Here is a 72089-nt window from a genome sequence, read left to right on the forward strand (position 1 = left end):
CCCCCGCCGGGGACGTGCACCGTGCCGGGCGGAGCAGCCGGCTGAATGACCATGAGCAGTCAGCGGTCAGTAGCCACCAGGAACCAAGGTAAATAGCTAAACCTGAATAAGTTCGGACCAGCTAATAGTGGCGGGGCAGAGCAGCTTTGTGTGAATTTACCTAGTGTTTGCCTGTTCAAAGATAAATAAGTACTTACGAACTTCTGTAACACTTCAGGAAGAATTGATTGTTTTTATAATTTTTTCCTCTTCTCTAGACACCAGCTGTATGGATGTCCTTTCAATTTATGATAATTAAACTTAAGCATGGTTGGTGCAGCAGCAATGTTTAGCAGACTCGGCCCGCAGTGTCTTTGAGACAACAGCTAGTAATTGGCGTGCGGGTCGCGTCATACATCGCTTGTGTAAACAGTCGTTGTGCTAATTCGCTAATTGGCAGCGGCCGATGGTCACTGCTCTTAGCGGAAAGGTCAAATAAAATAAGAGCTTCGAAACTCACTTGAGGTTTGGTGGTGGTAGGTACTTAGAAAATACTTCAAATAAATAAACAAACACAAGTGGCTGTAATGGAAGCCACAGGTTTAAATAGTTTTATCTCTAAGTACGTGACTCTATCAATAGAAAATCCAACTAAGATCCTCGGAGTTGTGCACTTGACCACCAGGACAACATGAGCGTCGTGCGGTCTCGCTCGGCGGTCGCCTGCTGCTGCAGAGCGAGCGAGACCGGCGCCCCCCGCGACACCTCCGCCCCAGCGCCCGGTGCGGCAATCAGCGCGCGCAACTAGCGCTAGGAAGCTGGACCTGCAGGGTTGACACCACTGGTCTATAATGTTATGAATCATCCAAAATCTGTGCAGAAGTGCTGTCATTATTAAACTGGCTTATTTTTAACATGGAGGTACTAGTTCAGTTCAGCAGTCAACAAATTTCCTGCTTATTCACATCCGATACATAGGTGCTCTGAATAATTTAAACAATTCTATACCTACAAATGTCAGGACCGGTGAACAGAACGACTCAGTTGGCTCGAATAAACGTCAAGCCTGACCTGGCGTCACCTACTGTGGATATGTCTGTAGACTAGCAACTCCTGAGCAGCAGGTGGCAGCCCTGGCGGGTGCGCCGTGAGGGCCAATGTCCGCGCCTGGCGCTGCGCCACGAGTCACCGAACTGTCCCGAGAGATGCGCGAGCCTTTCCCACTCTTACGCCACTCGAGTTAAGAGCCATGAGGAGTCGGAAGCGGCTACGCACGATGAGTCCGCGCCCGTAGCTAGTAATAGTATAGACAGTATTGACTCATGTGTCTGAGGAACTATTAGGAAGCGCTCCGCCGGTGATTGAAGACTTGTTGCTCGTTGTGAATGAGATGTGACAGGAGGAAGTGCTCTGAATAGATATAAAGATGTAATCATTTTGAAAGCTATTCATGAATACTGAATGAGCCACAGCAAAAGCTCTGTAAAGCATTGACAGACCACAAGTAAATATTTATCTCTGCTATGTAAAAGCTCTGGCACTCTACATCAGTATAATCCGTCACCTCCTCAAGTCTTCATGTACAGTGCCACAAACTTATCTGTTCCGGTGACAGTTCAAGTAAATGTCTAATATTTCTTCATTCTATAAGATTTTAAGTTTGCCCGTGGTGGTAATTTGCCCTTGCGGTTATAATAAACCCATCTAATCTATATCAATATACAATTAATTAGTAAGTAATGAGATATGGATCCATTTAGTTCGCTCTCACCGGAACAGATAAGTTTGTGGCACTATAACAAACTAACATAACAACAGAGACGATAAGCAACATCACGTATTATGTTTATGTAGTAGGTACATAAGAGGTACAGTTGGGCACTTAACACCTTCGCACCACGTCTTCATCGACACTAGAGATCAGAAGTACAGAACTTCAAAGTGGTGAGTGTGCGGTGTCGCCCACTGTACGCGGTGGCGAGTTGAAGATGTCCCAGTTTAACTGCAAGAGGCTTCAATTGCCCAATGTATTGGTATTTTATTGCCTACTGACACTGGACATCACGTTGTTGAGTGTCGGTGACACGGAGTGTGCGCGGTGTTTGTTTTACAAAATATCTCCAATTGTTTTGAAATAATTTGACCTACCGAGTCACAATCACCAGTTGTATCTACGTCTACTTACTGTTTTACCGACGTGAAATAAGTGTGTTCGATTCAGAGCGACAGAATCGTCTTTACGTAAACATTGACTGTTCCACTCACTTGATAATGCCTACTTCCTTACTCATTCACTGAGTGCTCAATTACCACCGGCCACCGCACAGAGCGTCCACACACAATGACGGCTAATAGCATCAGTACGGTTCCCGGGTGAAGCTGCCTGAGCTAAAGGTTTCACAACTCAGATTATGAAAGGAGGAAGAGCGGTTGATCTCCACCGCGTGACGTCACGAGCCGAGCTTACAGCCGCTGTGGAGACATGGTCTCACTTGGCTCATGATCATGCATAACGTAGGTTAGGCATAGGTACTTTAATTGTAATTTTGATATTTTTAGTGAACATTTGCATGCGTTTAAACGAAAACTAATCACCTATTTCACACATTTTGATAAACATATTTAATAATTATTAAACTGTAAACTAACCAACCTTAACTAATTTGTTGTACCTACTTAACTAATCTTTGTTTTCATATTTTATATTATTTCATGTTGCTATTTTTGTAAGCTGTGGTTCCTATAAGTGGATGGTCACCTGACCTGAAACATCTATTGTTAAATTAATTAAGCTGTTTTTTAATGTACTGTGTACCATCTGTTGGTGATCCATAAATAAATAAATTGTCACAAATAATGAATTCGTACATAACTACATAGAGTAGGTATTCGAAAGATATTATATGGAGCTACACATAAAAAAAAAACCTCATACGTACTTATTTATTAAGATGTTTTTAACATGCAGACTAAAAATAAAAAACAAGCCGTTCTTATTAATTAAGATGCTTTTAACGTGTAATTAGTCTTTAACCTTAGGAAGTCGTGCGAATTACCCATTAGCCATTTCATCAGAAAATCGTCGAAATAAATAATGATGTTCCTCCAGCACAGCCTTGCCCGCGCCGCCGCATCACGCGCCACGTCTCACCGAGAGATCGAATCGCAGCTGACGCGATTACTAATTAATTGACATTGAAACTACCGAGTACTCACGACGCATATCGATTACTGTAGGTAGGTACATTGAGAGTGGATTATACAGCTTATATATCTTGATGCCCAATAGATTTTTAATGTTCGACTAAATCAATAAATAAATAAGTACTTACTTAGTGAGTGTAATAAAAACCTGATCGTTTTTATATTACAAGCCGACCTCGATAACTTATCCACAATTAATACTTGGTACCCGCCGGCTTGTTCGTACAACAACTCTCCTCCCACAGTCATCTGCATTCTGAACTCAGTGCGTGTAACGGCTAGTCAATAACTAACCAGTCGTTGTCAAATAAATATAAACTGGTGTAGAATAAAGTGAGTATTTTACCCGAGTGGCTGACCGTGGCCGCCATTAAGGCTGGTAACAATGTAGTATAATGTATCTTAGTTTACTCGTAAAATCTTTGACTCATGTTCCTTTGTCCATGTCACATCGCGCCGAATGCTTAATGATCGTCTTCAACAGGTACTTCAGTCGTTATTTAACGTTCAACTATGTACTATTTCTTCGCACCTGTAGTTTCATACAAGTAACACAATCTAGACTTGGGCAGGCAAGGGTTAGGGTCAATCAGAAACTAGATGCATAAATCGAAGAGCGAAAATAAGGCCATAGCGATCATGGCACAGGTCCCGGTAAGTACCAGGTCATCATGAGCTGTAGAAAGCTCCCGCGGCCGGTGCAAGTGCGGCTGCAGCGCGGGGTCACCCCACTTTCGCCCAGTGCGGCCGGCGTTGCCTCGGGCCGCGGCGTGTGTTTACATACAATGACTGGGCCCTTCTTTACCTTCCTATAGGGTTATCGACTTATGAAATGAGTTAAACCTCAATAGGTAGTAGGTGACCACTTACCTATAATAATCGGTCATGAACATAATTATATCATCGTTAAATATAGATCGCCAGATAAAATTTACAAGAAATTTGACGCATTATTTCCGGTATAAAGTAGGGTTCATGATTGTGATTCCGGACCTTGAAATCTTTGTCCTGAACATTGGGAGGATAGAGGATAATGAGGACCGCTGACTGGAGTCAGTAGCTGATGTGGCTAAATAGATGTAATGTAGAAACAGTGTCGGCAAGTGACATCCCTAGAGGTACTCGAGAAAGCCAAGATCAGCAAACATTAACAGGTTTTCTAAAACCTAGACGATACCCAACGACACCGTGGAATACGCACACAAATATTTAATGTAAAGTAAACACTGACATTGGTTGGACGGAGAAATTATGTAGCGTTTCAATATCTAACCAAACCTAACACTCATGTTACCTTGTAACGTAGCGCCTTAGGGGCGGCTAGCTCAGGGGGTGCTACGCTAACATTAATTAACCTAATGACTGATCATTTGGGTTACTTATCTGAGTGGAGTTTGAATTGAAACAACTGATTTGGTTTTACGAATACAACGAGGATAAAATCTTTGACTTTTATTTATATATAATGCTTAACCAACGACACGTTATAATTACAACATACGGCCCAGACTATGAATACGACCAAGAACCGATAATCTAATTTTATTGACAATTCTGATGCGACTCGTTATGCTTTTAAATGCTTTTGGATATGACAATTATGCTTGCGGCTGAAGGCCCTTTTACAGAGAGGTTGAGGAAGCAGGGGTGGAATAAACGTGGTACAGAATCCGGCAGTTCCTTTGGGTTCTGGGAGCGACGCGATCGATCGAACCGCAACCAGACTTAGTAGAAGTGCCAGGTCTTTCGAGAACTCCGTAGTTCCACCAGGCTCTTGCAAACGTGTGCGGGGGAAGACCACAACGCAAGCTTGAGGAAGGCAGACTTACTGAGCCGGTCTATGTCTTAGCGCACTAGACCTCCGGAAGCGACGCGGTCGACCGAACCGCAACCAGAGCTAGGTGTGAGCACTAAGACGACCCCACGAGTATTGCCTTTCTGTCCGCGCGTGCGCCCTTTTATATGCGGCTTCTGTAGTGGGGAGTGGCGGCACGCGGCGGCGGCGAATCTTGTTTACTTCAGTGGCAGTGGAATCTTCCATGACGTCATCGAGTGGCGGCAGCGGCGGCGGCGGATGTTGTTTACTTGCTCGCGGCCGTGGAATTTTCCGTGACGTCGCGCTGTCTTCTTGTTTCTATGGTGCGCGGGCGTCACATTCTCCCCCTTCTTATGGAGATTTTTACCTGTAAAAATCACCGTCTAAGTACATGTTGTATACTCTGAAATCCTTTTTTGGTTTTGTCCCTCAAAACTTGCGAAACTTAACTACCTTCATACTTTTAAGTGCTACTTAGAAAAACTAATTTACTAACTATTCCAAGAATAGTAGTCCTATACCTATATAAGCGACTATTTTACTAACTATTTTAACCTAATTTTAACAAATAGTACCTACTCCTTCTGCTTTTGACTTTGAGTACACAGAATAAAACAACAAAAAAAAACTTTGTCAAAATTGTGACGAACCAAAATTACCAACAAAAAAATTAAAAAAATGTAGCTCCTTTGCTATTAAAAAGAAAAAGAAAAGGAAAGGGAAAACCGCGCTCTTATTGCGATTTCCTGATATATTTAGGGAGACGGACTATCCCACTTCGGTGTCCCCCGTTCCTTTTTTTTCCACTCCTCTTCTTCTTTTTCTTCTTCTTCTTACCATTGGCACTCTTTATATGCATTACCCCTGCCTTTTTCTCTTGTGATGGTTTATGCCTTTGACATGCTTCGCATCTGCCCACGTATCTCGTTACGTCCTTATACATCCCAGGCCAAGTGTATCGTTGGGCGATTCTGTTCAAGGTTTTCTTCACGCCTAAATGTCCCGCACTTGGGTCGTCGTGATTTTGTTCTAAAATTTCTAAAGTTTCCTCACGTGGTACGCATAATTTCCATTCTGAATATTCTTCTAATTTCATGCCGTACAAGTGGTTCGTGATTTTTTTATATAGCTTTCCGTCTTTTATACAGTAATTTTCGTCTTTCTTTTGGTTTTCCGCGATTTCCTTAAATTTCTTGTCATACCAATTTTGTTTTTCGACTGCACTGGCGTATCCTGGGTTCCTAGACAACTCGTCGGCTATTTTGTTTTGTGTCCCGCTGCGGTATTGTATCTCGAAATCATATTTAGGATATTCTCCGATTTCCCTTTTTGCTAGGACTACCGGTGAGCTGTAAGGACTACTTGATTTTTCTATAATGCCGTCTTTTAACATCTTATGTACGTGTTCATTAATGATTTCTTGAATCTTTGGGTTCCGTGGGAAGTATCTTTGCTTGACGGGTTCCTTATGTTTAAGCTTTATTTTATGTTCCACCCATTTGTTACCGATTGGGCTGTTTTCGTATTTCTTGAACTCTTCATCTAGGACTTGTTCTAATTCCTTTTTTTGAGCTTGATCTAAACTATCTTCTGATGGTATTACTGTGCTTTTCATTTCATTTGTTTCGGCTAATTCAGGTTTAATATCTTTATTTTCCTCTATCTTGTTCCACTTTATGTCCATCCCTAGTCTTTTTAAGATATCCATCCCGATTATTATCCTTTTCGTGTTAGGTAACATGTTGACTTGGTGTTTTATTGAAATGCCGTCTATTTCTATGTCTAATGTTAGCGCTTTATTTATTTCTATTATGCTTCCGTCGGCTAGGATAACTTTCTTTATTGTGTCAAACTGCATTGCTCCTGCCTACAATAATTCCTTGTAAATTTCGTGGTTTATATATGAATTTGTTGCCCCCGTGTCTATTAATGCTTCAAATTTCTTCCCGTTAAGTTGTATCTCAATAAATATTCGATTATCGCGCGTTACGTCCCTGATTGTGTACGATTCATTTTCTATTGTTCTTGATTCTGTCTTCAGGCAACAATTAAAACTGGTTCTTCCCATGATTCCGCATTTACAACAAAATATTGCCCTCCGACTCCTACATCCTCTAGCTAAGTGGTCCGGCATTCCACACTTCCAGCAGTGTGTTTCGCTGTTGTAGTTTGGATTTATTTTACGACCGTTGTTTGACCTATGTATTCTATCGTCGTCAGGTGGTCTACGGTTGCTTCACAATGTTGGTTTTGTTGCGGCGTTTGGTGTTGACCTTGATTTATATCGTTCCGCGTTCAGTTTTTCGAAGTCTTTTGTTATCGAGATGAGTTCGTTAAGTTTACTGAAATCCTTCCGTTTGACGTAGTATTTGTAATTTGTGTTTAAGTTTTCGTAAATTCTTTCGAGTTTTCCTTCTTCTGACAGTTTCCCGTATCGCCTCATTAGTGTTTGTATATCGGTTAAATAAGTATTGAAATCTTCTAAGTATCTTTGCTTTCGCGCGATTATTCGTTCTAATAAACTATTTTCCTGGTTATTCGGGTAATAATGGAGTTGAAATCCTTGTATAAAGTCGTCCCAAGTATTCCAGAGACTTTTATTGTTCCTATACCATGCTAATGCCTGTCCTTTAAATATCCTCGGTAACAGGTGTAATAATTTCTCCTTATTCACTTCTGTGCCTTCTATGAATTCATCTAATGTTTCTATGAAATCTACTGGGTCGTTGTGGTTATCAAATGTGATATTCCATCCCAAGACCGCCTGCATGATTTCCTTGTTCGCTTGTATTTCTGCTGTTATCTTGACTGCTGAGCCGTCTGTCGGGCTCCTGGCAGACGTTGTGCTGTTCTTTTCTTTTGACATTTCCTCTTCTGACCTGCTATCCTCCCAAATTTCTTCCCCCCTATCTGCTTGTTCCCTTAGTTTTTTAATTAATGTTTTTCTTAAATCCTCTACTGATAAATCTTTAAACTGTAACTGTATATCCTGTTTTTCTAACTCGTTGATTAAATCCTCCTTTTTTAATTTATATATCCACGATGACATTTATTTATTTCTTTTCCTATTTCGTTCCTTCTTACTCCGTTGTTATTTCTTGAATCCCGGGTTTATTTTACTTTTTTGTACTGACCGTACCTTTCTTTGTGACTGGTGTTTGACTACTGAAACCTACCGAATCACTTATTAAACTGAGTCGATTTTGACGTATCCTACTAAGTTACTCATAATACGACAAAAACCGAACCTCCCTTGTGGTTTGACCGACCGATGAAAACGAAAGACTACCGAAGTACCTACTTGTACTCTTGGCCTGAATTCCGAACAAAATGGTCTTCCCGTTTGGATTACTAATTTGGGCAACAAATGTAACGTAAATCTTAGTATTACGAAACAAGTGGGCCTACCCTTTCAGGGTTATTTCGTTGGGCGCCAAATGTAACGTAGCGCCTTAGGGGCGGCTAGCTCAGGGGGTGCTACGCTAACATTAATTAACCTAATGACTGATCATTTGGGTTACTTATCTGAGTGGAGTTTGAATTGAAACAACTGATTTGGTTTTACGAATACAACGAGGATAAAATCTTTGACTTTTATTTATATATAATGCTTAACCAACGACACGTTATAATTACAACATACGGCCCAGACTATGAATACGACCAAGAACCGATAATCTAATTTTATTGACAATTCTGATGCGACTCGTTATGCTTTTAAATGCTTTTGGATATGACAATTATGCTTGCGGCTGAAGGCCCTTTTACAGAGAGGTTGAGGAAGCAGGGGTGGAATAAACGTGGTACAGAATCCGGCAGTTCCTTTGGGTTCTGGGAGCGACGCGATCGATCGAACCGCAACCAGACTTAGTAGAAGTGCCAGGTCTTTCGAGAACTCCGTAGTTCCACCAGGCTCTTGCAAACGTGTGCGGGGGAAGACCACAACGCAAGCTTGAGGAAGGCAGACTTACTGAGCCGGTCTATGTCTTAGCGCACTAGACCTCCGGAAGCGACGCGGTCGACCGAACCGCAACCAGAGCTAGGTGTGAGCACTAAGACGACCCCACGAGTATTGCCTTTCTGTCCGCGCGTGCGCCCTTTTATATGCGGCTTCTGTAGTGGGGAGTGGCGGCACGCGGCGGCGGCGAATCTTGTTTACTTCAGTGGCAGTGGAATCTTCCATGACGTCATCGAGTGGCGGCAGCGGCGGCGGCGGATGTTGTTTACTTGCTCGCGGCCGTGGAATTTTCCGTGACGTCGCGCTGTCTTCTTGTTTCTATGGTGCGCGGGCGTCACAACCTCATTAACTATCAACAAATATTCTCACAGGAGCATCACTTTACCTAACAGTAGAAGCACACATATGCGTAGAATTACGTTTTAATTATGTACTTTCTAACCAAACAAATGTCAATCAGTCCCGTTGCAGGCCGGTATTGTGCGCGGCTCCCAGCGACTGCTGGGGACCTTGCTGGTGAATGTCACACGGCGCAAGAAACCACACAATGCCTTCAAGATCAACGCCACCGAAGATGCTGACAAAAAGTGGTGATGCCTGCAGGGAACCGATTCTACTAATGACGGTAATGGAGTCACACTCATCGTCAATGCATGCAATAAGTGGAATCCCAGCATTATATTGTAGTGTAGGCCGCCCTGTAAATGAAGAGTGGCATTACCTAGTATTAGTCGCAGGACGTGAGGTAAACGATTTGATGCAATTTGTCGTGACTAGAGATGCCAGTGATGGATCCAGCAATGCGACCATACCACACCAAGCTGTCCCCCTGGCCCCGCGCCCCACAGCCCCCGTCTCCACCGGACTCCGCTCCTCGTCACCCAGTGACAGTGATACTGCTCCTCTCCGCTCGTGGGAACCGATCACAAACAATACGCGTTTACTTTCACACATTGTTCTCAGAAACCATTATACTATTATGATTATGAATGTAATGCTTAATTCATCGAAAACAAAAGTTGTAAAGTAGAAGAGCAGGATCTTGCGGCCACAATGGAGGAACTCGGTCGAAGTTTAATCGTTATGCTAAAGATCCTAATTTATTCTAAGTTTCTCGTAAAGAAACGGCGGGTGGTTATGAGTAAGCTTTCTAGTGAATCTGCATTGGTTATCCGGCTCGACCTCAGCTTAACTGTGACAACTGATAATATTCATGCAAATCTTAGGGAATTCCACCTCTAACCTCAAACCAGCGTCCTACCGACTTCAGCCATGTAAAGTCAAGTCACGACTGTTAAAATATTTCTTTTTATATCAAAATACCTAGATAGGTATTTTTGTATCATAAATATAATTCATATGGCCATGACACGGCCCTGCTGCGGTGATGATGACTTGATGACGTCTGAAGTAGTTTACAAGAATGATAAAGAATAAGCCATACTGAGAGAGAGAAGGACGTATAAAGGGAACATAAACGCAATATCACTTATGCATACATTATTGAGACACTTATCATAAAGTTTTATTCGAAAGTCATGGAATAAATTACTTATCTGATAAACCAACATGCGATGATTTGTAATCTCACCTCGGCCATGGGTGAGACATGTATCTCCCATAGGATCTCCAAGCACAAACAATCGGAAGAAATCAATGCCATAAATCAATAAATATATTTAGTGTTGATGCATGGAAGTATTGGAAATAAAAAAAATCTACCAACTTCCATGCGTAGATGATAAAAAATTACGTATTGTAGGTAGCACTCTTTCCTAACAACAATAATCTCTCTGTGACCGGCTCATGTGTCGGCATTGGCAGACATTCCTGTGGTTGATGTATGACAATGAAACACGATACCCTCGCTACTGAGTTCCATGGCATTGGTCCATCCAAACATTAAGGCCAATTAACGGCCAACGGTCAGAGGTGCGACTGAGATAGCGATCTGACCACTACCCTTGACCGGATAACAATATAATAAAACAAAATATAGACAAAGGTCACGCAGGAGTGAAAGTGCTTAGATAATTACAAACAGTTATACTTTACAAGTCTTGGCAATTTGTGAGAGATATGCTGCAGAACATGGCCTCGCTTACAATGTAAGAAAGTGTGAGTACATCGTCTTTGGGGCCCCCGGTAAGTGCCAGGATAGTTCACCTTATATCACTCTGAATGGCAAAAGTATAAAAAGGGTGAACAAATTCAAATATCTGGGTCACGTCATTGCCGAGGACCTTAAAGACGATGCTGATATTGAGAGGGAACGTAGGGCTCTAGCGATCAGGGGTAACATGCTTGTCCGCAGATTCTACCGGTGTAGTGAAGAGGTTAAGCTAACCCTGTTTAAGGCGTATTGCCAGAGTTTCTACACCGGGAGTCTGTGGGTAGACCATACTAAAAGATCGCTGGATATCCTGCGTATCCAATACAATAACATCTTTAGAATGCTGCTGGGACTGCCTCGCTTCTGCAGTGCATCGGGGATGTTTGCCGAATACCAAACGGATGGCTTCCACGCCATCATTCGGAAAAAAACAGTATCCCTGATCAACAGAGTGCGGGACAGTCACAACAGCATTCTGAAAACAGTGGCTGATGACCTGACGTCCTCCCTGTGGAAGTGCTTGGTGAGGAGGGTCATATGATCTTTTAAGAGACTAGTCTGAGTTCAATTTAATTTAATTTAATTTAATTTATATAATTCAGTTTATTTACTTTAATTTAATATATTAATTTTAATCTAAGTATTCAATATTATATTATTTGATTTCTTTTTAAATTGTTTTAAGTATTTAATGTAAGATTTATAATTAATGACTGATTTTATACTTATATGGACCTCATTGTCTCAAATAAACGATTTTTATTTATTTATTTATTTTATACAATGAGAATTGATAAAAAATTACAAAGTCAGCAGTCTGTAAAACAGCGTCTAACTTAGCACACCACTCAATAAACTTGCTTTAATGGGTGATATCCAAGAGCATTCGACCACAGACTGGTCTGACCTCTGTGCTGGCTCCCGCAGTCCCCAGTGAAGGACGCAGGACGCCGACCTGCGAGGCAATGAGCTGATCGCATCAGCTTCATCACTTAGTGTGATCTGTCGTGAACATGACACGCGCAGGGCCGTCGCGACGCGTGCCACATTATTGATGGGACTTTATGCCACGTATTGTTTTATGATAGAAATTGGAGAGAATTTTGTGATTGTCAGTAAGAAGCAGGGAATTTATAGAAATATTTATTTATTACACATAGAAACAGAGAACAAGTAAATAAAAAGATTGCTCAGGGCCAAGGGACAAAGGAGGTATATTTCACGAATTAATTGCTTCTATACCAAACATGTTGACAACTCTGTGCTAGGTAGTAGTAATTGTTGTAATAGTAAACCGCAGCGGCCGGCAGATGTGAGGAGATGCCACGTGACCGCAGACCGAGGCATCATTCGACCACGTATTGTATGTTTACGTAAGTAATCGTTTTTTTTATTACATTCCATACAAAGTGTGGATGACGATTGGGTACCTACTAATACAATCGTAAATGTTCCGGTTAGCCACGCTAATTCAAGCATGCGTAAGTTTACTTCCTCAACTTTGATCATAAACCTTGATTACCTATCAATTAAACAATTATAAACTAATTAACAATTACTTATATAAAGTGGATTTGGGTTGAGTGCCATGAACAAGGGATAGTCTTTACTATGTGTATAGGCGTTGCAATCGATAATACATACCTACAAGTCACTTAACTATCGAGGTGACCTTTGGGTATAATCTAACATTGCTGTAATATAACTGCAAAAACTATAGCAGATACTGCATGAGGGCCGTAGCCGGCGACCCTCGGCGCGGGTCCGGTGTGCGCGCCCGGATTGTCTCACACAATGCGCTGCCACTGACACCCACCGTATACTATACTTAGCACATCATTCATTAATTAAGGCCCAAGAACAGTGCTGTTGGAACAACGTTGTTTACCAGATAGGTTACCCTGCGTCGCCTCACCGCGGACGCCAGCCGGAACTGCGGCCGCTACAAAAACACCTATAATTTGAGACATCAATGTTCATCATGCGTTTTTGTTCTTAGCGAGGTTACACCTCCACTGAGGCCGGTGCCAGGAGATTCTGGTGCTTGTGTTGTGGGCAGTAGGGTGCGGGCGGGGTGCAGCGCGCGCGTGCGCAGAGAGCATGCAGCCCCGATGCGCGCCACACTTCTGTGTTTAATGCACTTGTCTGCGAGGAAGTTTCTATCCAGGTCTGATTGTCTTCAATTTCATTTGTGGATCGTGTTGGCTTTGTAGCGTTTTCATTTATGCATTTATCTAGCTTCTACAGCAACCTATAGACTTCTATTGGTATTGTTGGCCCCTGCTAGATCCGAGTTCGATGGCAGGGCGCTAACACTGTAACGAATTTACATTTTGCCACGCATGACGTGAGCTTCCGAATCGGCAGACAGATGGGAACGTACTCTGGTTTCCCACGAAGGGGTATTTACCCGGCTGCTATCGGACATCTACATTCAAGGTGTACAAGCACCCTTTCATCAGGTCCCGCTGGCGGGGGGGCAGGGGCGGGGGCGCGGGGCGGCCTTGCTCCGTCACATTGACATTCACAGTCCGCGGGCACCACCCAGCCGGCACTAATATAAACATTACATTATTATACTTTGTTGGTTATTTTAGGCATCGTTATTATTCGGAAGGTGCACTAGTGGCCGTCTGGTGCGGTGCGGGGTTCCACTGACAAGCTCATAAAGTGTCTAGAGTATCGTCGGAGCCAACGAGATAACTGTTTGTGCGTGATTTCCACCCACAACCTAGTGTGTGAATTACCTTCCATCCTGTAATGACTCATTAAATAATGGACTTCTATAATATTATATTAGTCTCTAATGGTGTCCAATCATGCCTTAATTTTGAAACGCATAAATAAATCTAGACCAAATTAGTTTTGCAATAAACGTCTGCATCTATTCATAAATAAATCGGTCAATATTGCACACAGTAGAGTGGACCAAATTGCTCCGATCAAAGAATGGACTTGCAAAGAGCAATAATAATGGACGCATCTAGAACGTGCGCGGGGGCCGCCGGAGCGTGCTGATGATGGCCATTTACATAATGAGGAGCGCATGGTCGCGTGGGGCCAGCAGCACGCAGACGATGCTCCCGATGACCAGTGATCATGAGCTGCCATCACGGAGCTGCTGGTCACGTCATCTATCAGCAACGGCAAGTGTACTGCTGGTGATGGTAGCTTCGCGGTTTGACAAATTGTTGGGAATATTTTCGGGGGAAAGTTTATTAAATGTTGTCTTCAAATCCACGTCCAAACTATGTCCACTCAACAATATCACACCGGACATGCTGATTGATGACACCAACTACGAGCCTATTGCATAACTAGGCAGCATACATATAAGTACCCATCATGTAATCAAATTAGGTATAATGCCTCTATTGACGAGAGAGCACTCAATCGTACAAAATGTCCAATTACTCATTTATGCTGCAGCCTCCAGCCATGTTATTAATTCTGGTAAGCCTTCGTTACTGACTGGTACTTTGGAATATACAAAAACATTAGCATGTGTGTGTAATTCTAATTATACATTTGGGTAAACATTCTGTGTCTGTTTCCTGTTTATTGAGACTCTATAATATTTTCCACGTGTCCTGAGACTTGATTGAGCCTTGTCGACTAACAGCTGTTCACATTCTTTCATTTTTAATCTATTCTTTACATTCTCATCGACGGAATATCTTAATAATGTCGGCTATGATGACTAGGTCAACATTATTACATTCTTCAACATAGGTAACTAGGTACTTATTGCCATCATTAGTTTTCCATGCGTCCTCAGCGAACGCTTCACCGCCCCTCACCCAAATAACTGCCATCAGCCTGGCATTTATCTGTAGAAATGCACCAGCTGGCGCCTCCCTCGTGCAGCAGCTGCGACGGCGGCGGGGGCTGCGGTGCGAGGGCGCCGGCTGCGGGGGCGGGGGCGGTGGAAGAAACCCCGCCATTAGCGTCACTGACCTGGTTCCCGGGGGCGGCCTCGCGCCGCCTCGCTGCCCCGACCCACCAGCTCGAGTTTCCAACGAACTGGGTCAGAAGAGTCATGTGTTGCGTATCAGGTTTCACTTAGATAGTACCTACTCTATTTATTTGCTCATAAGTATGATGTGTTCATCCATCAATAGCAATATATGATAACTACTATTTTCACTTCTGGAAGGTAAATTCATCGGTTTCATAATTCTATAGTGGCTGCAACTGCTTAAATGAGATCTGTAAAGAGTGGATGCAGCAGTAACCTCTTAACTTTAAATGTCTCTCGTCTTCTGAAGATTGTCGTCGATGGAAGGCAGTAAGTACTCGTATCTCGCGTATATCACCGTGCTGTAAGTGGGTCGGGGGGAGTGGGCTGGATCCCTTGCGACAGCCCTCGCTCCGCGCGGATGCACCGCTGACCTCAGCACAATGCTCTTGCGCAACACATTTCACGCTCTCCCTGTGTGCGTGCGTACACACACGAGGACGTCCCTGTGTGGGCGTAGACCGAAGAATATCGCCGTTCCGCTCATTTAACGCGAAGTAATTCTGTTCAGCAGATTATGCACACTCACTTCGGCCGCGCGTCCACTGACAATGTGCAAGCCGCGGCGCGTTGCGTGAGGAAACACGCACTAAAAGCTCAGAGGACAGGGAAATGGAGAAATGAGTATTAGATACCTACATAAAGTACCCAATACGTCCTACGTCATCGTCCACCGCCGGTCAGCGTCTTCGCGCATGCTATAATGGTGTGGTTGGTGGAGAGGCCACCTTACTTCTCACTCCTAAGCAGCAAACCTCAGTGTGTACAAAACTCTGCCGATTGTTTGCGCCGACATTCGGTGGTGTAATCACATCACACAATTCAGTTTCGTCTCATTTATTGCCCAATAAAAGTGGGCAATGCGTTTACATTCAAGTGGCTTCTAATTGAAGCCATTTTAGATGATTCATCTTGCACAATCGCAGTGCGTCTAGCGAAGTGTTTGACTTGTCTGGGTGAAGGATATTCGCATTACATTTCATTGTATCAACAGTTTGTATCACGTTCAATCAAATCACGGGTCTCGGAGTGCCTAATCGCATTGTTGATGTTAATTACCGCGCGTTTATATGCGGGACTGCGGGTAATAGTCGGCAGCGTTCATTCGTCTCACCCGATGTTGTCGACGAGCGAGGCAGTCACGGCTACAACTGCATTCGCTACACATACTTACACATAATTCACTAATCAGTAGTACACAGTCCTATAACTGATAAGGAACATCCATTAAGTACTTACTTTGTATTTTGTGTATAATTTTCTAGGTCTTTATTGTTAAAATTACTACCGTAGAGAAACACGGCATGAACTTTTCAGGCTAGGCAATGCATAGACCCGTACGGAGGTGTATTATAAATACCAGCAAGTTAGGCTTATGCTAACATCTAATTAGGTATGTAACCGGTCTGGGTAAAAGCTGCTCCCCACGAGAGGCAGGCACGCTGCGTCTTCCTAGTTCCATCTGCACGCGCATAGCCGAGCCGCGGCATTTAAACACGAGAAGAAAGTGCTAATGCGCCAGACAACTCGTTTTAGCGTCCGGAAGTGTGGAGTTTACCTACCTAGCTATAGCTATAGGCTATTACTCGCTACAGTATAGCACGATCTAAAGTTAAAAGCCGGGATGGACATAATGCTTTGAATGTAGAGTTCGAGTTCAGCATTTTATTCATCACTAGCTGTTCCCGCGCGCTTCGCTTCGCCTTAAAAAGTTTTCCCATGGGAATTCCGGGATTAAAACTAGCCTATGTTCTTTCTCAGGGTCTAGACTGTACCAAATACTGTATACCAAATTTCAATCAAATCCGTTCAGTTTTGGCGTGAAAGAGTAACAGACAGACAGACAGACACAGTTACTTTCGCATTTAGTTAGGATTAGTTAAGATTATCGTCCTTAGGAACAAACGTTGGGGCTATGTAAACCGGAGTTGGCAACGTGCCGCATTCCTGTTTGATTATTTCTCCGAAAAGTAGAACTCATCTCCGTATCATAGATAGCTTGGTTAGGTACATACTACATCATACTCAATTACCATAACACCGTCGTGGCGGCCGCGAGTGGGGTGACGACCGCGGCTGACCCGCGCGCGCACCAGATCAGCGCCTGCTCTAATCTGTGTCAATATTTACTGATGTCATCTCTAGCGCAGCTTCTGTGGCGAAACCCCCAACTTGGTAGCTAATCCTTATAATCGTAATCTACTGACCTATCTAGATAAGTCTGAGGAATGCAGGTAGTTGCCACAGCTGAGGTAATACATTGATAATTCTGTAAGAATGTTTTCTAGGTATTTCCCAACTTGATCAGAGATTCCAGCAACAACAGTGGACTTGTGCCAAAGAAACCGAACACATCGCATAATCTAGATTAGCTAAGCTGCGTATACGCATACCCGCTCCAGCAAGATGTTACGTTAGAGTGGAGAGTACAGTTAGTTGTTCAATAAACAGGTAAGAGCTAATATCATTAGAGGATGAACGGTACAGCGACCGCGAGTGGGCGCCGTGGACCAACAGCTGACGCGGACTACAAATACTGTGCCATTATACCGTATTATAGTATGTAAAACAGCAAGAGTTATTAGTTAATTAGCTCTATGTAATGTAAACTCGCCTACATGTTAATTCCATGATACGGGTGTTGATTGATTGCCAATGGTTGAAAGTATCAATTAATGAGTTTAAAAATAAGATGCCGATGTCCTCAGAGTGCTGTATGAGAGAGGGAGAGATGAGGTGACTGCTCTTACTTCAGAGATAATAAACGAGTAGTTCGATGTAGCAGCTCTTCTTTCCGCCTCCTCACTGAGCATCTACAGGGGCATCTCCAGCGCTACCACGCAGGAACCCACCGACCGGTCGGTATGTGAGTAGGTAGGTATATAGTGAACTACCAGTGTCCATCCAGATACTAGAAACTATAGCAGTAGAAATTCGAAGTAGTTATATGTTTTATAGCTATACAGCACAGATATTGAGATGGTTTAATGTAGTGTGGTGTGCAGTGTGTGCCTGCAGTGCGCCGCTCCGCTAACTAGGCCGACGCGGCGTCCGCGGAACATCTTACGATGTGATTTACCACGAAGTCGGGGCATTTTAATTATCCTCATAAACTTCATAAGTAGGTTGTTTGTAATAATAATAACAGCCATAAAGACTTTATTAATAACATAGAAAAGAACCTAGATGTCCTATATAGCGATTATGTAAGTAAGTATATACCTACTGAGCCATCCTAACTCATTGTTATATATTTTTGCATATCATATGTAGATATATCGCATAAAATATAGGTACCGCATCGGCAGCAACTGTCTACAACCGTCTCATCATCTCCTGGTCCACACCTAGAGCCTAGGAAACTCGTACTGCAATGGCCTGTTTGTTATGGGAACTGATGCAGGAGTCGGTAGTCCCATGTGGGATGTGGGTGGCGATGGCGTGGTTAAAGTTATGAAAGAAGTTCCAAAGCCATAAGAGATTTCGCTTACCTGGATGACTTGGCTCTGAATTTCAAGCTTTCACTTATTTCACTACACGAACACTAAACATAACTAATATAAATAAATAAAAATATAAAATAGCAAAATATATATGAGGTGTAAACAAAAACAATCAAAATAAAGTCATCTCGCCATCAGTCATTCACTGACACTTTGTGGTAGGTCTGTGGCTGACACTTTTTTTTGTAAGTACCGAAGTTTGTGGTACACCTATTTATAGTTTGGTAGTTTTCTTCCCTTTGAAAGGAAAAAGCTATGTATTATAATGGTATTATATAATAATTAATACATCATACAGCCCACTGCCACTGCCTAGTCTTATTGTAACGTCTTCCATGAGGCCAAAGTCAAAAACTAAAAAAACGTTCTAGTAGAATGTTATTTGTTCTCATAGAATAGTCTCCATCTGGCCAGGTGGCTCACTCAGGCTCCTCAGACCCACGGGCCATTCCTCGCACTACTAATATACTTACCACTGGTCGTAGTCGTACTGTTTAAAGTATTATTTTTATTTGACTCTATGGTGTAATGAGGGTTAGGGCTTATTCAATCGACCCTTCGCTACCTCACTAACCTCACATCGGGAGGACGGGTTCGGCAGCACGTCTGATGACAGAGCAGCCCTATTTAGGATCGCACTGCTCTCCCCAATCCGGGGAGGGGCCTAGAAAAGGTGGCCTATACATTGTCCGTCTCACCTCTGCTCAGATGAAGATAAGATTAAATTCTACCAAGATCTACGCCACGTTCTAGAAAGAGTTCCACCACAGGACAAAATCATGCTGCTAGGTGATTTTAATGCTCGTGTCGGCACGGACTATGATGCATGGGAGGGGGTCCTCGGACGGCATGGGGTTGGGAATTGCAACACCAATGGGCTTGATCTCCTGACTCTGTGTATGGAGTTTGACCTCTGTCTCACCAATACATTTTTCCGGATGCAAGACAAATATAAGACAACGTGGATGCACCCTAGATCAAAGCACTGGCACCTCATAGATTATGTCATTGTTCGTAAAAAGGACCTTAAAGATGTTCTGATCACAAGAGCAATGAGAGGCGCACAGGGCTGGACAGATCATCGCCTAATTAGGTCAAAACTTAAACTGTCATACAAACCACCTCGAAGAGCAGCTCACAAAACACCAGCAAGACTAGCATTTACAAGACTCGTTCACAGCAAAGAACTTCAACAAGCGCTTGATACTGATTTCGGTGCCAAGGTGGTCGATATTAACTGCTCGTCTGTAAATGATGGTTGGTCTTCGCTAGCATCGAACCTTCATGGTAGTGCTACAAGAGTCATCGGTAAACCTGAACGGAAACACCAAGATTGGTTCGACAACTCCGACACAGAAATCCGAAAACTCGTGGAAGATTATAGAAAATCGCTCAATAACCAATCAAATAATAACGATCGTCAAGCGGTTCACCGCCAGCTCAAGGCAAAAGTGCGTCAGTTGAAAGACAAATGGTGGACAGATAAAGCCGAACTGCAGCTTTTTGCTGATACAAACCAAACAGGTAAATTCTTCGAAGGCCTACAGACTGTCTTCGGTCCTAGATCAAAAAGGACAGCACCGATATTCTCGCAGGATAAGAGTTGCCGACTGACCGAACAAAAAGATATCCTAACCCGCTGGGCGGAACACTTCAATGAGGTCTTGAACCCTATTGCGCAGACTACTGACATGTCTTATATAGATGCCCTCGAATGTCTACCAACGAGTGAAAATCTTGCTCATCCACCAACCTTTCAAGAGTTCCATCTGGCAACCAAACGTCTCAAAAACGCCAAAGCACCTGGAAATGACAGTCTACCTTCAGAAGTGTTTAAATATGGTGGCCCAAATATTAAAAACAAATTGTTTGAGCTCATAAAGAAAATCTGGCAGTCTGAAGTAGTGCCACAGGACTGGAAAGATGCCTCCATCTGTAAACTTTATAAAGGCAATGGCGAAATATCTGACTGTGGCTCTTACAGAGGCATCTCCCTTCTCTGTACTGCTGGAAAGGTGCTAGCACATATAATTAATACCCGCCTTAGCAAACTCGCAGAAAAAATACTTCCAGAGACTCAGTGTGGCTTCCGCCCGTATAGGGGTACTGTAGACGGCATATTTGTAGTTAAACAAATACAGGAAAAAAGCCAAGAACAGAACCAACCCCTATATATGTGCTTCGTCGATTTGGAAAAAAGCATTCGACCGTGTGCCGCGCAATGCTCTCTGGACCGTACTAAGGAAAGCTGGCTGTCCTGAGAAATTCATTAATATAATCAGACAGTTCCATGATAACATGAATGCCAAGGTCCAACATGAAACCGAATTCTCAGATCCTTTTCCAGTGTCTAGCGGGGTTAAACAGGGTTGTGTCATGGCGCCAACACTATTTGCAATATATTTTGCGGCTGTTATGAACGATGCACTGAAACAATGCAATGACAAAATAGAACTCACTGTTAGGACAGACAAAAGCGTGTTTGATCTCTCTCGATTCAGGGCAAAAACTAAAATTCGCAAGCTCTCTGTCATGGAAGTCCTCTATGCCGACGATGTGTGCCTGATGACAGACTGTCTAGAATCGCTTCAGAGATGCATGGATTCTCTGCACAACTCTTGTTGTAAATTTGGCTTGGTCATAAGCGTCTCAAAGACACAAGTCCTTAAACAACCACCTAGAGGTCTTGACGCCAACCGCTCGTCAGTACAACTGTGCGGAAAACCCCTAAAAGAAGTGACCAAATTTCAATACCTTGGTAGCCAAATCAGAGATGACAACAGCCTCGCGTCGGAAATACCTGGACGCATAGCTAAGGCAGCAGCCACTTTCGGCAAATTAAATAGTCGTGTTTGGAAGTCACATGACCTTAAACTGCAGACGAAACTTTTGGTGTACAAAGCGCTTATTCTTCCCATCTTACTGTACGCTGCAGAAACCTGGTGCCTCTACAAACCAGACATTAGAAAACTGGATACATTCCATATGAGATGTCTGCGCTGTATTCTGCGCATCAAGTGGCAAGACAAGATCCCGAATACCGACATTCTTCGTCGTACTAACATGCCTGGCATGGAGGCCATGTTGATGAAGAGCCAGCTCAGATGGTGTGGACACGTCAGGCGTATGGAAGACTGCAGACTACCTAAAGCCGTGCTCTACTCAGAGCTCAGTCGCGGGAAACGGAACCGTGGCGGGCAGTACCTGCGCTACAAAGACGTGCTCAAGCGTCACCTCGTTGCTTGTGGCATATCACCGGACAGTTGGGAGGAACTAGCTGAGATGAGGCCAGAGTGGCGTAACTCTGTCCACAAAGGCTTAGAGAATTTTGAAAAGTCTCGACTTCAAGACCTTGACGTGAAACGCCACTCTCGGAAGACACGCCCTAAGCCCTCCTACAACTATACATACAACAGGATGGGACAGCTCTACTGTGCTCAGTGTGACAGGGTGTTCAAGACGAAGTTCGGACTTGCCAGCCACATAAGAGCACATAACAGAGTGTAGCAAGAGTCGCTGTTGTCGGATACGACGAAGAGGACATCATCAACCTCACATTGACTTTGACTAGTGGCGAAGGGAATAATAATATAATCATAATAATATATACTTAACCATAATAATATAACGGACATCAAATTGCTCATCTTCAGTAGAGAGTAGCTCCATCTAGCGAGGGCGCGCCGAACTAACTGCCTAGAGAGTTAACTGTTTTTAGAGCGCTGTATAATTTCTTAGTGGCTTGCAGTGTTAGTGGCTTGTTCAGTGGTAGTCTGAGAACAGATGTGAATGAGACAGTTGCAAGTAGAAATTCGTCAGCTGCCTCTACCCATCATATCCATTGACCAAGTTGTTTTCTGTGAATTGCATAATTCAGGATTATACTTATTGTAACGTACAATAGATACTGCAGTAATTTTATAATAAAACATTATATTTCAACAAGTCTTACATGAAACTAAAACGATAACAGTCAAAATATTTGATAGGCAACTATGTAATTTAATTACAATAAGGTAGTTTCTATTCTACTATAATACTCTATTTTGTACACTAGTACTGACTGCAGAACTTTCACAGGGAAACCGTTGAGACTGGAGGAGATATCTTGGCATTATCAGCTTTGCCCAACTGTCAAATCTGACACATATTCGACAGCTCAGGTGTAGATAGTGGTTCGGTCCAGTCTGTCCTCAGTCTCTCCTGTCCCCGCCCCTCACCGCTTGCCCCCGTACCCCCCCTCGTCCCCCCCCTGCCTGTCCTCCGGCCGGGGCTGTGACCGCGTGATGACGGCGACCCGCCGCGCGCGCCGCACCGCCGCCCCGCGCCACGCGCTCGCCGCGCCGCCCTCCACGGCGTGAGTGAACTGGTAGCGCGCCACGCCGCTAGTGGGAGAAATTTGGCATTAGAGAACAGAAGACTAGAGGTCTGTGAAGACACGCACAAGGTTCGCAGGTACGAAGTCCAAAATGGACTATGGAGTTGCCATTATCCGCACCCTGGGCAGAGTCGTTGGATATATTGCTACTGACAAAGAGATTGCAAAAGATTATCCTGCAGAATTTAGCGACCAAATAAAATTTTAAGGATTATCAGTAACATCTGCAAACTTAGAGAATGAGTGGGCTGGCCAATTCTACTAAGCAATCATGCAATTACCATTGGGATGAGCCTGTTTTCAAGAGGAGACCACGAATAGGCAATTAGGGGCTCTCCAGCCCGACGACTTTAGTGAGACAGATAGCTGGCAAGTCGAGTGAACGAGATCACAGATCGAGCACAATAAGAAGTAGTTGTACAGATGTTCGGCTACTCACGTCATGATGTAGAGGCTCCTCCGCGGCAGCAGCGCCGCCACGTCAAGGGGCCGCTCGGAGTGGCGCAGCGACATCACCGCCGGCGACAGCAGGCTCAGCCCCGCGATCGTCGCGCCACAGAACTGCAATGAACAGAGAAACGTGTCTAAGGTTGTTGTGAAAATGATTTTACTAACTGAACTTAGGCTATGGTTGTTGCCGTATTTTAAAAAACCGAACTATAAATGAATGCGTTATGAGATATAGATTGATAATTTACCTTTGTGAGTATGTAAATAGCACAAAGCTGTTCCCTGACATGAAAGAAGAAGAAAGCACGAAGCTCATAAGAAAAGTTTCCAAAAAAGTGATGCATCAACATTATGTGAAGAAAAATCTGTAAGTAAGTATCCCATACCCGCACAGCGTCAACATGCGGCTTGATGTGCCCGGTGGGCGCGAGGTCCAGCACATGCTGGTGCGGCAGGGGCTCGGCCGGCGGGGGGAAGGCGGCCTCGAGCACGCGCTGTAGCACTGCCTTGTTGGAGGGGGACCAGGCGCTGCGCTCCGTCTCGCGGAACCCGTGGATGGCCTGGAATGTGGAGGTAGAAGAGGTGTTAATGTGCTTATTCATGATTGCTTGTGTTCGTTGTTATGTTGAAGTGGTTGCTGTTATGTTTGTTGTTATGTTCAAGACAAATGTGGTGAATGCTTGGGTTTCTGTTATAAGCATACAACAACACTATACTGTATACTCTTTTGGTGTACCACCACAACACTCCTTTTCGCTCAACAACACTTAATTGCTGCAAAATTACTCAAAATTCTTTCGAAATCTAAGGTTGTCTGTAAGAACACTCTTATTATACATTGTTTCTAGTCTGTATATTTTATGTACTAATTTATATGGTGTAAGTATAGTAAAGTTATATTCTATTCTATTCAAATGAATACACTCTGTTATAGTATTGTCAGTGGGTACTAACATCATCCCAATGATCAAACTCATATCTCATCTTCTTCAGATAGGGCTCGAGCTCGGCCATGAGCTGGTCCTCCTCGGGCTCGGAGATGAAGTCGGGCAGCACGCGCATGTCGCGCAGCACCGCGCGGCCGAGCGCCTCCTCGCCCGCCGGCCAGACACCAAGCAGCTCCACTAGTGGACCAGCTGGGGAAGAGGGATAGGGCACATTTCTAGTATCAAATCATATTTATTGTCACCATTAGACATAGGTTTCACAAGAAATAAACAGTAGGTAATAGTGGGATAAATAATTTATTAAAGTACTTAGTTGGTACATTGGTATACACAGTTAAACAAAAGTAGTGAGAAGGTATCTCGCACTAGGCACAGCCTGTAAGTATCTTTATTGTCTCTGTTGATCAATGTCCTTGCACTGTCCATTGGCACCAAGTTGGACAGTTATAATTATTTGTAGTCAATTCACCTTCTACAATCCCCAATTTACTTTTGATCAAACAGAAAGAAGTTTAAAGTAAAGTAACCTCAACTACAAGAGCATCAAGCGGGGACTGGTGCTGTATAGTGGACGCGATGATGCATGTCTCAGCACGCACATAGTGATAGAATAAGGCAGGTTTACCGTGTGTTTCTACTTGGAGCTGCTGCTGGACTGTGTCACTGAAGAGTCTCTGAGGTGGACGATGCAGAAAACTCTTGTATTTACAGTTTCGAAGAAAACTAAAAGTAAATAAACGCATTGCTTTGATTAGGGAAAACCTAAGCAATTAAATAACAATAAAAAAAATGTGAAATGAAAACTGAAAATGATAACCCGATAAGATTTTTTGACAGATGATAAAAATAAACAAAAGTATGTTGACATTTGGCTGACACAAAACAGCTGTTTCCCACAGATTAAAATGTTTTTTTGACAACTCATAAAAATTACAGTAAAGTTAGAAATCATAGATGGCGTTAGTAGTTTGCCATGGCTAGAAAACTAGAAAATAAATGGGTTATTTTGCCTTGTATCCTTTAGAATAGCATCAATTTATATCCTACTAATATTATAAATGCGAAAGTTTGTGAATGTGTATGTTTGTTACTACTACACGTCATAACGGCTGAACCGATTTTAATTAAATTTGATAAGTATATATATTTTTTTTTTAAATAATCATCTTTATTTGCCCAAAAATAGTACTTAGTAGGTACAATAATAAAGTTGCTTAGTTATATAATTATAAGAATCTAACAAATGAGCAATATGCATTAATAGTGTGAGTTTATATAACAGGGTAACCCTCTGACACCTAAACTAGGTAGAACCTGTAAGATAGGCATCAGATATGGGTTGAGTTAGCTAATATTTTAAACTTTTTATCGCGAAATTCCCACGGGAATACTTTTTAAGGTGAAGCGTACCTCACGGGACCAGCTAGTAGATACTGATAATATGCAGGTATGTTTCTGTACGTCAGTGTTTTTCAACCTGTGGGTCGCGACCCCCTGGGGCGACTAGCTAGCTTTTACCGTTTAGAATTAATTGTTTTTCTGAGTAGAACCTTTTCTTTGCCCGTGAGTGTAATTGTAAAATAATATGTTTTTATATCCGATAAGCATGTACTTATATCCGAATCCTAATCATGAAGATCATTAAGTACGTCGTATGGAATGAATATTGGAAATACTGACATATATGATACACTACACATACATAAAGTATGATAAAAAACTGAGGGGTGAAGGGGGTCGCGAAATATTTTTTTGTACCAAGGGGGTCGCATCATGAAAAAGGTTGAAAAACACTGCTGTACGTTGTTTCGATAAGACTTTAGTCGTGGTGAGTGACTCTACTTGCCAAATTTTAAAAAAGGTTAACGGGAAATATTGTATGAATTTTGTTGAAATACGTTGAAGTTTATTGAGGCCCTAACTATAAAAGTTATAATCGTAGGCGAAATTCATTCGAATGATTTTAATATTAAAATACGACATTATTCTGATAATTTAAAAACATACACAGATTATAAGTAAAATTTCATTGCTCTGTGATATCAGTAAAAAAAAAAAACAAAAGCACAAACAAAATTGGCGGCCATTGTTTTGGTTTTGTAAAAGCCGAACAAATTATTTGTGTTTTTATCGGTAATCATCTAGATTACAGTGCATAAAACCTTTGATATTTTGTGAGGAAATTTTCCTAAATAACTAATAATGTCTATCGGTGTGCCTATTAAAGTACTTCATGAGGCAGAAGGCCATGTAGTAACCTGTGAAACAAATACCGGGGAAGTCTACCGCGGAAAGCTGATAGAAGCCGAAGATAACATGAACTGCCAGATGATGCAGGTCACAGTGACTTACCGAGACGGCCGCGTCGCCCAGCTCGAGAATGTTTACATTCGGGGCTCCAAGATCCGCTTCCTCATATTACCAGACATGTTAAAGAATGCTCCTATGTTCAAACGACAAGGGAATAAACCGACCGCAGGACGCGGTAAAAGTGCTATATTACGTGCACAAGGTCAGTATTTCCTACAGCCCTTACTAAATTTCCATTGTTTGTTTACATCTGGTATATTGTTTTGGGTCCATGATAGGTTATATTTTCTTGTTGTCATATCTTGCCCCTATTAGCGAGCCCAACCTCTGCTGATCTATTTACTCGAGCATCCCTCATAATGTTTCTGTATAGGTATAATTTAAAACAATATAAAGTAATGTTGTTTTTGTGAAGTTTTAATGTTTAGTAATGTTGTTGCATGGTGTTTTCCAGTGGCGGGCCGGGGCCGGGCGGGCGGGCGCGGCGGCGGGCACCGCGGCGGCTGGCAGGGCGGCTCGGGGCCCTCGCGACGCTAGGAACGAGCCGCCCCACACCTCCCCTAGTATAAGGCCCACTTCTCAAACACGACCAGCCGCTCACTTACTGAGCCAGTACAGATACCTAAAGTATGTATTAAGTCATTATTTTATTTTTAATATCACTCAATCAGTGAAAGTATCCAGTGTGATATTCAATTATCATCTTTTTAGCTGTTAGGGAATACTATGTTTAATTTATAGGCTTGTAAGTGAGTCTATGGCATTGTATAAAATTGTGATAAGAAAAGAATGTGTGTATGGTGAGTGACACAATAAATAATTGTCTTCAACAGACCAATTTTTGTCTTTTAATCAAAATACACATACAAACACACACATCTCATAAAATGTAGAGCTAAGGAAAGTTTACTCCTGCCACTGCCAGTAAGGTACCTAATTTTTTAATTAGAACTAAGCCCACAGGCTATTAAAATAAGTAAGCTGGATAGGCAGTGGGCCTACTATATCAAAGGGCCCATGGAGGTAAATGAGTTGTAGACGGGAGGCCACTAACATAATGTGCAAAGCCCGCTGAACTGAGACAGGGTGTTGTGGTGCTCCTCTTGAGAGGCCTGTGTCTAGCATAAAAAAATAAATTACAGGCTGATGCTGATAAATGAAAAATTGAAAATACAATTTAAATCTTAAAGGATTTATTAATTGTTGTAATTCCATAGGAAATATTAGGTATTAACTAATACATAGGGCATATCCAGGCAACTTCCCAATTAGTCTTCTCTTATTGCAAAAAATCTGATCACTTCATGAAGTTGACAAAATCAAAAATGCATCCACATTGAAGTTAAAATTTTGTAAAAATTATTTGAAAGTAGGTACAGGGCAAAACAAATATTTTAAAAATAAAAATTATATCTATATTACAAAGTCATTTCTACAAAGTAATAGTCCTTCTTATATTGATGCACCAAACTTCATTTAAAAATACAGAAAATATCGGGATTGATATCACAAATTTTATATCACTAACAATTTACTTAACCTAGTAACAATATTTACAACCTTTATTTCTAGTTATGTTTAACCTATCATAAACATACAGAAATATTCTACATGAACTTCATTTATAACATCTATTTATCAGTTGCATTTTTGTGACAAATGCATCAATAGTTTACTACTGTGCGTAGTAATATACCAACTGATCAGAATCAACATAAATGATTCTTAACACAAAAACAGTCTTTAGAAGAATTGTATTGATAACCGATAGAAATTCTCTTGATCAGACAACTATCCACCTAAACCATTTTATTATTTAGATAGACTTGAAATCTACATTAATAACAGTTTGTCAGTCCATATCCTTACACTAAACAATGAGAACATGTCACCGTCCCCACACCCTGGTCAAGTCCAGGTAGGCTAAGTATGTGGTGTCTTCTCCACGGTGTTGTTGTTGGTCTCGGGCTGGACGCGCGGCGCGGCGCGGGCGCGGGTGAGGGCGGCGTGCAGGCGCTGCGCCGGGATCTCCACCAGCAGAGCCAGTGGTACCGCTGCCAGGTATGAGATGGCTGCAACGCCGCACCACTCGAATACCTGTGGGGTTATGATAAGACTGGGTATATTCATTTATCAACAGAGACTGTATATCAATGCGTTCTAAAATGAGACATATGAGCTTGCTGCTGCCAATCACAAGCGAGCTTGCCTCTTAGAAGGTCTTTATACATAGGAAGGCACCCATGTTCGGTAGGCATATTTTAAGAGCATTCCCTCTTCTACTATTTTTCGTGTGTTCATATTATGTACGTAAGCCTATGGCAGAGACCACTGCTGCTATTGGTTCCCCATAAATGTGTACATACGGCGGTGAAGCGGTCGAGCTGCTTGGGCTGCAGGCGCGAGGCCACCACGCTCTTGTTGATGGGCATGTGCAGCAGCAGCGCGGCGAAGGAGAGCCGGGCCAGCGGCGCCCAGCCCGCCCAGGAGAGCCCCGAGCGCCACGGACCTGCGGAGAGCGGGGGTCAGTGGGAGGACTCGGGGACATGTATAGATCGTTGAGTCATAGAGTATAAATTGTGCTAGTATACCGTTTTAACCCTTAACTGAAATAGAAGGGAGTTACGATGTGTGTTAAATATGGATTGATCAGAATACGGATTTCAGGGATGTAAGACGGTTCGTAGCCATGGGCTTATTTTATTACTGAGATTTTAAATTTAACATAGAGTTTGATTTAGTGTTACTACGTTAGGTACTTGTACTTCTTTTGACTTCGTCAGTCGGGTTATCGATGTTATGATCTCAAGAAACTACTATATGTACCTGCATTTTTCTAAACCAAACCCTGTCTAGGACTAAACTAGATCACATTACTATACAGAAGGTGTTACTGAGCTAAATAGTAATAAACAGTAACTCACTCCTCACGCCATGCAGCGCGCCCAGCATAGCCACCCCCATGCCGAGCGCGAACACGGGCCGCTCGAGGACTGCCAGCGCGGCGGCGGCGGCGCGCGGGGGCGGGCCCGCGCCCAGCAGCCGCGGGGACAGCGCCGCCCACAGCACCGCCAGCGGGAACGCCGCCAGCGAGCTCCAGCGGAACCACTGCCGGGAGATCAGGGGTTAGGTTAGCTCAAAATAAGATTGGCTATATCAGTCATTTCCGTGCGCATATAAGGCGCAACCCTAACCAGCAGCAGTCGCCGTAGCCGTATCGGCTATCATCATTAGGTAGCTACCACTAGGGGGGTGCTCAAAAGGAGCCACGAATGAGGTATCAATGGTCAATGGTCTGACTGGCTAATTATTTATCTACGTCTGCAGAGCTGGATTAGCGCTATGAAGAATATTACATAAGCACCGTAGCCTAGACTGCCACTGGGATTGAAATTGGTACGTCAGGAACATTTATGAAAGAAAATAATATAGTACCTATGGCACTATTTTAATTCAATATTCTAAAATCGATGCATACGAGGGCGATACCGAAATGATCGGGAATAGAAAAAAGTACAAAGATACTTATCATAATATTATTTACTTTTATTGTTTTTCAAAGTAGTCTCCGTGACATTCAATGCACTTTTTCATTCGATTAAACCAATCATTGAAACAGTAATTCCAGTCTGAAGTGGATACTGTCAAAACAGCTGATTTGTAAGCTTCGACCGCCTCTTCTGGGCCGCTAAACCGTTGACCACGTAGCATATCTTTAATTCTTGGGAATGTAAAATAATCATTGGGGCTCAGATCAGGGCTATACGGAGGATGGTCCATCAACTCCACGTTTTCCATATTTAAAAACGTTCTTGTTTTGCGAGCGGTATGAGAGCTTGCATTATCGTGGTGAAGGATTATACGACGATTCGGGTTAGTTTTACGAAGTTCTCTTACGACTTCCGGCAAACAAACTGTTGTGTACCAATCAGCAGTAACCGTCCTTTGTTCTTGTAATGGAATCGTAGCCACATGGCCAGTTTTCGATACAAACGAAGCGACCATTTTTTTCGACACGCTGCGTGAGCGAATAACTTTTTTTGGCTTGACCTCACCTTCGAAGACCCAAACTGCCGATTGATGTTTTCTTTCGGGCTCATATGAATAAATCCACGATTCATCACCAGAGACGATATTGTAGACAGCATTTGAACTGCCTCCATTGAACCGTTGCAGAGCAGATCGACACCAATTAACACGAGCCGACTTTTGTTCCTCGGTCAAACGGTGGGGCACCCAGCGCGAAACTAACTTCTTGACACCCAGTTCTTCATGTAAAATGGTTTGAATGGCTGTCATACCAATGCTGAGAGAAGCCCGAATCTGTGTCACATGTCTATCTTCTTTTATTAACTGGCGTACAGCATCGATGTTATCTTGTGTTACCGCTGTTTTTGGCCGACCAGTAGAAGGGACTGTGGTAAGAGAGGAACGTCCACGGCGAAACTCAGAATACCAACGATATATAGTCGTTTTACTTGGTGCTTCAAGTTTATAAATAGAAACAAGCTCGGCGAGACATTGTTCTTGAGATAAACCTCGACGAAAGTTGTGAAAAATTATTGCACGGAAATGTTCCCGCGTAAGCTCCATTTTTTACACCGACTTGTCAAATTCAAATGGTCAATACTCTTTTATTTTTTACTTTTTTTAAAATTCGAAAATGGAATTATGTTTGAAAATACACTACATTTGATACACCAAAAAGGTTTCACTCTAATTTATTCCTAAGTATTCTATTCCCGATCTTTTCGGTGTAGCCCTCGTATCTACACGTAAATACAATACAAGGTAGATGTATCAGTTAAACTATACACCTATTTTGGCATAGTAAAGTGTACAGTTCTTGTAACATACAGGAACTGAAGCTCCTCGGGTCTGGTGAAAGTAGGCAAGTACTAGATGTATGCACTAGTCTAGACCAGATTGCAGTAAGCCCTACGGTTGTGCAACAGTGACGGTTGTTTATTGAATCCTGTTTAGGTCTTATCCACGTAGGTAGTTGTTAGTTCTAGATAAGTTACGAAATTATTTATTGAGATAGATTTGGTTGGTTCATAGTACGGAAAATACTGATCGTTAGGAAACTGCGAAATGGAATCAGACAACCAATATTCGTAATAGCGAGATGTGGTTTCATAAAATAATACAAATCAGAAGTTAATTATAGGTACAGTTAGCTTTATAAGCTGCTTTACACTTTGGTACCTAAGTACCATCTTACACTAACAAACCGCCTATTTATTCATTGAAACATTACTACTTTAGTAAGCTGACAATTTGCAATGATGCATAGCCAATGCAGCTAGACAGAAGCGCCTGTGGTCCTTTTGACAACCCAGCTGAGTGTATCCTAGCTACCAGGAGCACATAGCCGTGTGCTGCACTCACCGGGTGTTCCTCGGCCTTGAACCCTCGGTCCAGCAGGAGATGGTGCGTGTGCGCGAGCACGAGGCCGGCCAGCGCGCCCGGCACGTTGCCCAGCGGCGACTGGTACAGCACGTTGAACGATGCTTCTCCGTGGTATGCGCGCCGGATACATCTGCGGGCCGATCGGTCGTTGAAGTTTTAGAGGTTAGGGTATGTTATGGTATTTTTGGTCGCTAAATTCTTAACCTAGGTGCTTAATGGTCATAAATCCGTTGATAGCGGTTAAAAGGAGGTTATGGAAAATCTACCATAATATTTATTAACCACAAGCAACACTATAACGGTTTGCGCCATATTGGAGCCACAGCCTTAACGCTGATGTTGATGTGAGTAATTTATTTAATATGCGGTGACACCTCGACCTAGTGAAGGGCTAATAATAACCAGAACTAAATTTTATTGACGGCCACTTTATGGTTGATGATGATAATATTCTCTAACGGGCACCGTTTACAATCTCCAACCAATAAAAGGAAGAAAAAGATTTTATTTGGTGCTGCACAAATACACCGAACAAATACAAAAAAAACACTACAATTTAAATATACAATTAAAAACACCAACAAAAAAAAAGAGTCTCGACTGTTTTGCATGCCTATGGCACTGTATCTGCGAAGGGTTTATTTATTGGTTTAACTCACTCGGGGCGGTGCATGACGAAGGTGGGCACGAGTCTCCAGGCGTAGGCCAGCGCTGCCAGCACGGCGAGGGACAGCGCCAGGCAGCCGGCCAGCAGCGGCAGCGCGCGCCGCGGGCCCCACGACCCGCGCGTCAGCACCAGGGTGAGAGCCAGGCAGAGCACGTAGACTTGCATGTCTGCTGCCAGGTACCTGGAGGGGGTTTCAAATTGTAATATGTTTTTCATATACGTATATACAGGGTGTTGCAAAAAGGGTATACTAAGCCGAAACCTACATGTGCAGCATGGTTTCGGGCTTAGATATACCATGCTGCACATGTAGGTTTCGGCTTAGTATACCAATTTTGCAACACCCTGTATATTTTTCAGTAAATATGGAAATAATCAGTGGTGGCGACACTGGTAATGTCTGTAAAATTACTACGAATATGAATTCGTTCTGAAAGACCACCATTAACCCTCGTACCCCTTATACGCATTCAAGTCAATCCACAAGGAAACTGTATTGCTAGCCGGAAAATGAGAAAATACATAATTTACATAATAACTCTGTAGATATAGAGAAAGCGCACGTGGACTACAACAGGCTATCAACTAAACTCACCAAGTCTGTATCAAGCACTTATCATCCGAATAGACGACGTTGTTGAGGTAGAGCAGGTGCGTCCACCACTTGTGTCTGCAGACGGCGGCCTCGGCGCCCACCAGCGGCGTCCACAGCGGGCCGCTGCCCAGCCGCGCCCACCACGACGCCGCGAACCAGACTACTGCCCAGTACGTGGGGCTGATCCTGCAGCGGAGGTGACAGGGTTAGTGGGGATACTGTAGCTCGTGTCTAGGTACTTCACATGGGATCGGGGCCTTTACATGAGTTATAAAAAATATTTTATTGCTCTATTTCCACCTACTCTGATGACCACGTATGTCTTATGAATATTTGCGTATATATTATTCAGTCATGTTGCTGAGGTTCGTAAACTATACAGCGACCTCTGATCTGACCTTGGATGTAGGGTGCATGGAAGGAACCAACCCACGAGAAAAGTAATCAACAACTGTAGGTAGGTACTTACCAAAAAGAATACAAAATACCACAAAACAAAGTGTAACAAAATTCTAAGCATGGAATATGGGCCACCTACCTGATGATCCTGTTGAGCATGGTCTGGCTGAAGGTGCCCCACAGCGGCAGCGCGCCGCGGCGCCGGGCGCGGAGCAGCTTGTGCGCCAGCAGGAACGTGGACATCATGAAGAAGATCTGCACCACCAGCGTGCTGTTGGTCATCAGCATCACGTCCGTCTCGCGACGCTTCTGCGAGTTGAGGGTGCAGTTAGAAACACAAACAAACACAAAACAGACAGAGGGTTTTGAATCCAAGCGCAGAATATTGGGGTTATTGATGATGGTATTATGTAACTACGGGAAATCTCTCACGGTGAAAATAGAACCGAGGAGAAGCCCTTAATCGAACCCACGACCTTTCAACAGCAGCCAGTGCGCCATCCAGTCGTCTCCATGAAGACGAATCAAAGGGGTTAAATCGAGGGTTCACACAGTTTCAGGCTGAGATCCGTCGTTAAACTGAGGTTTCCGGCTTGAAAACGAACGAAAGATGCTGTATATCTACATAATAGACGACGTTATGACTCACCTCCTCCGTATACCGCGGGTCCGAGGAGTAGGACAGCGTGGCGAGCCAGCACACGTGCTCGATGATCACGCAGAACATGCAGATCACTCTGCGAACAGCACCACAATCAGAACAATGAAATAAGCAAGCCGATCAGACAGATATACAGACGAGAGTATATAGGAGGGCTCCTCTTACTTGACGAAATTGGAAGTTTCGAAGATTTGTCATAATATGTCATGCAATCACAAGAAATTTCGCGTTTCGCGAAGTAAGACTTTCCTTAGGGCTTTTCCTTACCGGACTCCATCGAACATCCGCAGGTCGGACTCCTTGGAGACGGGCGGCGTGGCCAGCAGTGCGCGCCAGCACCCCACCACGGACCAAGACAGCGCCCACTGCATGCCTGCAGCAACGGGGGTACTTCAGTTAGGTTATATTTCCTTCACCCAGTCTCCTCTAGGAAAACTTATTAATATCCTCAAGTGATGTCGAGGTAGCCCACCTTACATTTTACGTGTAGGTACACTACATGCCTTGCCTATGTCTATGCATCGGGGTTGCTACGAATTAAGTTATGCCTCTATATCGCAATTGCTCAAGGTAAATAAACTTAATATGTCTTAAAAGTGAGTGTAGTGTAATTTTCCTCTAGGTGTTTCCAAGTTGCAGTTAGTATTTCCTTGGCCAATCAATGGAACTATTTAAGTAAGCAAAGGAAAGTGGTAAGTATTTGAGTTGCAGTAACAGTTGGTGGCTATCGCGCGGTTGCGGCGATACATAGTAATGAGAGCGGTTGCGCAGCGCGGGCGGCGGCGGCGGCGGATTCAGAGCGGACAAACGAGGAGACGCAGGACCGACCCTAGCGCGGACAGAAATAAGTGATATGATGTCTACCTACAATAGCAGACCTTTCTGGTTGAATTCAGCGTAAATTAATCAATCAGTAATTAAAGTTCTAAATTAGCAATTGATTAGAGAAAGTAACTATAATTTTGTGCGCAAAACGTAAACAAAATATCTATTTTTAACTTAAGTTCTTACAAAATATTATATTTTTAACTAATAATTCTAATAAATGCAAGAATGTTTGCAAAATTGTTAAAGATAAACGATCTGCATACTTGCACAATGGAAGCAATCATAATAACATCTTAATAAACGAGCGACGCATTTCATAATGACCGAGTGTTTACACGAAAAGAAGCGGCCTAAGTTGAGAGCCTTGCGGCACACCGGCGAGAAGCTTCAGATGTACAATGGCTCGAGATAGAAAGTAGCGTTCTAATGTATTGTGCGAAGAGTTGTCGATGTTCGCACAAGGGTCGCCCTGCCGGTATCGTCACGTGGCGGCCAGTAGAGCTGCCGGAGAGTGTTTACGTAACGAGCCGTGGTCGCACGCATCGTCATTAACGGTAACAGACTCCACGTAATGCCGAAGTGGACCAATGGCCGGCGACAGACACAACATGACGGTTGCAATGAAACAGTAACAGAAGTGAACGCAGATTTCAATATTTACCCACGCATTATAAAGGACCTTATTTAAAATTCATAACTTAAATGACTTAGAATATTAACACATGCAATTATTATGTGCTTCGCAGATACGTAAGTTTTCCGTAGCTTCTCCCAGTGCACTTAGATTTTACAGATTATCTTGATACGACATTTTCTAAATCTGTTGAGTTGTTGAGTAAATGTTGTGCTTTGGTGCACATCACTTGGATGTTTTGGGTCTTTTTTGGGTAATGGATGCGGAGTCCGCATGCAGTCACGTGCGACTGACGTAACGCGCTCGTGTCGGACACGTGAGATTCGGCGGACAAGGTCGCGCCGCCTTCCTCATTCATTGCCCCATCAGCTGCAGGGCTTTTGACCTGTAGCTGTAGGGCCTACTACTAAGAACAAACGGTTGTTGTATGGATTTTTTTTTATATTGGCTGTTACCTAGATGACATAATCATTATCTAGATACCTATCAGATGGTTATTTTTAAACTTGGCGTTTCCTGAGTTGGTTAAACCCAAGAGGCGAGTGGTATCACCAGTGTGTGTGTGGAGAATGTTTCTCAAGGCGTTGGGAAAGCCGGACCGGTCGCTCCTGCGTTATCTAACGGAGACGCCTTCTCTGGCAGCCTCTAACTGCAGTCACTATAAGCTGTACCTATACGTAATATTGACATTAAATCAGCCTAAAAGGGACGGCATTATACGTATGGTGGAGTGGTAGGTATATCAGCATATTTTTACCTTCACACTCACAACCGCTGAGGAGCATTCGATGTATAGGTGCGTTCGATCCAACCATAGTTAAGTCTGGTGGTCAAGTTATACAATATCCCGCGATTGAACCAGATCGAAATTCGCGGACTGGTTCGGTGACCCTCTTTCCAATAATAGACATTAAGTACCTATTGAAAACCTGCTTCGAGATGGCAAATATGGATAAGTAGTTAAGTAGCTATTTGATAATCCCGCGGCTGTAGGTTTAATAATGATCTTGCGGTCTTACTCCATACCCAACAATACATATTTTATTACTCAGTCGATTTATATTTATAAATAAGAATGCATGTTTCTTTGTTTTTAAATACCAAAATGGTTAATTTTTTGTTTAGAAGTTATTTTAATTTTAATTTTATTTTATTTTATTTTGTTACTAATGAATATAAGTCCACGAAAAATGTTCCTATGATTAGTCTTAGTAATTTAAACATTGTTTACATTTGTTTTTACTGTAAGTGCTACCTACCTTCTTTGTTAATATTATACCTTTTATAACCGGTACACCGGCATCCACGACACAGGCCGAGCCTAGTGTGGAAGCCACCAAAACTCGTAAATTTACTAACTCACACACTTCCAATTTAATTTCATAATATTGTACTTACTCATTTAAATTCATATGTGTTTAAATAAATATTTTTGATTTTGATTTGATTTTGATGCAAAAATGCACTCGCAATTCTTAAAACTTTATTGTTGTCTGTAGGACTGGTTGTGCAAACGTTTACGATTTTGCTCAACTTGTGTTTGTGAAGCGCACTATACATAAATAACAGACAGCTAAACTATTGCATGTAGGTATCTACTTAATTATAATTAATTGACTTGTCAAAATGTAGATCAAATGGTTACGGCTGAATACTTTCTTATTCTAATAATGATTTATGACTGTAATAACAAATATCTCAACTGCTTTATCACGGATTCTCGAAAAAGAAAGGGCTTGTCAAAGTTTCACTCTGATTTTCAGTATGTACCTGTACCTAAACAATCTTACAACATTTGTCTGTTTTATCGATGTTCGGTTTGTTGACTTATACAAGATAGATAACAAACGGAATTTAGATAAGTAGATGGATATCAAATGCATGAGCTACCGGCGCCGGCGCAGGGCCCGTTCAGTCGCTCAGTTGGGCAACCGCTGGACCCTTCACCAGCGCCCTGCGCCAAGGTGGACCGGGAATGTTACACGGACTGACACCTACCATTGCTACAATAACATACGGTAGCAAAGTAACTGTATAGTGAGTTTAGGATCTGAACAAAGCCAATTAGTTAAAAGATAAATTAATCTAATTTATTGCGGAAGTCACGTGAAAACTAGTCGTAGATAAGATGGACCAACCAATTAAACCAACTATCCTCTAACGACCATAAATATTTACAACAACTACCAGGATCTCATAAGCGTGTAGGCGTCATACCCTTCCTGTTATGATCGGGCAGCGTGAGGTCGAGGGTGGTGGAGACGGCGGCCAGCGCCAGCAACGCCGCCGCCAGTGCCGCGGCCGCGCGCTCCGAGGCCCCCAGCGGCGCGCGGTGCTCCTCCCCCGCGCCCCCCTCGTCCCCCGCCCCCTCGCCCCCGCGGCAGTACTCCAGGGTGGTGAGGGTCGCAGACATGTTGTACTCCGCCATCGTGGTCGCGTTCACGCAGTCAGCAAACCTGCAGGAGGGAAAGGTTACAGATTTTGATGGAGGGAGCATAGAGGTCAAAAGGTGGAAGATGCTGATGGTGATGACGCCAGTAAATCCATCGTAAACCAAGTACTTCACCAGCTGTATAGGGATGATTTTTTGCTGCCAGTGAATTAAAGCATGATGGATAAGAATCTGAAGGTAGGGTTGAATGTTTCGGTACTACTGGTACTAGGTAGTTACGTAACTGTCAAACTCTGACTGCTTGACAAATCATCAGTGACATTACCAGTCCTCTAGGCGTCCCCCGGCGGTCCCCGGGCGGGGGCAGCGGCGCGCGAGGCACACGCCGCGGTGCAGGCGCGTGTGGTTGAACCGGTCCACCCAGTTCGCCGAGTAGCGCTGCAAACATACACCATGTGAGGACCCATATCTAGAGATTGAAGTAGATCTGTGCCAAGCAGGGGTTGGACTGAGAGAGACTAAACAACGGCAGACGACATAGTTTTGTCTAAAAGGACATAATAAGGTGTCTGATGGCGGAATAGGATTGTGCCGCTGACTTTCTGCATGGGAACTAATGCTGATGGAAGTCACCAGCACAGCATCATCTAACAAGTTGGTCCTACCTAAGTATAATAAGTAGGAAAGGTTCGGTGCAATCTTTTTAGGCATTTGAAGAGATTTACACTATTATTGGTTAAAAATACCACATTCTGCATTATTCTATCGCATTACAAAAGAAAATAGTAAAAGTGTAGCAACAAATAAACAATATGACCCAGTGACCTTAAACCAGTGGCTCACTCGACCGCGGCGTGTTACCTCATGCGATCAGAACTGTTACCATTCATTACATTACACTGGATATATCGGTTATTAATAACGGATATGAGGCACGCTGGACCGAAGTTCTACACCGGCAGTGGCATAATGAGGGCCAAGGAAGCCCAAATCTAACTTGGCCGATGATGGAATACACGATCGATACTTACACATAATATATCTTGGCTCATGTTGGCCACTGTTGATCGCTCGGTATAAGCAATATGGTTAAAAAAGGCCTTGTCTAAGCACTCAGCTTATATCAAGATTACTTATATGGTCCAGCTCTGACCATTTTTTACCGACAGGCTAAGAAGAAATAGAAGTTTCCCATGGTGTTTCATTACCAATGGAAGCTAATTCAATACCTCATTGATAAATAAATCGATTCAAAGGTCAAAGTGCATTTGGTGACCGTTACGTCTGAAATACATGGGGGCCACATGAATCATTCAAAAATATCATGAGATGAAAGTTGCAATAAACATTATATACGCACATGACATGAAAGTTATAAAGAGAAAAGAAAGTGTTTATTAACATTAGCAGTAATTTTCCACTATATCTAACCATGAGTGTGAACGCTGCAGCATGTCGCGAGCTGGCGGGGCCCGGGGGGAACGACCGAGGTCGCCGTCGTTTCGGCGATTCCATGACGTCGCCTAAACTTCCCTTTCACTTTCTGGCAGATTACTTGATCGCCATCGCCACTCTGAGCTTCTAATATTAGTGCTCGATGTGTTTACCGACGCGACGCCACCGCCGACGTTTTCGTTAACAGCAAGTCGATGGAAACTTACAAAGCTCTACATTTACCTAGACGGACGACAATAAAAATTGTCTACCGTCACAGTCATGATGTGCTGTTGACCTGATACCTCTAAGCTTTATTTATTACTTTACAGTTTATTATCTACCATATCGGTACCGATGTCAGTTTACGCTTATGCAGCTAGTGACAAACGCTGACGTTGCACATTCTCTACACCACGATTGTAATATACCTAAGTACATAATTATAATCGACATTTATCCAGCTACATATTTAAAAAAACGTAGGTATGATTAAAAAACATTTTATTTTTATTTATTTACTTTCTTATGTAGAAATGCACCTAACAACAGTGTCACTAATGTAGGCCAAATTTTGGATGTGAACTGTGAATGTCAACGACATCCACTGCCTCAAGGTTAAGCATTAGCATACCTAATGGCCACAAGAAGCGGCTCGCTGTTGCAAGTCAGTGTCGACACGCGGCTGTTTATAGATCGACACTTTATCATAATATTTGCCAATGCTATTTTGATCATTGCAATGTTTAAGAGGTTAACAACCTGGCTATAGGTATAAGTATTTTTATTGTTTCTTCATATAAATTATTTATTAATAGGTACATATTTGCAACTTCTGGCACCTGTAGCTGCAGCTTTCGCAGCTATAATACCAAGATGTTAGACTAAAACAATGGGCAAGAGCATTCAGAAAGACCATTCTGCAGCCTCAAACCCTCGTGGGCCGGACGTCTGTATCAAAGTACCAGGACCTCAGAAACTGCACGGTGGTAGGTATACCAACCTGCATGAGTCGGAACATCTGGCCGGCCTCCGCGCCGCGCGGGCTCAGGTCGAAGCTGCCCACGCAGTAGCCCAGCCCCCGCGCCACGCAGCCGCGGTACTCATCCAGGGCGAACAGCTTCGGCATCGTGTAGTACTCCGCATCTGCAGGGGAGACCAGGTTAGAGGAGGGCCAGGGGAGCAGGTCATGAAGGAGGATTTACAGGTGTAGCTGCCGCAATGCGGTAAGTAGAAGTACAGGTAGAAGTAGCGGTATTTTATTGACACTGAAGATAAGACACAGGTTAAACCCGACTATATTACCCATTGACCTCGTCTGTCCTCTGAAAATTATAATGAATTCAAGAGCATTTTTTACTCTTCGAGCGTATTTTTGCAGACGACTTTAATGACTAAAATTTAATTAGGATATCAAATCATAATAAAAAGTCGGTACGCACCGAAGCGAAGCCAGGAAATTGAGATAAGCACATTATTATGATTTTGTGATAAACTGAAATATTACGAATGTGGACCACCAGCTTCCTCATAATTGTCAACTTGTAAATTATCCGAACACTTACTCAGTACTTAGGTATACCGGTTGATACCGGTCAACCACATAAACCTTCTTTTAACTTTGCCGTGGTCGAGTAAAACAAACAACGGCAAAGACTAGACGGCGGCGGCAACCTCAGAAGTAATAGCGTAACCACAATAATTTAAATCTCAGTTTGTATAAAATCATGGTATGTAGGTATACCTATGGACTTTCTCTTCGGATTCTTATGAATAAGGTTAACTATCTATGACTAAAGTTAGTCTAGCTAACTATTTGGTTTTTAATAACAACGACGATGCATTAATGATGCATATCTGAAAATAAATAATTATTATTATTAATAATATTAATGCACAATCTTAATAATGTTTACAGCCCACATACGATTCGGAGTTGTAGCCACTACAATAATAATTCATATACCTAGGTAATCAAGCCATTGGCATACCATTTTATTACAAAGAACTACGAAACTCTATACATCTAAGGTTCCAAGTTTGATACTAAGAACTAAACATGGTCTGCTTGCCTTTTGCTCGACTGTACCTAGTTGCAAAGCTTAGAATGGGGGTAACGCCTCTGCTATGTTTCCTGGTGACCACCCAGTAGTAGGTAACTAATGTTGAAAGTGAAAGCTTATTTACCACGTGCCATACTAGTCGCTATTGCAATAGCAGGGTGTAAATTAATATAATTTGACATGAGTGCTCACGACTTGAGAGAGATCCGGCCGCAAGACGGACTTTTTCGTGTGGATCAATCTTTGGACAATAGATACTTAAACAAACCCTCGCTACCTGGTGCTAAATTAGCACTACTAATCACACTTACTACTAAAACGCTACCACTACCTACATGTCATAAATAAAATTCCCATCTTAGGCCATTCCCAAGGAGATCCTCACCTCATCTCACCACACGTCATAGCCCAGACACATAACCAGCCAACCCGCCGGCCAGCCTCTGCTCCAGTGTTAGGACGGACGGAAGTGGCCCTGGCTCTATTACCTATGTAGCTAGAAAGGACCTGCTGTAGTACCTACAGTCTCATGTCGAGTACTGTTTGCTATGATGTAAATACCGCCTTCGCTCGTCTGCACGCACGCACGTGTCATCGTCATAATTATCATAATTTCGATAAACAACTAAATTGTAGTATTCTGTTGCAAGTGTGTCTGTTTCGACATGTTGCCGCGAGTGCAAGGAACCGTCAAGATGGTGAACACTTTCGTTACGTTTAGCAAACATATGCAATGAAGACGTTTAGGTACTTGGTACATTAATCTACCTTACGGATTCTAATCAAAACCGACTAAACTTAAATTAAAAACTATGAATCTCTTAAATTATCAAAAATATATTATGAAGCGGTATGAATTAATAGCATGTAATAATTAGGTTCCTTTGTACATTATGCGGTGAGGAAAAATCTGTTCACAGATCTCTAGCTGGATTCAGGGTTGTCCAGAGAATAGTGGCTCTTATCTACTATCTCTTAGTGTTGGAATGTACATTCCTATTTATTTTAATAAGTACCATAGGTACTATAGTATAGTAGATCGCGACCAAAATAATACGAAATAAAACTAATTTATGGCAACTTACTATAAATATGGACCCCTGATTTTGCTATATCTTTTACGGATAAAGACAACGGAGAAGATTTTACAGTGGGTAAATTATTTTAATCTTCAGTACCATACATAGGAATAATTTTAAACTATGAGAATAATTAGAAAATATCCCTTTTCGGCATTTAATTTTTTTGTATAGGCACTAAAATGTTAAAAACAATAACAACCCTGTTTCTTCATACATTAGAGTTCAACGCGTTCCAAGTTCTTCCCAATACTTATCCTTTACGAGTACAACCGTTTCAGATCCTTTCACTGAAGCAACACATCCAACGACATCGCGTCCACTTGTTTCATTATCACAACACATCATCATCATCACCATATTGTGATACCTTCCACCAGGATATCAACAATCACTAGAGAGCACTTAGGTAATTAAATTATTAGCGGAAAATAGAGCATCTTCCTGCAGGAAAAGTACTAGGAGTACAGATGATGAAGGAGGTTACCGGAGATGTGGAAGCCGAAGTCATCATCTTGTGCGGCGGCGGCGGCGAGTGCTGCAAGCAGCAGCGTGAGCGCGCGGGCCATGGCGGGAGCGGACTGCAGGCCGCCGATCAGCGCCCGCCGTGGCTGCAGTGGCCAGGGAGGGGACTCCACAACACACACGGGGAGCCAGGCATAGCCACCGATAGATGTGTAAGTAAATGCGGCTCGCGCGATAATAAGTTATTTTGAGTCGGTGTTATAAATTAATTAGGACAAGAATAAATGTTATGAGACGTCATGTTTAGCTATGAACTAAATTTGCATAATAAATGAACAATCTAAAATAAAGTTACAGGTGTTGCAGTAATGCTACAGTAAGCCAAAAGGAGGTCATGTCATGCTATAGCGCATCATACTAAATAGTGTTTGCTCTACATTTTATAAATTTTCGCGGAAAAGTTTGGCTTGGCAGCAACTTTGTCTGCACGTGACTTTCTATTTAGTAAGGGGAGTAGATATGTATTAGGTAGGTACTTAACCTTTGTACCCGCTGGCATGCCTGAGGCCAGTAGCCTACCACCTAACCACTAACTAAATAACTAAATAATTTGTTTATAAAATAAAATATAGCGGCAGTCTGAGGGACTACAAGCTGTATTTTCCCTGGTAAGAGTGAGGCGTCCCCGCAGGCTTCATTGGTCTTTACGAATAACTACCAACGTATCAGTGGGAAAATCTAAAGCGAGGCTTACAATCAAAATTATACGAAGTCTACTTTTGCATTTTTTCGCGACAGTGTAAAACTCGCGTTTTCCTTCTTATCACCACCACTGGCCATCGCCATTGGATGGTGCTTCCCTCCCTTCCATTCCATAATAACATTGTTCTTTGGTTGGGTCCCCCACTAATGAAAATTGAAATCCTTCCACCTTCCTTTCGAACGTTTAAAAAAGTTACTTAAGTGCTTACTTCTATATTTTGTAATTTGTCTATGATAAATTATATGTAAAAAAATAGTGATGGGGCATTATAATTTTATTATTGTTCATATTATAATTACTTAAATAGTTACTATGTACCACCATTGATTATGTTATTTTTTGCTGTAAGTATGTATAAAAAAAAGTTAGCTTTCTAAATAAGTACTTATATTTTAATATACACAATTACCTAGTTACTTAGTAAGTAGGGCATCAAAATCTAAATTCCGTATTTTAGACTTTTTAGAGTATGGAAAATAGCAGATACATATTATTCGTAGATTTTCCTTTTTTAACCGACTTCAAAAAAAGGAGGAGGTTCTCAATTCGTCGGGATCTTTTTTTTTCAATCAAAACACTCTACACAACAAAGTGTATTAATGTTTAGTGGTAGGAGGCCAGTGTCGTCACAGTATTTCAACTATATTATTATAACATTGTCATTTCTTATTTTAAATGGAAACTCAAAAAACAGGTGTTTCATATTTTTATATTCCTTACAAAGTGACCAAAAAATTAAATTTAGGAAACTCTAGTCTATTTGACTTTGACCTCAGTTTTAAATTGCTACCATAAAGATAGTAATATTTCTTCCAAACAGCGAACTATAAATAATTCTTATAATTTTCATATAGTTTCGTTTTGATGAATAAAAGTGACATAAGTGACATCTGTTAACAAGCTCCAAAACCTTGTGCGTAAATGGGAAATAAGAGGGTAATGATAGTTAAGTGAATTTATGAAAGATGGCGCTACAGTCGCATCTTCAGCTGTCACGCCATCACTGGTGGGGACCTTCAAATGACCTTTGTTCGTGTCCTCTGCTTAGTTTGACAGTAGTTGTACTGCGAGACGGTTCGGGAGTGTCAGTATTTTACAGAATCATTCCTTTTTTATATAAAGTAAGTCCTTTTTATTATTTCTATTAGTAAGCATGCAATTTTTAAGGATATTAAGTAACTGAACATTTTAATATGTTTGACTAGCTCTCAGTTTTCTTGTGTATTTTTGAAATTCAATTTAATATTCATTTAAATCGCATAATCAACAACATTTCACATACCATGTACAATAGGGCTTATATTTAAAGATATTAAAACCGGCTTTATTTCTTTTCTGGTGTTCCCTTAAAGTGTCACTTTCCAAAAGTGTATTTATTTTCTCAATATTACATCATGGGGTGTTAATAAGGATTAGAATATAATTTAAAGCTATCTAACTGGAATCTTATTAGACTTTCAAGGTAGGTAGGTACCTATAATTCAAAAAATAATTATAATACTGATGTCTTTCAGTAGTTAGTTACTTATTTTCTGAACAAGATGCCATTTATATGTAGGTACTAAATTAATTCTAACCTCAATAATCTTCGATATTGATCATTCAATACATTTTTAAAAGGAATACCTTCGAATAACATTTTAAAACACATACATTATTGTGTTTTCGTAACCTTTTATAATATATTTTGTCTAGAATTGGAGCATTGACTTCAACTACGTTGTCCGGTGACCTTTCAAGGTCATCGATATAAACAAAATAATCCTAATATCCTACAACTTGTTAAATAACTTTGTCGTTTATATTATTATTAAATATTTGAATTTAACTCTGCAGACTGATTTTTAGCTCCTAACAAAAAAGGGGAAAAACTTGATAGCAATCGATTATTATACGATTTATATGGTGCTCCATCACTATTTTGGAAAAACTATAAATTTGACAATTAATGACAGTGACATTTCTAATTTCAAAATCAAAACAAAAGCTGTAAAATAAACTCTAGCTGGTTTTGAAAACTCTGTTTTGGTGAGTTTTTCCCAAAAAAATAAAGAAATGTAGATTCAAATAACATAAAATCATGCCAACATAGTTTAGATTTAATAATTCCAAAATTAACAAGTGATACAAAATGGGGGCTAAAAAAAAGAAGAAGGGAAAGAAGAAGAAGGGTCCCCCGGAGTCAGGATGGATGCCCGGCTTCGGCACCAAGGGTAATCTCCGCATCAGCTTATCCATCTACTCATAGGCATCAATTACTTAGGTAGTCACCTGATTTTGTATGATGAATCCTATGATCGTCAGATGAATAGGTCTGGTCTGGGTCTTATTTTCTGGCTCGTTTTACTCAGTTCTCGAGAGTTGGTTTAAGATGTGTCTCCTAATATGGATGTGTCCTCTGCACTTCAAGGTCGATCAATAAAATTTGTCTCCTCAGTCCCCCAGACAAAGTTAATGGGGGTCAACAAAACACTTGGGTGCCCCGCCAAAAGCAATGAAACTAAAATAGATTAATTTACTTTCCTTGTATATTCTAGCTACCTGATAGAAAGTACCTAATATATTTTTGAATTAGTTAGGTGCAGTGACCGGCCTTGTTATTCAATTTACATCCTCAAATAGAGCATGGCATTTTACATTATTAACAATTGAAGTGGCACCTATTCTTCAACATACCATTTAGGTAATTGCATTCTACTTACACTGTTCAGTTCCTGAACAATTTCTTGTAGTTGTTAGGTTTACTTTATATCTATATTCTATGGAATCAGCTTTGGAGAAGGTGAAGTGGTGTAAGACATGTTCCAAAACAATTCATTATCAGCCAACAATCATCCACTACATCCTAAACACATATTTTTATAGGTGGTAGGAATTTTGGGAAATTAAAATGAACTTGACTTGAACTTTGTGATGTGACCTTCTATCACTACAAGGTCAAAGATAGTATAAACTACTTCAAGATCAAGAGAAGTCATCTTACTTTCACCTCTTGGGGATTATTTTAATAGTGATATAAATTAATTTGAGCTCTCAATATTTTTAAATGCTTTTATGTAAACAATTGTATTTGTCACCACAATCTAAAGCTTACAGCTTTCTATTGTTGCTGTGTTTGTGTTGAACCCACTCCATATCTACTCTGGAGACAATGACATATTTATAATCTTCAAATTTAGCAGCAATTTAATAGGTTTTTCTAGACAGTACAGTCTACCTTTTCCACTTTAGGTTCCTATTACAGCACATAAATGTACAAAGGCATTACCAATATAGTGCCTTATTGCTATTGCCATGACACATAACTAACATCTGCCGTTGTTGTTGCAGCCACAATGACGACCTACTTCCAGTACCCCGCCCCCGAGCTGCAGGAGGAGCTCAAGAAGATCGCCAACGCCATTGTGGCGCCCGGCAAGGGCATCCTCGCTGCTGACGAGTCCACCGGTGAGGGGTGCTTGCTTTACTGTTACTCACTCATGATAATGAGTCATTGATGATATAGTTTACCTACAATGGAAAAAAATAATAAACACTATCCAGAAACTGCTCAAAGCATTTTCCAGTTTTCTGGTAAAACAGATGATCTAATGGATAATTTGTTAGTGGCAGTCTTCTCACTGCAAAGTATGAAAATATATACCTCCAAGTTTGTCCAGATTTCTAGAGTTTGCCTAAATAATGAGCCACTGCTATACCAACCAAGCTTTTAAAGCAAGTAGTGAATAATGTGTGTTGTCTACAGGCACAATGGGCAAGCGGCTGCAGGACATCGGCGTGGAGAACTCGGAGGAGAACCGCCGCCAGTACCGCCAGCTGCTGTTCAGCTCTGACGCTGTGAGTCTACACTTCTTCATGTGCAATCATCATTCTTATTTGTATTCAGTATTGAGCTTGAGTATGATTTATAGGGTTTCTACACATGTGGCCAACACCTTAAAATCGGCTTCGAAAAGCCAAATTAAGTAATTGCTTACATTGTAAAGTCAATTTGCATAATTAATATTTTATTATCAACTGTATAATTTTACGGAATAACGTAGGTTTGGTTGGGGTACACAGCAACAACTAGAGGCATTGTACTGTACAAGTCCAGTCTAGTTGCTTAGCAATCTTGACCCCTTCCAAGGTGCGCCAGATAAGAACTTACTTTGTCTATAAAATATTGCAAATTCATAAGTATGCTGTACCGTTTTGGATTAACTGGCTTTTAACTTAAGCCTTATTTAGCAACAACATAAGTCGATTCTGACCAGATTCGAGCCAGTATGTTTATTGATAGCCTTATTATTACTCCAGTAAAAAGCTCACCATGGAATATTTAATCTGTGGTTATGGCGCTCTGGAATGGAACCTTCCCATCATAGGTACGGTGGCCTGCGCCTAAAAGTATACAGGCGGAGTTTTTAAAACAGCAATCCCTGATGATGAAGGGACCAGCTACATCTGTTATAAATCCGGGAACGTGTTCTGTGTGGTGGGTAGCAGTGGTGTTTATGTGGATGTGCTTGAGCAGCATGTGAGCTTGAGATCGCTATTTTAAAGACTCCGCCTGTATACTTTTAGGCGCAGGCCACCGTACATGTCTAACTGTCTAACTCCCCACAGGTGCTGTCGGAGAACATCTCTGGCGTGATCCTGTTCCACGAGACGCTGTACCAGAAGGCGGACGACGGCGCGCCGCTGGTGTCGCTGCTGGAGAAGCGCGGCATCATCCCCGGCATCAAGGTGGACACGGGCGTCGTGCCGCTCATGGGCTCCGAGGACGAGTGCACCACGCAGGGTATGAAGTTATGAACATTAGACGCTGTACCACAACGACGGCGCGCCGCTGGTGGCGCTGCTGGAGAAGCGCGGCATCATCCCCATTTGCACTTAGGCCCGGTTTCTCACTCAAGTAAACATACCTAAGGGTGAATTTAGCTACTGGGTACAACTCAACGAGATTTTAGCTAATCACTGCGCTGCATTATGGACTGAAGTGCTGGTTTAGACAATCTATGGATTACTGAATTATTTAGAAATGGCTACTAGTTAGGTATAGGGACTGCTGTATTACCGAAGCCAAAAAAAGCACATTACCGAGGTCAAAAGTGCCGGTGGCTAATAGGAGAAAGTGCAGGACTGGAGGATGAGTGGACTTGCAGCCCTCTGTATCTCTCGGGTATCCTTAAAAAAATATTGCATAAGATTGCCACAAAATGTATCAGCTGCTTCGAGTAAGGTTGTTTGATACGGACGGGTCGGGACACCTCAATATCAAGAACAATATCAAGACCACATCCACTCTTATCACAAACCAGTTTTATTGTGCCCTGCTATACAGCAATATTATTAATATGCCTACTGAAATGATATTAAATGCTAAAATACTAGTTTTTTGCTACAACTTGAATCAGATTAACCTATAGATTGATATTGAATTGGATTGGTAGGTTTTATTAAAACAATACGCATAAATAGTGCTTATTTGGTCACAATAAGGTTGGTTGATGCAGATGTATGAATGTGTTGCTTGAGACCTTTCAACCTTCGGTACAAAGTCAAGTGGGCTCGACTTGTTTATCAAAAGCGATAACAGTTCCAAGCGACCGAAACTTCCAAACTGCCTATGCCCTGTGTATACTTAATGACTGATAAACAGAATAATGTTTACTTTTGCCCATCTGATATTGATAATTAGGTATATTTTCTCTGTCAATTGTTAAGTTTGTTTGCTATATTATAGTACAATGTCGATAACTTTTTATCTGGTATTAAAGTATAATACATAATAAAATTATCTGTATAGGTATATTTTTAGACAGTATGTTTTTTCTTTAGATATTTAGTATGATGCAACATGAAAGCAACTATGTATAAAATGAATGGATGCTAACAGGAAAATGTTGTTACGTTACTCGCAGTATGGCATGAATCGATCCACTCTGTATGTATTTACAATTACTTTTATATCTTAACTTGAGATTTTACCCAAAACAAAGGTGCTATTTTATCTTAAAATTATTCTTAACTAAGCCGTAAGCTTAGCTTCGACATAATAAACCCGTGGGAATTTAAGGATAAAACTTAACTTATTTATTGATCCAGGATGCCAGCCTCTTTATCAAATTTGATTAAAACCTTCCATACCTACAGACGGTTGTACCTAAATAATTATAATTAAACCATGACCTATTCCCTTTTCCCCAGGTCTGGACGGCCTGGCGGAGCGGTGCGCGCAGTACAAGAAGGACGGGTGCCACTTCGCCAAGTGGCGCTGCGTTCTGAAGATCGGGCGCAACACGCCGTCGTACCAGGCCATCATGGAGAACGCGAACGTGCTCGCGCGCTACGCCTCTATCTGCCAGAGCCAGAGGATTGTACCCATCGTGGAGCCCGAGGTGCTGCCTGACGGTATGTCTATAGCTCTGTATGGATTATGTTGTCCTGGTACTGTTACTTACAGCCTGAGTCAGGAAATTGTAGCCATCGTCCAGACCGAGGTTCTGCCTGACGGTATGTGAAGCTCTGTTGTCCTGGTACTGTTACTTACAGTCTGAGGCAGGGGATTGTGTAGCCATCGTCGTAACCGAGGTACTGCCGGAGGCTTTTTGAGCTCTGTGTAGGCTATGTTGACCTGGTACTTTATATTGAGAATGTGGACTCCAGAGCCAGCGGATTGTCCCCATCATCAAGACAGAGCTTGCTGCCTGACAGTTTGTGAAGCTCTGAATAGACTATGTTGTCCTGGTACTTTCTGTGTAAGTTACAACACGTGTTTCGGACGAAAAGCTCTCTTAGATGGAAGTTTTGTCCTCTTTAGATGTTGTCCCACGTAATGGGGACTACCGTTTTTTTGCTCACCAGTTGGCGCCACTGTCGCTGAGGTCAAGAGGTACCATAGCTGTCAAACTTATCAAAGGCGACTGTATCAAATTGGCGCGAAATAAAGTTTTAAAATTTTGAATCTTATAAGCTTATTAATTATAAAATAACTATCATCACATCGAGTTACTATGCCGCAATGTAGTGTAGATCCGTTATGTTTGGAAAGAAAAGGAGGACTTATGTTAACAAGTGATAAAACTGTTCTAAAACAGTGGCATGTGAAATAATTATTATCCGACAATCTCTTGTTTGTGAAAATCATTATAACCAATTTCAGAAAGAACATAATGTAAATAAGGATTAGGCATTTAATAAATACAATAAAAATAAAAGAATTACACACTGATTTAACTTTTATTTATCCTTTCCGTTTAAACACACTGCTATACAAAAAATATAACACATTAGTAATCCACACAATGAATGCTGGTTGAGTTGTTAGTTGAAACTAAATAATGGTAGTATAGTATACAAGGCCCCTGTTTCACAATGTCTGGTTAGGCGCTACCTGTCGGATAAAATACATGCTGTCACTGTCTAAAAAATAATAACAGAGAGTGACAGCATGTATTTTATCCGTCAGGTAGCCACTAACCAGACATTGTGAAACAGACCCTAAGTATTATATTATTTGTGGGGGTGTCAGTACCTGCACCTGGCTCACTCGAATGGAGCCTTTGTGCATATCGCCTTAAGGTCTAAACTCCACTCCTGAGCTTGGACCATTTCCTACCACGCTGGTCCTCTGCAGGTTGGTGGGTTCGAAAATCTAGATGTGCAGGTTTTATCACGATGTTTTAACTAACCGTAAGAGCGATGGTATACATTGTACATAAATTCCAAAGTACTCATTGGTGATAATATCTAGATCTGGAGTTTAATTTTTAGTGTTCACACTGCTATACAAAGTTTCTGAAGGCCACTCAACAGTACACTGAATCATTTTGTTGTATGATGCTGTCCTCTACGTTTCCAACCAAGTTACTGTTACGGTCATAGTCTTGGTATCTGTTAAAAGAAAAAACATAGCTGTTACCTAAGCAAACAAGCATACACTTCGTAAAAAATAAGTTTGTAAACAGTAAACAAACTAACCTCGAAATTAGCTGCTCTTTGAGACTGCTTATTTTTGCGCCTCTTTTCCTTAATTATTCAGCTTTCAACGACAAATAATCCATATTTGCGATAATTTCGCAAAAAGAGATCACTTTTCAACAGGGAAATGAACGAAAATATAATTTATCACGAAGCCCGCCAAACAAATTATATGAAAAGTAAAATGTCACTTGACCTCAGTGCACATCAGCGCCCCTAGCGGCAAATTCACACGCGTTAGCCCCCATTTGAATGCAATGACTAACTAAATGTGTTTCCCGTGTTCCAGGCGAGCACGACCTGGACCGCGCGCAGAAGGTGACGGAGGCGGTGCTGGCGGCCGTGTACAAGGCGCTCAGCGACCACCACGTCTACCTCGAGGGCACGCTGCTCAAGCCCAACATGGTGAGTGTGCTGTCTAGATGTCTACTGCTGGACATGGGCCTCTTTCTTGGAGCGCCATAACATTCGGTCTTCGGCCTTTCTCAGTCGTTTCTACCTCACTACGGGCTACCCATATGTCCTGTAATGTATTAAGATCTTCCCATGTTCGATGTTCTTCTATAGTAGCTTTGACGCAGTCCTACTGCTATCGCAACGCATTATGAAAGGCCGAAGCATAGGTACTCGCATGTAGCTGTGTAGTTCATTATAAAAATACATTGGGCTTTTGCGCTACGCCCCGTCATAGTGTGCGTTTCTAGCGTCCTTTATTGATCGTTCATGCGAAGATGGTTGCCTTTTCTATGAACTCTGCAGCCACTATGTATGTGTCACTAACTCGTGTCCGTGTCTCCCGCAGGTGACGGCCGGCCAGGGCTGCAAGGTGCCCTACACGCCGGTGGACGTGGCGCGCGCCACGCTCACCGCGCTCCTGCGCACCGTGCCCGCCGCCGTGCCCGGTAACTACACACACTTACACATGCACTAGCAGCAGTAGCTGCAACACCAGCCATGTCTTATTTAGCAGAAGTAGCTGCAAGCCGTGGCCTGAAAACAACTTCCGATATCCAATTAGAACTGCACTCCACAAATGCGGGGACGTAACGAGTGGAGAGTTTTTTAAAACTCGCAGAAAACAAGCCTATTGATATGTGCAAAATTATTTACGCTTTTCATGTTTCTATCTACGATCAGCTGCACAAGTAGCTATACACTTCTGTACCTTGTCAAACACTGACGAACCGTCAATGTTTCAATAAATAAGCGGTTGCAGATTGATAAGGTACAAAACTGTATAGCTACTTATGCAGCTACATACATAGTTGTTTCGTCACAATAGTGCAATTCTTTCCTGTTGTATTTCAACCACTGCTACATTCCCCCATCTAATCCCCCACCTCACCTCCACTCCAGGCATCACCTTCCTATCCGGCGGTCAGTCTGAAGAGGACGCCTCGGTCCACTTGAACGCTATCAACGCGGTGGAGGGCATGAAGCGGCCGTGGGCACTGACGTTCAGCTACGGGCGCGCGCTGCAGGCCAGCGTGCTGCGCGCCTGGGCCGGCAAGAAGGAGAACATAGGGGCTGCTCAGCAGGAGCTCATTAAGAGGGCCAAGGTAAGACGCCGGGTCCAATCCCGCCGCTGACATATGGGGAAGTTTCGCACATGGCTATCTGAAACCAAACTGGCGGGGCCTGTGATATGGGTATGAGACAGCTGATACACAGGCTGATCAAGAGAGCTAGGTATACATACAGAGGGGAGGGTAATCAGGACTGATTGAACGGGACTAGATTCACCGTAAAGCTATCAGTCGCTGGACGTACAGTTGATACTTCATTCGGGGAGGCTCCTTTGGTGATAACGATTCTTTGGTTACCAACACGACACCCGGGCTTGGATCCCAGGTGAAAACTTGGAAGAATAATTAATCTGTAGTTTCTAAGTTTGGCAAATAGATGGAATAGAGAATTGTTTTACATAGGTACTGTGCTGCATTAATCTCTATGATAATATTTTTTTACAAAACTCATTGAGATTTGACTCGATAGCTGAAAAATCCGACCAAAACATCCGAAAACTGGAGTAAGTAACTATTCTTATCCTCAATGCAGGATTTGAGATGCAATAAATCCTAGACAGAACTAGGTAGTCAGAAACCTGTAAGAACTACTTTTCACTTGTAGCTTGTACCTATTAGCACATGCTACTCGTAAGTGTTTAGAGTATTATATTGCTTTTTGATACTAGTCTCGTGCAAATATGACTTGGAAACCAATTGAGATTATCAGTTACAATACCAATAAATAAATTATATTGTAATAACTTAAACCATAAAGATAAATTGCATGTTTATAAAAAGGCATTATTGTTATCCAAGTCATATGCGCATTTTAGTTGCATTTGTGTTGTCTTTCATTATTTTCATAAACTGTTCATAAAGTCATGGTAAAACTAAAATAAATTACAGCGCCATCTAGTTACTCTAAACTCTGAAAAATATTATTATTGATTAATATTATTTTCACAAAGCAGTTTTTATGAACGGTTTTCCGAAGCATGTCCTTACTAAAGTACCTTTCTTTTGCCTTTATTTCAATCATTATGGTTCAAATCGCGTTCAATAACTAACCATGCCTATACTAAAGAGCAATAAATTTCTACGAGGGAGGTAAGTGAAACATAGTAAGGACATACTTAGTATAAATTAGTGTTGTCGCCTGTAGTGAGCGTAGTAACTAATGAACTGTTTCCATTCCCACACGCTCGGCGTTCCTTAACAACGTGATCGTCGCGCCGGCACCTGCAACCAAACTTCGACCTAACACCATCACCCTACAACCTAATCTACATCGCACCGGCACCACACTTTATGTTATTTTTCTAAATTTAATCTGGGAATCCTTACAACTAACCGCATCGGCTACTTATACGATGTTATTTGTCTAAATTTAAACTTGGAATGATGGCTGCCAATTTTCAAAATGGCGCTGACAACAGGCGAATTCTCAGGCGAGCCTCGGCAAGTACGTGGCGGGCTCCGCGCCCTCGCTCGCCGGCTCCAAGTCCAACTTCATCAAGGCACACGCTTACTAAAGAGTTAAAATTATAAATGAACCTCCATGGTTTCAAGAGCTGAAATATTTAAAATCTTGTATGTGCTATCGAAGAATGACGATTACTGCTTGGATATAAGTCTGTTATTTGATTGAGTAATTTATTTATAAGCTTTTATTGCACTTTTTATAAAACTCTAAACGTTTATTAGTTTAGCAACATTTAGTTCTTCATCGTATTATTAACTTGTGCCATTCTTTAACTTCATTCAGAACTATCATTAGGTACTTTTGTAGTGTAAAACAAGACATATTTTTCATTTGTCTAACAATACCTTTACCACTTTTTTAGTTTCTAGTCAACCAAAAGATGGTTACAAAATGAAAAATATATCTCCAGTGTCTGCCTAGTCCATGTTGCATGATATTCAAAATTTCTTCCTCCACCAGACAAATAGTAATATTATGAATGGTTTTGTCGTGGAAGAAAATAATAGTAGAGAAGTATTCCTTCACTAGGCTATGCTGTGTTTAATTAGTTTGGCATGTGAGTACATTATGCAGTAGCAGCTCGGTCCAAGGTTCCTCCGGCCAACACGAACATCACATAAATAGACAGATTGATCAAGTTATGTTTAATTATCTGTAATTAAATGTTAGTATAAAAGATTGGGTGGCCCCTTGGACCGCGTCGCACTAACCCCATATTATCTAATATTCTGTTCTGCGATACGATGATAGAACAACCAAATCATGTTTTATTTTTATTGGCAAATTATACAAAGACAAAATTATATTTACTTATTATCTTATATTATGGTTATCTGTATATCAGAATGAATTTTGAATAAAAGTTTTATTAAAGTGTCGTATCGTTTTTTCCATCAATAACGCTTCATCTACCACCATATTAATTAAATGTTAATTGGCGCCCTGTGTTGTGTTTGTCACATCTGTTTTTCTATTTCCTTCCCTGTAAACCCCATAACCTTTCCCTTTCTCATGCATTTCCGCACTTTGTGCCTAGTTGATACATGGATGTTACAAGTTTGTGGCTATTTATGAAGCTGAATGGATGTGCAGTGCCAGCCCAACGGTTGGTATATGTCGTCATTCATTTCATAAACATAACGACGTTTATCACCGATCCAGTATTTACAGCTTATTGGTATATGTTTTCGAGATATATTAATAGATACATATGCAATGTAGCCATACAAGTAATGTGTAGTGTAGTAGGTATACTTGAACAAATAATGTACCTAAGTAGAAAGCCCATCATACTCATTAGTAAAACCATCTTCCACATGGCTACAGCCATGGAGGGGGCAACTACAAACGAGGGTCACGTATGTGTTGTCTATCCCGTCGGCCGTCGGTAAACATGAAGTCGACATAATGAAACAGGAGAATTCCAAGCAATCACAACAATTATAGTCATTATTAGCGCAACAGCAATGCAAAACTTAGGATGTGGTTTAGAGTCCGTCGGTCTTCGCGACGCGGACAGATAGCCGATTCTCAACCACTCTCCTTTTGAGTCTAGTGTCGCTGTGACGACCGACAACCTTCATCCACAAAGTCTTATTGACAAACAAATATTAAACAAACCGCCTGTGGCACGACGCATAGCAAAACAGTGCAGTCTAGTGCATAAGCTATATAACAGTCTGCTAGACACTGACTACGATGATACGTTTACACGGCTCGGCTAGGACGTAGGTATAAATTATAATAATAATATTATACCGTATAATACGAAGAGGACTCCACATCGAGCAGTGGAAACGCCCACTCCGACCCTTGAGCACAGTATCTACGTAGATAACGTGGACGTAACTTTACTCTCTGTTCCATCTATATAAAATATGAGAACATCATCGCACTTTTCAGTAATTACACGATGAATAAGCTCATTTATTTTATATAAGTATTTATTTAATGTCCTGAGTCCTAAAGTCTAGTCTAGAATATTAAAAAAAAACCAAAATGTTATATTCTGATCTGAACCCAGGACCACCGGATCTTTAGTTAATGGCAATATTAACAATGTGTAACATGCTAATTATTTTATTCGCAGGCGAACGGCGAGGCGTCCCTCGGCAAATACGTGGCGGGCTCAGTCATAGGTGCGGGCGCCGGCGCAGATCTATTCGTGTCCAACCACGCCTACTAGACACGCACACAGTAGCACCCTACACCACCATCCTACAGACACACTGCACAGTCGTGCCGGCTTCTGAGAGCAAACATACCCGAACGTTGTACAATGATACAATTTTATAAGCTGTTTGAAAAATGAATCTTTGCTTGTTAAAATTATAAAATGGCGGCGATTTAAATCGGGCGCGTTAATTTAAACTAAACTAAACATCTCAGAAATCGGTACTTTGACATGATCAGTGTTGTAAAGTTTTATCTAAAAGTAAATGTTGTTGTTTGATAAATATTACCTATGACATTGTTGTCGCTTGCTCGAATATTTTGCACATTTAGATAAATATATTGGCGAGCTGTAGCTGCAACGTTTGGATAAGTTTATAAAGTTTCGCGTAGGTAAATGAAACTTTACGTGAAATTTTGAAGATTATTTATCTAGAGTCATAAATATCATTATTAAAACATTTAGAATGTATATTCATTATTTAATAGTTTTAAAATCTGTATTTTGGAGTAGACTTATTTAATATTATTTTAAGTAAAATTGGAGATTAACCTTATCTAAGTAATTGTTGCCTATTTCATGGGATAGCATAATTTTATATATAGAAACGTTAGATAATTTTATATGATTTTATTTGAGTTTTCATTTTACTTTTTGTAACTAAGCAAAAAATATATTACATGTACAATATAAAGTGGTATTAGTAAAATGTAGCGTTGTTTTATTTAGAATACCATAATTAATACCTTCTTAGCATTTATTGATCCAACGATTGATCGACGAGACCATCAGCCGGTAACATGATGAGGTAGGCTGGAGTATAGAGACCTCCACTCCACTTGTCCTGTAGGTAGGTGGTCACGCGTGTCTACTCTTGATGAAATAGCTGACATTAGTGTCTCCATCTGCAGGGCGTAAGAAAAAAAAGAAACGAAAGAAAAGCTGAGGGCAGGCCCGAGGGTGCTGACCGGGGCCCTGGGTCCGCCAGAACCAGAACTCCATAGTAGAACCTACTAATATGCACACTGTGATTCAAGTCTGATCTGTGATTTTCTTATCCTGGACCGTATGGTCAAAATATTATCAAACGAAGTTTTGTGTAAGAGGAGAATAAAGTTCTCATATTTTATTATTTTGGTTTTTATTTCGCATGGATTAATTCACACTATCGGGCCTACCCTCTTGTTATAAAACTGTATAGGTAGGTAAGTTTAGCTTAGTTACAATCCCTATAATTATGATCTATGGCCGCCTACAATCTTACATGACGTTGGGTCCTATACTTACATATTAGGGCCTATACCTACGCCACTGCTCATAATATAGGTAAGTACTTAAGTATTATTATGAATGGGATAATATCTACAGTTAACTTAACTCAGTTTTTTTACTTCATAGGTCTGCCGGTAGCTGAGGGACAGAATAATAAATATGGCTGCAGTTAGCTACTGTTGGAGCTTACTGTTGAACCTGAGACATGAAAAATTCTAAAGGAGTGAGTGTAAGCAATCGACAACCAACCTGTAACATTGTAACACAAGCCAGCAGCTATGCTATGCCTCTATTTCCTTTAGTTGCAGAAAGTCCCTTTCCCAAAACGCTTCAACTTTATGCCACCAAAACTCTAAACACAGATAGAAGTGGGACCTATCCAACAACTACTTGGAAGGTCTTATTACTGGATTTCTATTCCTGCAAGTCCCTTCCGTAGTTAAATGTCACTATTTTCCTCAAACGGAGAGCCTCTTTTTTTCTGCCGCTTGTTGGGCTTTTCTATAGCACTTTCCCGTAGCACTTCGTACCTGGGGTTGTAGATATGTGTAGAGTGCATATAGGGTTCGATACCCTGCAATAGCGATGTCTGCGCCGTACATTCTGAGTTTTATTTAATTAATTTGAAACCCTCTTATCTCCTGTTAGATAGGTACCCTTCAGGTATACGTATACTCCACTTAATTGCTAGTACGGAGACAGAGAGTCAGGTTAATTTCTACGAATATTTACCTCTTGAAGTACCTGAGTAACCTGGGTGTGAGTATACGAATCCTGTTAAATGAGAATACCTATACCTAGTGCATGATGGGTTCAAATGAACTAATGTAGCTTGCCTAAGAAGCGACTGATCGTCTGATTGTCTCTGCTTATTCTGTTTTGGAACGAACTAACTACAGAATACCAAAATGTCCGTAGATTAAATCCACTTCAGTTTCAGCAAAGGGTTATGAATTTCGCTCGCTTGATATCGCCTGTAACTCACGAGATATGTAGTATGAGATGTATGTGATGGTGTTGAGGGAAAATTCCTCCATAAGGACACCGGCACACAGGGCCGGCTCCAGCAGACTGTTTCATTCCGCCCAGTGGAGCAAGCTCCCCATTACTCATGCACTACAGACTACAGTGGTTGTAGTAAGGGGAAATTGACTGTGATCAATATGATCATCGATTATAAACCTATCTAACTAGGTTGTTATTTTATTAATATCATGCTTTTTTTCAGGAACATGAACTGCCGTAAGTTGGCGTGCTTACATACTTGTAAGGTTTTTTGTTGTCAACTCTCTATGTTATTGTAAGACATGTGTCATGTACTTATCGTACTTTTGTGATTGGAAATATAAATAATTATTTGCGATGAAAACGTTTATTTTAGGCTATGTGTTACTCGTCTCTTTGTACCTTGTTTAGTTGATATTAATTTAGGTAAGTAGGTAACTATTATAGACATAAATATATTTATCGGTAGGTAGTGAGTTAAAAAGTGATTGCAAACATACTCTACAGTAGCTGCTGAAAAGCATGACAATGACAACACCCGCCGCATAGACCCTGACACCACGGGCCCTCGCGGCCCCTCCCTATGGGCCCACAGCCCCACAGCCCCCCGCCAGCACGGGCCCACAGGCCCGCTAGTGGCCCTGCCTGTGCTAGAAAAGTTTACGACCGGTCGAAGTAGGCCATCGCGCCAGATTTGAGAAATTGACATATTGTTACAGCAATCTGTAGCCATTGTCCCGCGTGCCCCACATTCGGCATATCGCTTACGTAAATTACCTCTCGGAATTAGGAACTATCAGACTATTTTGGTCAATTGGCGGGGTGAAAAAACTGACCAATACCTAAGGTAGATTGGTTAGTTAAATAGGTAGATTGGTTATAATCTTGTTAGGGCTAAGAGTGTATAGTCGGTCTGTGAGGTCTATGTTAACTGAACTTCCCATGAAGCTTTTAAAATAAACCATCCATCTCTCAACTAATTCAGTTGAGAGATGGATGGTTTTTCATACAAGTGTATATTCCCAGAGAAGTGAACTTTCACGCAAGTACATTATATTATAATTCTGGTAAGTAATGGGACCTTAAAGGGAACGGTTTCTGTAAAAAATCAGCTTGAGGTCGTTTTATTAACTGAGTAAGTACCTATCTATATCCTATGAGACGTGTAGATACACTAGGTTAGGTACTAAAATGTACGGGTACATCCGGATGTAGCAGGATAGTTCAGTGTCCTACAAAGCTCCAAATGCCATAACAATAATAGTAATAATAGTAATATTACAGAAGCAATTTGGAGCAGCTTTTAGGAAAGCAATTGGAGTTAGCTCAGTGGCATATTTTATTAATTGAGTTTATTGTTGAATCATCGACGCAGTGCCTACGCAATCTGGGCCAGCCTGAATAATGAAGACGTTGGAACAAATGGAATGGAGAAGACGTACTTATAAAAGTAAATTTCGCCCATGACATGAGCTATGCTATCGCATGAGGTTTTCATGGCGATGTCTTTCAGGTACCTACTTAACTTATTGTGCAGGGTTTAACGACGTTTAAGTACTGGAATAGGTATTTCAGATTACATAACCATTGCGCAGTAAACGTCAGCAATACCCGTGTCGGTATCGGTAAATTAGTTTTATAAGGAAGGAGAATTGAGTAGGTAGGTAGGTACTATTGTATAATAATTGCATAAGAAATTGAGTCCTGCTCTAGAAGTGGCTAGAAGTTTCCCCACGAGGCTGTAGGTGGCTGACAATGCCCTCAGGGTGCCGTACGCTGGTTCAGCTAATTGTGGCCGGCGCCACGTGGAGGAGTAGGGGGACCAGGAGCACACACACACGAGGAAGTTCAAGGACAAGGAAACCTCTATTATTATTTTAGTTAAATTTGTTTATTTAGTCCCAGCTTCACCATACATACGATTTTTATATCCCTGGAAACAACCAATTTACATTGCAAGATAAATTAATTACTTATATAATGATATCGATTCTGAAGGCGGAAATTTTAAATTTAGAGACGTCAAAACCTTAATTTCTTTGTTTAAAATTCGACTCTATGATTGTTTCCGTAAATGTAATTTTATGCTAGCAATTTTTTTAGTTTGACAACGTTAAAATTAGAATGTCTGCCTTCAGAATCAACATCATTATTATATTATACAGTCATGTCATGTAAAATAGTATCTTATTATTAATTATGAAATGCAAATGATGGTCACCCTACCATCTAGTTCAGTCCACCAGCCAATTTAAGTGAACTTCGTTATTGGACGTGTTCAGTTAGAGATCAATTTACAAGTTTTATTGAGTACTGTCACCACCCAAGTAGATTACTTTTGAGTATCTAAAGATTGAAACTATTAGAACTAAACACCTACGTACCTACCTTCTATCTTACTCAGTTTGTATCAGAACAAAGAAAAGGTGCAGCCAAATAAGAATCAATTAATTAGCTCAAAAACATAATCTCGAGGGCACTCTGATATTGATGTCAGATGCGCGGATTATAATGGCGAATAATTTTTCATTCTTTTCTAAGTTGAGAGGTCGGTGAACGGATCCTGAAACTCCTGAATTCAGCGGTGTCGTGACCGTCGTGAAGCGACTCAGAAGCGATCCTGAAACAAGACGAACACTCATTTTTTCTTGTCCATAGTTGGGCTTAAAATCGGACTATCTACACGTCTCTACCGCAATAGATAGAAAGATACTCAATTTTCAATCTTACTTTTCTTGTTGATTTCTTCTGAACAAAAGTTGTTTTGCATGACAAGTTGTGGCACGGATCGAACTTGCACCACATTATGCTAATCTGAGATTAGACAAGCGATGCCGATGCTTCGCTCGAATAGGGGTTGCTAGTTGCTACCAGTAAAGTGAATAAAAGTGTAATTTATCATTCACTTCAGCGCAGCAGCTACCTTCAGCGGGGTTAATGCCACTTCTGTTACTGAAGTAAGAAGTAAAATTATTAAGACTATCTTATATTATCGTATTTGCTGAAAGTGATGTGTTATGTTAGCCCCTTGGGTACATAATGCTTGTACATTTGTTACGACAGGAGACAGGAATAACGGAATAACCTTTAATTCAGTTACAAGTTACTATGTTTCTTTTTTTGGTTTCTTGTGGAACGGACTTGATATAATTATATTTATATCTTATTCTTATCATATGAAACAAATACCTGTCGGAGATGTCATGATACTAGGTGGTCGATGTCATGGTACTGTCATGATACCTGGTTGTGGCGGATGTCGTGAAACTGTCATGATATCTAGTAGCTGCGAATGTACCACTTTACCGACATCACACCGGAAGGGACGCGAAGTGTGCCGTTGGCGCGCTTTGTCAGAGTCCAACCGTTTACCTTATGAAGACCGGGACGGTGGGTCCCTCACTTTGTGCTGGAGGCAAGCTACCGAGTAGACGTGTTGGGAACTGATCGTGCGTTTCTTGGAAAGTGTGGTATTTGTGAAGTGCTGTACATGTGAAGTGTTAGTTTAGTTGATCTGTGCCGTTAAGTTGATTCCACTTTGATGTTTTGTTAATTGTGATTTTGATTAAATCTTCATTGTGAACTACCGCTGTGTTTTATGTGTCCACCTACTCGTATACCACGTGCCATGTCTGATGATGATGATAACGAACGCTCGGGCCCCCCTCCTGCTTCGTTATCAGAAGTGGGATCCAAGCGAGTAAATGGGATACATAACAGCGGTGAAGACAACGCCTAAAGATGGCGGTTACTTTTCGTAATTCGAAATTGAGGTATGGCAGCCATGAACGAGCCTGCCTCTCGTGTTGGCGTAACCCTGCCGAGGTTCAACCCCGACGTGGTGGAGCTGGACGCGCGCTCGTGGTGCGCCGCGCCGTGTGCCGCGCGCCGCGCCGAGCAGCCGCTGCAGGGCCTGCGGGGAGGAGAGCTCGTGCTCGCTCTTAGCTGAGCACTCCAGGCATTCACTTGGATTTTGCAAGTATCGTTTCATGATATTACTTGGCCCCAGTTTAAAGTGGTGTCAATGGTAGATTTGCTTGTGTGGAAATAACGGCAGCTTCCTTGATTAATTTGCTAATCAGTAAACCTGAGAAGAATGAATGCCTATCTAGCTATGCCAGTCAATTAATCAGTTCCCTAATGAGAAAATTAAATAACATCAGTGTGGAACAAAATTAAATAATGTAGCAGTTTCCATAGTGCTTGCCCACATAGTGCAATTTGACCCCAGGCTTCAACGCCTTGCTTTTACAAATGGAATGCAGTCACGTCATTAGCTTAGACTCGAAGGCTTTTCTTATTTAAAGCGGAAATCATACAGTGTACAAAATAACAGTGAATCCCCAGACCCGAAAAGTGTAAAACTATTCATTCAACATCCTTTAAAGTGTTACAGTTGCAGTGACTTGGGTCATAAGCCATAGGGCAGCCCCGCAAGCGATGAGCAGCGCGCCGGGACCGAGCAGCCAGCAGCCTGCGCACAAGCCTGTTGTGAGGTCCAAGCGTGGCACGTCGAGACACGTGGCTCGTCCCTGCACTGGATGGATACACACGTGCAGCTTGCATCACACTGACCGCAGGACAGCACAATAACCGTGTGAGCATCGTTTTTGATTCTAAGAATTTTGATTCAGATGATTAAATGGAAGTTTCATTGCTAGATAATATTAACGATGTAATTGCTACTGGCAGTAGCTTATGTTTACTCTAGTATAGTGGATTGGTTTCAGTTTCAGCGACTGAGTTCGATTCTCAGTTAGTTGAGCATTATCTAACTCAATTGAGTTTTATGGTGGATAAATAAAACGCCACCGTTAAGTAGAATAATAGGGAGACTGTGTCATATAATCTGCAGGAAGGAGATATCCTAAAGTGTGCTAGTATATTCTGAAAGATTGCAAATATTTCAGATGAAACTAACGATATAGATTTCTGCTATTGATACCCTGGCTTTATTGTTTTTGTAACTCACTTCAATCGCTTTTGCATTACTTACATGGGTAGACAGATATGTCACAGGGATGACAAGTGCAGTCATAGGGATGACTAATGACGATTGAATATCACGGGGATGATATTAATCTAAGAAGAGTCACTGGGATGACAAATGAAGTCACAGGGATGACTGATGACGGTTGAATATCACTGGGATGATATTAATCTTAGTAAAGTCACAGGGCTGACTGATGTTTATTTAATATCACAGGGATGATATTAAACTATGGGTCACAGAGATGATTCGTTATGATTTGTAAGTCACAGGGATGATTTTATTGTGAGCGAAGTGAGGTGCGAATGCATGAAGACAGAATTCAATTCAGATTTTAATTTTAATGGCTTTTAAATAACGTTGTAGTCATAGACTCATAGTACCGCATAGTACTGTCGATGTACCTTCTAGTTTTAACAGAGTTTTAGAAGTTGTTTGGTTAGAAATGCGATAATAGACCATGGAAGATTTGTAATGAGAAACGTAGACTTTTTGGTCAGAATAGGCCGAGTTATAAAGAAAATACTGTGCTGCTTCTTTATTGTTACAGATTAAGTTATCACACGTGGATACAATGTGTGCATGCCAGAATGTCCGAGTCGACGACAGCACATCATGTGGGGACAGAGAACAACTTGTAAAGTGATTTCTCTGTACGAAGTCATCGGGCGAGACATTGGAATACAAGGTTGTATTGTTTTGTTTATTGGTCGATGATTACCCGAATTAGTTTCTAATAAGTTAACTACTTTTTACGATGACTGTGGCTAACTACCACCTATATTCATCATGATGGAGCAGATCATGGATTAATAGTAAACGATAAAATTATCTTGAAAACTTATGAAATTGGAAGTACTTGTGGTAATTAATTGGTTACAATTACAATGGACTATGTGTGATGAGTACGTTTGAGATTTTACAAGGGAAGTTATTTGACTATGCTGTTTCTAAAGTCTGTTTTGTGTTTACCATCACACAAAATACATTGCAATGATAAAAGAGGTGACAGGCTAATAACTTAGTACATTTAACTAGTAAATTAAATGGAGTGTAAAATTGCCACATGAGTGATATCAGATGTTTACTTTATTGGAATTAGGGTAAAACAGACTGAGCGGTTCAAATAAGATTAAGATTTTAAAATTAATGAAACAGATGGTAGAGTTTTTAAAGATTTATTGCAGATATGTTAGTACAAATACAATGAAGAGGTCAGTGGGTTATGTACCAGAGTTGATGTAAATTAATGATCAATGAATTAAGTTGGTGAAACAGAAACATTGTTGAATTTTAAGTAATATTGTATGGGCCGTTCGGTAGGTCAAGTAAACCATGGTTACTGCAGTAGTAGCTATAGTACGTTGTCGCAGCCCGTAGTCGTGGTTGGTTACCCAGATAATGGTTCTATGCGGTGCGGGTGCGGAGTGTGTGGCGTTGATGGACGTCGTGGTGAGCGTGTAGTCGGTGCATGGTGGCCGGTGGTCTAGTAGAGATCAGTGGTGGCTCCATGACTGATGCATAAGACGGATAATGAGGAATCGTAGAGATATGAGCGATGTAAATCGCGGCAGATACTGTTGTAGACAGATGAATACTCAAAGCACTCAAGTCAGTCAAGACAGTCGCGAGATATTGTGGTTTTTGTTGAAATCAAAAGGGATAATTATGAGAGTAATGGTACATGGCTTTACTTGCTTCTTATTGTTGATGTTACTGATTTAATTGTTTTGTCGTATTCAGTAATCAGTAAAGTAATGGATGAATTATGAGATAGAGTTTGGTAACCCTACAGAGGTACAAATTTAAGAGTGCCTCATAAAAATGATGGTCAGGATATGGCCGAGTCGGACCAAAACTGTTGGTGTATGTTTTGTTGCAGATTCAACACACGAGGACGTGTGCTAGCAGGATGGCCGTGTCGGAGATGTCATGATACTAGGTGGTCGATGTCATGGTACTGTCATGATACCTGGTTGTGGCGGATGTCGTGAAACTGTCATGATATCTAGTAGCTGCGAATGTACCACTTTACCGACATCACACCGGAAGGGACGCGAAGTGTGCCGTTGGCGCGCTTTGTCAGAGTCCAACCGTTTACCTTATGAAGACCGGGACGGTGGGTCCCTCACTTTGTGCTGGAGGCAAGCTACCGAGTAGACGTGTTGGGAACTGATCGTGCGTTTCTTGGAAAGTGTGGTATTTGTGAAGTGCTGTACATGTGAAGTGTTAGTTTAGTTGATCTGTGCCGTTAAGTTGATTCCACTTTGATGTTTTGTTAATTGTGATTTTGATTAAATCTTCATTGTGAACTACCGCTGTGTTTTATGTGTCCACCTACTCGTATACCACGTGCCATGTCTGATGATGATGATAACGAACGCTCGGGCCCCCCTCCTGCTTCGTTATACCAATTAAATAATTATTTACTTATCGAATAGCAGGACATCAACAAACGTAAAACAAATGACACTGAACCAAATACTGAACACACCCCCTACCCTATCAGCGATCGGCGACCACCCTCCTGCACTTTCCACTCGCATGAAACTGAAAACGCACACACACATGCACATCCGTCGTAATCACGCGCCTTCCATCGATAGGATGCCGCAACTTGGGCGTGTGTGCGGCGGGTTCAATATAGGTATCGGTAGGTAGGGTATTGGGGCCATATCGATCGGTTCGGCACACCTCCTGGCCGCTCGTGCTCTCCTGGTGCTTTCCGAACGGTTGTCCGTCATCGGCAATTTCCAATAGGTGTTCAATAACCCCCCCCCGCCCCCTCCCGCCCTCGGCCAGGCTGATCAGCTCTGGAATGTGGCCTTTGTTGATATTGGGATGGCGATCATTGGAAGTATCGCAGCTTCTTTTATGAGTGTAATCTGTGTAATGTTTGATCATTAAGTACAAACTTACCTACTTAATTACTAATTAAAGTACTTGTTGACAATAATTAATTTATTGTTAGTGTGGTGTTTTGTTTTTATTGAGATAATTATGGAGATAAATGCACTATGCCTAGGGGCAGAACTGCAATGTTGTTCTCACGGATGTTTTACTAAAAACAAAATATACCACTGATTCTTAGTTAAACATCAATTATATAATTGCCTACCTAACATATCCTTCATTTTCAGGATTCATCAACCGGGATACCGATGGGATCGCTAAGCGAAGCTCCTATTGCATTCTCCAATCCTAGTACTACCGAAGAAGTTTCATCCCGAAATTCTCACGCTCTATCCCCGTTTTCTTTTCTCAAGCCGAAGTAGAACGAATGTCTACAATAAAATCGCCGCTATTCCAGTCTATTACAACCCCTTTTTGTTTGCGTTTGTCTAATTCCTCCGTCTTAAATATTGTACCTGAATGAAGCTTGATCATTTTGAACCTTATTATCAAGAGATGCTGGGCAACAATGGAACGTCGACTAGAGCGGGAACACATGGGGCGTCCCGTTTTCGTCTCTCTCTAATAGCTGAGTTCATTACCCGCGGCACAAGCGCAGTCTGCGGAATGGAACGGGAGGGAAAGGAATGCGCCACCTCCTGCTCGTTGCTGGTCGCCTGGTACATTGTGGATGTTCGGAAGCTCGATGTTTCCCGGCGGGAATTCGTTGGTGGAGGTTTATTTCGCTCGGTATTCGTTGCTGGTTGGCCTTGACATTCAAATAAAAGGGTGATTTTTCATGATTTTAAATAAGCTTTTTGCTCATATAGGTAGGTATGGTAGGATTATTCAAATAAGCCTTGTAATAAATGAAACTTTATTATACTTAGCTTTCTTACTTACCTACCTACCTGTACCTATGGTAGTATGGTATTACCATACTTACCATAGAATAACGAGTACCTACTGTATTACTCAAAATTATGTTCTACTTAACTCTATTAGATATACCTACTATATACAGGGCAAGGTTGTATGGAGTCTAGCTTCTTCATAGAGAATTATTATATGTCTAGGTTTAGCTCAGCGGCAGCGTCCAGCCAGCCGATCCAAAATGTCCTGAATCCTGATTTATTGAAGTGCTTGTTGGAAAGTTTAATTTAGTTTGTGTAACAATCTCTCCCCGTTATTACTCGACTTCCGAAACTAATTAAGCAAATTTTGTCGCGCTCTCAGCTGTGCTTTAATTACTTTTATCACAAAGTTACATCGATGGACTAAATACCGCGGCAATATAGCGCCCTCTTGACCGAGAATATTCAGGGAAATGTAAGTAAACCAGCACAAAGTAAATAAAAGTAGCAGTTCATCACAGACCCTCCCACCTCCCTGCCCAGCTCTACTCCAGTTTGCTGATCAATTATTAAGAACCTTCTATAATTTACTGCAAGCCTAATTATTATAGACTACTAGCTGGTCCCGCGCGCTTCGCTTCGCCTTAAAAAGTTTTCCCGTGGGAATTCCGGGATAAAAAGTAGCCTATGTTTTTTCCCAGGGTCTAGACCGTGTGTATTCCAAATTTCATTCAAATCCGTTCAGTAGTTTTGGCGTGAAAGAGTTACAGACAGACAGACACAGTTACTTTCGCATTTATAATATTAGTTATAGCTGTTCCCGCGCGCTTCGCTTCGCCTTAAAAAGATTTCCCGTGGGAATTCCGGGATAAAAAGTAGCCTATGTTCTTTCCCAGGGTCTAGACCGTATATATACCAAATTTCATTCAAATCCATTCAGTAGTTTTGGCGTGAAAGAGTAACAGACAGACAGACAGACAGACACAGTTACTTTCGCATTTATAATATTAGTTAGGATTAGGATTAGGATTAGATAGTTAGATTAGGATAGGTTCATAGATAGGATAACATGATGTACCGTCCTCAAAATGAAGTTAATAATCATAATCACAGCGTGGTAGGTAATTTAAGAGATTGTAAACAACTTTTCTGGCAGTGCTCTTTGTAGGAAGGTCTTACTATCCATCCATGATTTAGTAAATTTTTTTAATAAAAATCGTCAGAAAACTTTCCATACTTCCGGTCCCAAGAAAGTGTGTTGTGTGGTGTGTATCTAACTTCTTAACTTTTTTATACAAGCCATCTTATTTAAAAAAAAAATACCGACACTCTTCAAAATGGTGTGTAAGTATAAATATCATCTATGGCTTGGTAGAAAGCCGCAGGTCGGATCGTCGAATGCTCTATGGTGAGTTAGGGCTTCCTTTTTCATGTCAATTTCTCTTTTTTTAAATAAGTCCGTAATAAGTAATTAATGACTGTTAATGAATTAATTAATGACTGTCTCCTTAAAAGCACCTACCCCCATAGGGCCCATCCATACACAAGACGGTGCGCAACTAAATTTCCTAAGAATTTATTTCATGGGATAAGTAGGGTAAAAGTACTAGTAACTGGCAGTTTAAGCGACTAGCAACACAAAAAAATATATTAAAAATAAAGTATTGGCCTGATTTAAGCACTGGTAGGCTTGAATTACTGGCAATAAGATGACGAACAATTAAAGGCATAAATGGTAAAGATATATGATTAATATTCGATTTTAATGAAGTTTATATCCACTACCCCCAAAAAACCTAGTAACTGGCAGTAAAAATTAGTAACTGTCACATGATGTTTCAGTAACTGGCACCTTTTAAAAAATCATGCAATTAGGCCAATAAATACTCTAAAATCAATAATATATTTGATATTAGGTAATGTACAATTACCTGTCTAGGTTCTGTACCGGTAAGACTCAAAATCACCGTTGTAATAGTCGAATTCTACGACAAAATGACAGTACAAATATGCGACGAATCGTGGGTCCATATGAATGCAACAAATCGAGAAACCCTTGGATTTGGAAACGGAAATGGAGAAAGCAAATGCTTGTAGACCTTGATATATTCATTCAGCAGCTTCGGAGAAGTGACCTGGCTAAGTTGAAGACTGCTGACGGTAGTATAGTTGCCTCTAAGCTGAAATTTCTTGCGGAAATTGAAGCTTTTTACGGCTTTCAGCTTCACTTAAATTAGTACAGCTCTTCTGAAAGCTATTACTATCCTCGAACAGCTTCAGAAGCTCTTTAACCAATTTTGTTTATAAGTCATGTTTTCAAGCTGTTTTATAAGGTCATCACGAACCATGTTTCTATCAAGTTCTTCAAGGACTATAAGAAAGCCTTTGATTCCATTTAGACCTGGGCAGTTCTGGAATTCCCTCGTTGTAACATGCATAGCGGCCTTAATGGAGCAACAGTATATTATGTCTACCTTGGACAGTCTATTCGACTAGGCAGAAGGAACTTCGAAAACGAAGCTGTACTTAAGGTGCATAAAACAAAATATGTATTACTGGATTGGACTGCATAAGGGAAGATTTGACAAATTTTCACATAAATGCCTGAAGGCAAAGGTCTTCAGTCAATGCGTCTTACTGGTGATGACGTATGGATCATAGACGTGGACACTGACGGTTGGACTGGTCCACCGATTCAAAATCGATCAGCGGGCATTGGAAAGATTGGTGGTTCTTTGAAGGACCATATCAGAAATAAGGTAATCCGTAAGAGAACTTGAGTAACCGATATAGCTCTTAAATTCTGTATGCTCAAGTGGCATTAGGCAGGCCATAGCTGCCGAGGAACCGATGACCAGTGGGGCAAACGCGCTCTAGAGTGGAGACCGCGAACAGGCAAGGGTAGCGGCGGATACCTTCGGGCCAGCTAGACCAACGACCTTATAAAGCTGACCGGTAGTGGCTGGATGAGGAAGGTCGAGAACAGAGTGCAGTGTCACTGCTGGTGAGAGGTCCAGCAGTGGACAATTACAGACTACTGTAGATTGCCTTGATTTTAGTCATTTTTCTGAAAAGAAACATGAAAGAAATGTTTACCGCACCAGTAAGTGCCAGTTATTGGTGCGTAAAAAAAATGTATGCAGATTAGTAACTGGCAGCCCCGTGCCAGTTATTGAAACAAAGCTGCCTAGACACTGGGGGTTTTTACAGTGCACTTTAAATCGTATTTTCTGTCGATAGAAGGTATAAAATAGCTTAAAATCACAAAACCCAAAATATTAGTAACTGGCAGGGGGGTGCCAGTTACTAAGTGAAGATATAAATTACATTTCAGTAACTAGCACCCTCAAATATAACTCAAAAACAACTGAAATCACAGTGAATCGGGCTATTGTGATATTGTTTAGACCTTCCCCTACTTCCTTGTTATTGTCACACTATCAAAAACTTATTTATTTTCGCGAAAACAGGCCATACAAATTTTGGTGTCTCCTTAAGAAAAAACTTAACGCACGTGCATTTTTTTGGCGATCTTCGCCGCTTTGACTGAGATAATTTCCAGCGCCGGAAAATACCCACCTAGCGGCGTAAAATTAAACTATAATATCAATGAAGAATTGGAGATTGCTGTAAACACATCAAAGAAGGTCTTACTATATCCAAAAGCTTAATATATTTAGTTTTATAGTCAAAGTGCCAGTTACTGACACATGCCAGTTATACCACGATTTACCCTACAGTAAAACTATAAAGTCCTGAAAACGGAAGTCGATCGTAATCCATATATTATATTTATAGGACAAATCCATTAAAAAGCCATTATCAATCAGAATTTTATTTTTATAATGTATGCTGTAAGTAAATAACTGACAGTCAATG

The 72089-nt window shown here is 41.5% G+C and overlaps 4 protein-coding genes across 9 annotated transcripts; 2 read left to right on the forward strand and 2 right to left on the reverse strand.

Annotated features, from left to right (window-relative positions):
* Positions 1 to 22504: 22504 nt before the first annotated feature.
* LOC105397866 (alpha-ketoglutarate-dependent dioxygenase alkB homolog 7, mitochondrial) lies at positions 22505 to 25198 on the reverse strand. Its single transcript, XM_048626349.1, has 5 exons — positions 24992 to 25198; positions 24374 to 24555; positions 23806 to 23979; positions 23409 to 23530; positions 22505 to 22976 (listed from the first exon to the last, which is right to left on the reverse strand). The coding sequence occupies exons 1-5, from the start codon at positions 25107 to 25109 to the stop codon at positions 22808 to 22810; spliced, it is 765 nt and encodes a 254-aa protein (XP_048482306.1). The 5' UTR covers positions 25110 to 25198; the 3' UTR covers positions 22505 to 22807.
* Positions 25199 to 26417: 1219 nt separating this feature from the next.
* LOC119693863 (small nuclear ribonucleoprotein Sm D3) lies at positions 26418 to 27514 on the forward strand. The gene is made up of 2 exons (XM_038118714.2): positions 26418 to 26878; positions 27131 to 27514. Exons 1-2 carry the CDS (start codon positions 26569 to 26571, stop codon positions 27211 to 27213), a joined length of 393 nt encoding a protein of 130 aa, XP_037974642.1. The 5' UTR covers positions 26418 to 26568; the 3' UTR covers positions 27214 to 27514.
* Positions 27515 to 28127: 613 nt separating this feature from the next.
* LOC105389938 (nose resistant to fluoxetine protein 6) lies at positions 28128 to 43442 on the reverse strand. Its single transcript, XM_038118845.2, has 13 exons — positions 43328 to 43442; positions 40702 to 40844; positions 38590 to 38702; positions 38090 to 38328; positions 34678 to 34783; positions 34399 to 34486; positions 33889 to 34058; positions 33351 to 33536; positions 32748 to 32936; positions 32068 to 32218; positions 29601 to 29784; positions 29043 to 29185; positions 28128 to 28773 (listed from the first exon to the last, which is right to left on the reverse strand). The coding sequence occupies exons 1-13, from the start codon at positions 43407 to 43409 to the stop codon at positions 28600 to 28602; spliced, it is 1968 nt and encodes a 655-aa protein (XP_037974773.2). The 5' UTR covers positions 43410 to 43442; the 3' UTR covers positions 28128 to 28599.
* Positions 43443 to 45034: 1592 nt separating this feature from the next.
* Positions 45035 to 59832, forward strand: LOC105389926 (fructose-bisphosphate aldolase). Of its 6 annotated transcripts, none has more exons than XM_048626312.1 (11): positions 46088 to 46281; positions 47399 to 47515; positions 47814 to 47905; positions 48677 to 48851; positions 50261 to 50464; positions 52323 to 52438; positions 52836 to 52935; positions 53390 to 53592; positions 57114 to 57162; positions 58596 to 58698; positions 59698 to 59832. In XM_048626312.1, exons 1-10 carry the CDS (start codon positions 46200 to 46202, stop codon positions 58640 to 58642), a joined length of 1185 nt encoding a protein of 394 aa, XP_048482269.1. In that variant the 5' UTR covers positions 46088 to 46199; the 3' UTR covers positions 58643 to 58698; positions 59698 to 59832. The 6 variants fall into 6 exon arrangements, with proteins under 6 accessions (XP_048482271.1, XP_048482269.1, XP_048482270.1 ...); XM_048626313.1 differs by having other exon boundaries at positions 58596 to 58692; XM_011561132.3 differs by lacking the exons at positions 58596 to 58698; positions 59698 to 59832 and adding an exon at positions 58109 to 58326.
* The last annotated feature ends 12257 nt before the right edge of the window (positions 59833 to 72089 follow it).

This window comes from Plutella xylostella, chromosome 16, assembly GCF_932276165.1.
Source record: "Plutella xylostella chromosome 16, ilPluXylo3.1, whole genome shotgun sequence".
NCBI classification, from domain to species: Eukaryota; Metazoa; Arthropoda; class Insecta; order Lepidoptera; family Plutellidae; genus Plutella; species Plutella xylostella.

Coding starts and splice junctions, on each gene's coding strand:
- LOC105397866 (XM_048626349.1), bottom strand. CDS start 25,109: ATGCGTTTATTTACTTTTAGTTTTCTTCGAAACTGTAAATACAAGAGT. Junction 23,980..24,373: donor AGTTTGATCATTGGGATGAT/GTTAGTACCCAC, acceptor TCCACATTCCAG/GCCATCCACGGGTTCCGCGA. Junction 22,977..23,408: donor AGGAGCCTCTACATCATGAC/GTGAGTAGCCGA, acceptor TTCTCCCACTAG/CGGCGTGGCGCGCTACCAGT.
- LOC119693863 (XM_038118714.2), top strand. CDS start 26,569: ATGTCTATCGGTGTGCCTATTAAAGTACTTCATGAGGCAGAAGGCCAT. Junction 26,879..27,130: donor TGCTATATTACGTGCACAAG/GTCAGTATTTCC, acceptor GGTGTTTTCCAG/TGGCGGGCCGGGGCCGGGCG.
- LOC105389938 (XM_038118845.2), bottom strand. CDS start 43,409: ATGGCCCGCGCGCTCACGCTGCTGCTTGCAGCACTCGCCGCCGCCGCC. Junction 33,537..33,888: donor ATGCTCAACAGGATCATCAG/GTAGGTGGCCCA, acceptor CCTCCGCTGCAG/GATCAGCCCCACGTACTGGG. Junction 28,774..29,042: donor AGCTCGACCGCTTCACCGCC/GTATGTACACAT, acceptor ATAACCCCACAG/GTATTCGAGTGGTGCGGCGT.
- LOC105389926 (XM_048626312.1), top strand. CDS start 46,200: ATGGGGGCTAAAAAAAAGAAGAAGGGAAAGAAGAAGAAGGGTCCCCCG. Junction 48,852..50,260: donor GGACGAGTGCACCACGCAGG/GTATGAAGTTAT, acceptor CCTTTTCCCCAG/GTCTGGACGGCCTGGCGGAG. Junction 57,163..58,595: donor CGTGGCGGGCTCAGTCATAG/GTGCGGGCGCCG, acceptor TTTACTTCATAG/GTCTGCCGGTAGCTGAGGGA.